The following is a 72089-nucleotide window of genomic DNA, read 5'->3' as shown; positions in this document are numbered from 1 at the left end:
AATGAAGAAAGCAAGTTTCAAAACAGTAGATAGAGTGTGAACCTGGTGTCATGAAATACATTATGAATACTTATACATACAGTTGCCCTGCCATGTCCTTGGGGGATTGATTCTAGGATACACAAGGATACCAAAACCTGCAGATGCTCAAGTGCCTTCCATAAAATGAAGTAGTATTTGCATATAATCTATGCACACCCCACTGTATACTTTAAATCATCTTTAGAGTGCTTACAACACCTGAAACAGGGTAGATGCTATATAACTAGATGTTTCGCTATATTGTTTAGGAAATAATGAGAAGGGGAAAAAAAGGCTGTATATGTTCAGGACAGATACATTTTTTTCCCTGAATATCTTCTATCAGCAGTTGGTTGAATCTGTAGATAGAGAAACCCCGTAGATGAGGGCCTGATTATATGCCTGCCTATAATTATATACAGACAAAACCTAGGAGAATGTACAGTACACTAAAATGTTAGCTGTTGTTTTCTCTGTATTACAAGGCTCAAGGTAGTGTAAGTGTGTACAGTATGTGTTTTGTCTTTTGGCGGCTTTATTGCTTCTTTTTTATTTTTATTTATTGATTTATTTTTGCTATGCTAGGAATTGAACCCAGGGCCTCCCACATGCTAGGCAAGCACTGTACTACTGAGCTGCTCCAGCAGTCCCTCTTTATTTTTTAATGCATATACACTACTTATTTAATAATAGCAATATACTACTAATAATAAGACAACAAAGACTTAAAGTAAAAATTACTATCCTGAAACATTGTCTAGCACAAGTTCTGAAAAACAGCTAGGACAGAGCTGAGAGAAATAAAGGTCACAAGCCTAAGAGAATTCAGAGGACTCTGCTCCTCAGCTGTGTGGGTTCTCCCTCAGCTCTGTATTGAACACAGAAAAATAGAATGTGCACCAACCCATTTTGACTACTGTGTTCTCTGAGTCCATGCCTTCTGGAGATAGGGAAGACAAGGGTAACTAAACTGGTGCAAGACTTGAGGTGGGGAAGACACAGAGTGGGCAAAGGAAGTATAAACATGAGAAGAACCCTTGCTGACTATGTTGGCTAACTAGAATTTTTGCTATGGAAGTACCTGTGAATAATATTAATATGACCAAAGCAGGTGGAACTCACTCCGTTAATTTTTTTCAGTTGGAAAAACCCTTGCTATATTATCCATTTACCTCCCCAACCCTTGCTTCCGGATCACAAACCCCACTCCAAACTTTGAGTAGCTGAATTTTTGGGGGGTCTGACCCAGTTGGAAGTGTGAAATCCAGCCATCTGTTGGTTCAGAAAGCAAGTGGTTTTGAAATATTTATGTCCATGAAGCATCAGCCATGACTTTTTAACCATGCATTGGAGGTTCTGAGCAGAAGCAATGCCTGGGGCTCTGGTTACTGAGCCAAGATCTCTTAGCTAGGCTTTTTCCTTTCGGGGGAAGCATATAAGAAACGTAACTAGAAAGGTTCATAGTTCCCTACTTCATAGGCCCTCTTATGGATTTCTGGTACGAAAGCTGGTTGAGAGGAGTGTGCTGGTGCTGAGATGAATAACTCAGGAGACTCTCAGTGTCCCCACAAGCTTTAAAAATGTTTTATAGCTCTGAGTAATTAAGAGTGGGAGAGAAGAGCCCATCTTAATCAGCAGCATGAGTTTAAATTTTGGGCTCCCTGGTAAAGTATCTGCAAGGGTCATTACCTTTCATTAATCACACAATAAACAACACTTCAGCAGAAAAGGGCCACTGCTTATGGGAGGCAGGACAGGGAGGCAGGTCAGGTGCCCTTTGGCTGATAGCTGCACCCTGGATCCAGGGAGATAGTTCTCCCCTCTGCACTTTCTTCAGAGAAACTCAACTCTGTGTGGATCAGTCTCTTTCCGGGAGGGACTCCCTGGAACATACCTAGAAGAATCCTCATGTGTTAGTCTCCTCTCAACTATTTTTTTCATTAACTAATTTTATCGGTATATTGTAGATATACATAATGATCACATTCATCATAGGGAGTTTGTACCTGTACATGATATATCTTGATTCTTCTTATTTCCCATTCCCCTCCCCCTCCTTTAACTCCTCTTCCCCTCCTTATTTACAAAAGCTTTGTTTCCATTTTTCTTTCTTTTCTCTCTCTCTTTTTTTTGCCCTTCCTTCCTCCCTACCTCTCTAGCTCCCCTTCCCATTTGAATATTTTCTTCCTATTTCACAATATCTGTTTACATTTTGGTCCTTATTTACACTTTTGGTTTCTCACAGAGAAACCATGTGATATTTGAACATGTGTGTCCAATTTATTTCACTTAAGAGTATGGTCTCAAGGTGCTTCTATTTACCTACAGATGTCTCAAGTTTATCCTTCTTTATGGCAGAATAGTACTCCATTGTATAAAAACCCCCACATCTTTATCCATTCATTAGCTTATGGGCATTTGGGCTGTTTCCACGATTTAGCTATTACAAACTGTGCTGCTATAAACATGGGTGGACATATATCGCTGTGGTATGTTGCTATTAATTCTTTTGGGAAGATACCCAGAAGCTGAATATCTGGGTCAAATGGAATAGTTCTAGTTTTTTTGAGGAATCTCCACACTGATTTCCACAGTGGTTACACAAGTCTGTACTCCTACCAACAATGGAGAAGGGTTCCTTTTTTCCCACATCCCCTCCAGCATTTGTTGTTGGTTGATTTTTTGATAATAGTCATTCTTTCTAGGGAGAGATGAAATCTCAGTGTTGTTTTAATTTGCATCTCTGGAATGACCAGTGATGTTGAATATTTTTTCATATATTTATTTGCCATTTGTACTTCTTCATCTGAGAAGTGTCTATTCATTTCTGATGCCCATTTTTCGACTGAGTCTTTAAATTTGGGTGGGGTGGTCTTTGTTATGTTATGTTTTTTGTTTTTTGGGGTTTTTTGTGCCAGGGATTGAACTCACAACCTTGTGCCTGTGAGCCAGCTGCAGTGCCACTGAGCTAAATCCCTGGCTGGGTCTGATTTTTTTTTTTTTTTTTTTTTGTACCCGGGATTGAACTCAGGTCCTTGCGCTTGCGCAGCAGGCAGCGAAACCACTGAGCTAAATCCCCGGCCTGATTTTTTTTTTTTTTTTTAGTTCCTTATACATTCTAGATACTAGTCCTTTGAGGAACAGCTGGCAAAAAATTTTTCCCATTCTGTGGGTTGTCTCTTTACTCTGTTGGTGATTTATTTTGCTGTGCAAAAGCTTTTTAATAAGACAAGATCCCAGTTGTTGATTCTTTGTGATATTTCCTGTGTGATCCGGGTTTTGTTCATGAATTCTTTGCCTGCACTTACATCTTCAAGAGTTCTACCTATTCTGTCTTCCAGCAGATTTAGTGTTTCTGTTTTAATATTTATATCTTTGATCATTTTGATTTTAGTTTACTGCTTGTTGAGAGATATAGGTCTAGTTTTATTCTTCAGCTTGTGGAAAGCCAGTTTTTCCAGCACCACTTATTAAAGAGGCTATCTTTCTTCCAGGGAATGTGTTTGGCCCCTTTGTCAAAGATAAGATGGCTGAGTGTGTCTGGAGTTGTTTCTGAATCTTCTAATCTGTTTCACTGATCCTTGTGCCTGTCTTTTTTGCCAGTACTATGCTGTTTTTATCACAGTAGCTTTGTAGTATAATTTCAATTTAGGGATTGTAAATGTAGTACAATTTCAAGTCAGGGATTATAACTGTCTTGCCTTTGTTGCCTGGAATTGCTTTTTCTATTCTAGGTCTCTTCTGGCTCCAAATACATTTTAGGATTGTTTTCCCTAACTCTGTGCGGTATGTTATTGGTATTTTGATCAGCATTACATTAAATCTCTATAACAATTTTGGGAGTATGACCATTTTCATTACATTGGTTCTTCCTACCCAGGAGCAAGGGATATCTTTCCATTTTCTGATATCCTCTTCAATCTCCTTTTTCAGAGTACTTCAGTTTTCAATGTAAAGTTCTGAAAATTGATTCCTATGTATTTTTTCTTTTTTTCTTTTCTTTGACACTATTATAAAAGGTGTAGTTTTCCTAATTTCTTTCTGAGTGAGTTTGTTATTTGTGTACAGGAATACTGTTGGTGTTTGAGTATTGACTTTGTATCCAGCTGTGCTACTGAATTTGGTTATTAAATCTAGAAGTCTTTTGATGGAGTTTTTGGGGTCTTCAATGTAGAGAATCATGTCATTCACAAATAATATTTTAACTTCTTCTTTCCTGTATTTATTCTTTTTATTTCTTTTCTCTTGTCTAATTACTCCGGCTGATGTTTCCAGAACTATAGTGAATAGGAGTAGTGATAGTTGGCATACTTGTCTTGTTCCTGATTTTGAGTGAATGCTTTCAGTTTTTGACGATTTAGTATGATGTGGGCTATTGATTTGTCATAGATGGCTTTTATCACATTGAGATAAAGACCATCTATTCCCATTTTCTGTAGGATTTTTACCATGAATGGGTGTTGGACTTTGTCAAATGCTTTTTCTGCGTCTATTGTCCTCTCAACTGTTGTCAGACAAAGTAAGAGCAGCAAAGACAGACAGAACATAGACCTTTTTTTCCACATTTCCAGCTGAAGCAGTTAATATTGGATTACTTACATGATAGATGTTCTTGGGACTTTTCCAGATTATTTTAAGAAGGCAGGCACTTTCTGAAAATGAGCATTCTGCTTTTGGTTAATTTTTGAAGCCCATCTGTGATTGATTTACTAGTGTGCTAATAATATTTTGCTTTCTTCTGTTTTCTCTCCAAAGTACCCTAAATGTCTTCCTATTCCTGTGTATATACCAGCTCAGTGGTAGAGAGCCCAAAGTCACAGATTTTAAGACCTCATGGTCTTTACAGTTTTATTGGAAATCTAACTTAAGAGCTAGTGCTCTTTCTCCTAACCTAATGTTGGGGTGGAGAGCATCTTCTGTTGATGAAGCAATAATGCCCAATAGGACAGGCTTTTTGCCTTGCCCCCATGTCTTTTTTTTCCCATAAGATGTTCTGTTCCAGAAATGGAACCATTTCTGCTGTATGATGTTACCATACAATGTATCAAAATGTTCTCTGACTGTGCTTCAGGATGTACCTGCTTAATATATCAAAAGGGTTTTTTCAAACAATGTAACTGTTAGTACCTGATGTTTCTACCTAAGTTTTTGGCATCTAGCTATGTCTCTGCCTTAAAAGGTTCCTCTCAACTTCCTTTCCCCAACTGTATATAAACAGACTCTCACTGCAACTTGGTGTTCAGAATTGGGAGTGGGCAAACTCCTCTGAGCCAGCTGGCTAATAAAAGGTTTTTCTCCATCTCTTCAAGTAACTTTCAGATTTTCGAGTTTTCTAATTGCTGTAGCTGTAGCACTTGGTTGTGACACAGAGCTGCAGCACTTGGCTGTGACATGGAGCTGTAGCACTTGGCTGTAACCAAACTGTGCTGTTCTGCTTTGCCACAACACTGTCAAAACAAAATGGGACCTGAGATTTGAGGATTTGTGTTCTGGGTTGTCTTCTCCACCTCTGAAAATAAAATCATGGAAGAAATTAGTAGAAAAGCCAATCACAGGTTCTATATCAAACATGGATTTAACACTCATAGCTGCCCGTGGGTATTGAGCCAGACACTATACTAAGTACTTGTCGTGAATGACCTTATTTAATCCCAGTACTTGTGAGGAAGGTACTAGTATGACTATGTCATAGATGGGGAAATTGTAGATTAGAAAGTAAAGCAACCTGTCCAAGTCTTCATGCTAATGCAGGTCCAGGATGAAACCAGATCATTCTATACAATGGCTTGTGTGTTTCTTTTTTTCTTTTTCTTTTCTTTATTACCGGGGATAGAACCTGGGTCACTGTGCTTGTGAGGCAGGTGGCAGAACCACTGAGCTTAATCCCTGGCCCTGGCTTATGTTCTTATATCCAACAATGTATTCCTCTGAAGGCAGTGGGGAGGAGGCATTAGACAATTAACTTATTTCCTTAAGAAATTATCCTCTGAGTTAGAAGAACCATTTCCTAGCTTTAATCCACTGTTTCAACTCCAGTTATAGAGCCCACAGTCAGTAGTCTGCTTGATCTTTTCCTCTTTGCCCTCTGGATTTTGGTGTTAGTAAGAGAATATTAACTAGAGGACTGAAGGATCTCCTGCCAGAGAGCCTATCTGGAAGGAGACAGCAGCCTGGAGAGGGCAATCCCAAATACAGCATGGTATCAGTCACAATGATCTGTGCCCTCATTCCACATTCTGAGTCCTGCAGAGAGAGCAAGGAAAGAGCTGATTATCTGGTCTATTTCCATTCTCCTCTTGACATCACTTGTGTTCATGTGCCTCATTAGCGAAGCTTGTTAGAGCATCCTGATAGGAGGCGCCTTTGGTTTGTTTGCCTGGCTAGCCCATTTTTCCTGGACAGTGCCATTCACAGCCACATCACAGCTTTGTGCAGCTGCCCACTCCGAGCTTTACCCCACGCTACTTGTGCGGAGCTGGACTTTTGAGTAAAACTGGGCAAATCAGAGTCCCTTTCCTGGAATTAGGAACTGGCTCTGTAAATTAATGGCTGGACCAATAATCTGTGGACTTGGAAGCCATTTCCACCAGGAAAACTGGTCTTTAGACAGAAAAAATGTCTGGTTTCACAGAGGAGGAGCAGAGATAGGTGGAGTGCAAAAACCGCTAGCTTCCTGTCTCAGCTTCCAGTCCCCTTTGTCCAGCCCTTGTCTCTGAAATAGCTATTTTTCTTTTCATAATAAAATTCTCGAAACAGGGAATCCTAATTTTTCTGAGCTTTATGAGTTTGAACACAGTTGTAATCTGCTCACTGAAGCCACAGTGTGAGGTCCACTTCCCCCTGTAGGTGAATTAATTTTGCTCAGCCCTAAAGCAACAGTTTATCACCTTATCTACTTTCACAAGGTGAGGAATGAGGTATGGATAAGCAATACTGATAGAAAAACAGCTGAAAAGCAAATGTACTTTAGAGACTGAACATCTATTATCTTGGAATATGATTGATGGCACATTGTCTAATTGGGCTGTTTTTCTTTTTTGCTACTCCTTGCATCCTATAACCCTGAGGATACTAGAGAAACAAATTTTGTACACAGAAGCAGTTGCTTTTCTTTACGTCCCCAGAAAGATGTGAGCCAGGAAGACTGAAAGTCTTCGCTGTTGTCAAATCAAATGGGAAAGGAAATGAGTAGAAGTGAGGCCCAGGAGACTGGGGGATAAGTAACCCAGCTGGGAGAACATACTGTTGCAAAGTTCCCCAGCATAGCCCGGCTGCCATCTCTACCCTGCTGCCTTTGCATCCTCTGGAAGGATAGCCAGGGGAATGAGACACTTGTATAAATTTTCCAGGGCTGCTATAACAAAGTATCACAAGCTGGTTAGCTTAAAACAACAGAAAAGTATTCTCTTACAATAGCTAAAATTGGTGCCCTGCTGCCAATGAAACCTGTAATGGAGTATCCTTCCTTGCCTCTTCCTGGCTACCAGGAGATCCATGTGCTCCTTGATTTGCAGCTGCACAACTCTGCTCTTTGTCTCTGTCATCACATGGTGTACATTCTTCCTGTGTGTTCACATCATCTTCCATCTACGTGAGTTTGTATTCACATTTCTCTCTTCTTATAGTGAAACCAGTTTCATTGGATTAGGGATTCACACTACTACAAAGTGACTTCATCCTCACTAATTACATCTAAAATAACCCTATTTCCAAATGAGATCACATTCCGAGATACTGATACAACACATCTTTTGTGGGTAGGGAGCATAATTTAAACCATTTGACAAGACTTGAAGCAACTGAAGTGTCCCAAGGAGCCTGATTTGGGGGTAAGTTAAAGTAAATGGCGAGCCTCAGGAAATTTGGTAAATTGATTGAGTAGCTAGTAAAAGACAATTTCATAAAGAGCCTAAATTGAAAATTTATACTAAAGGAAGAAAGAAACAGGCATGTGACCCCGGGGAAAGCTTTTGCTCAAAATGGAAAAGGGACAATTTTGAGGAAAACATCTAGTCAGTTTCTTAATGCTCTCTGGGTCTAGCAATTGCTAATGTGCAGGAAGAAATGTTAAAAACTGTGCTCTGGTTTGTGCATGGTTTTAGTGTGTACCCAAAGTTTCATGTGCTGGAAGGTTGGTATCCAGGGTGGTGTCAATGAGTTGGTGGAGTTAGTTCTGAGTGTGGGTTGTTTTAAATTGAGGCTACCCCTGTGCACTTATTCCCTTATACATATGACTATTTCTCTTTCTGCTTCTCTGTTATGTTGTGATGCAGCCAGGGAGCCCACACCAGAAGCTGAACGGGTAGGGCCACTTGATTTCAGATGCTCTGCCTCCAAAACTATGAGCTAAATAAACTTCTTTTCCTTTATAAAGTATACATCCTCAGGTATTTTGTTATAGCAACAGAAAAATAATAAAAACTCTATAGCGCATATTGGAACCCATATCTATAGCTGTCAATAATCCCAAAATGAGTTATTATGATTACTATGATGCCATCTATGCCCTAATATTGGTAACATATAGGAAACCCTATTTACAACAAAATTAGACAGGTAGCAGCATGGGGAGTAGAGGAGGAAATAGCAAGAGGCCATCTCAGTTACATACTCATACAAAGTTTGGCCCTAGGAGAATAATAGTGAGACTTCAACCAAGGGAGATGGGTCTTAAGTCAGGTCTACATTCCCAAGATTAGAACTGTAACATGACTGAGAAATGGAGACAGAAATCCCATTGAAGGACTTGTATATGTGTGGTTGAGATTAAGGAAAAGCTGATGCCAAGGAGAATTCATAATTACGAAGATTCATTACTAGAATGCCCTGTTTGCCTCCCTTCTTGAAGGAGTATAGAGAAATTGCATTCTTCACATTTCTATTCCCATCAAAAAGCACAGGGCATGTTTCAAACCAAGGGCTCAAGGAATATATATTGGATAGAGGAACAGAGACATACACAACTTGATGAGGATTGGCCAGTAAATAGAGTAGGACTGAACCTATGGAATTAAATTCAACAGTTGAGAGAAGTAGAGGGAGAAAGACTGACATAATCAGTATCAGAGTTTATGTGATCTGTCCCTAGGAGGAAGAAAGCACAAGGTAGAGAGAAAGATGGGGGAAGCTTGAAAGCATTATAACTCCTTCTGTGTTGGGGCTTGCTAATTAAGTTTCATTATCGGGTTTGTAATTATCAATAAGTATACCATATTCAAGTGTAAGAATTTATTATCTTCTTAACTGATATGAATTTAAATTATCCTTGTCATTGTTTCTATTTCTTAATTTGTTATATTGATTTTTTTTCTTTCTGGGAAATATATCAGAACCTATGCATGATTACCATGAAGAAGTCTTATTCCTGTTAAAAAACTGGACATATTCTTGGAATAGTTAACATCCATTGAGTGCATAGATTCTCATTTTTACAGCTCATGAGGAATAAGGGCAGAGAGGCTGGGGGACAAATCCTAACTCCAATTCTATTCATATAATCAGGAGATAATATTAGAGAATTTTTCCATTGCAAAGTAACTCCCTCAAGTGAGAACTTCCATTGACCTTGGAGAAATCTAATAATCTAGCTACTATTAGAACATTTACAGTGATGGCCAGTACATCTGTTTGCCAGGGAATCAGCTTTACTATTGAACAACAGTCTGAGAATCTGACATAGTAGGTCTGGGCCAAAACCCAAGAATCTGTACTGTAATGTTAATGACGCTATGATATCAAATTATAACAATGCTTGACCATGTTCTGGAACCACTGTTTCCAGTTGGTGGTTTTCAAAATTATTTCAGCCACATAGCCAATAGATAGAAAACAACAACTTCTATAGAAGCAGGATCTTCAGGGGAGGACAAAGAGTAGGCAGGCTATTAGGCTGGAGCTCTGAATTCAAGAAATCTTCCAACGTATGCAACTGTCTAGTGATGGGGGTCAAGTCTGGTCATTAGTTCTAGTTATAGCCTTTCAGCCTCTAAAAGCTAACTGTAAAGTTAGGAAAATAGACCTAGGGTAAGGGATGTCACCTTCTAAAAGTGCTCCAGGTGTCATTATGTGGAAGCTGAATAGGGAAAACAAGTAAAAGATGAGCTAGGGTGGAGCTCCAAGCCTGCTAGCTGGGGTATCCCCCAACCCCAGTGTCCCCACTCTGGCAAAGAATTTCCTAGTACTCATAGGTTGCAAACTATTGCTTGAGAATTATTGTTATAGATATTCTCCTATTTGTCAATATCTGTCTTAATCTGAGATAGTCAAAATGGTCCATATGCCCAGCAACCACTGGAAGGATACAGGCATAATTTATTGCAAGACAGAAAATAATTTCCTGCCATTTCACTATGAGCACACAGAGCCCAAACAAGATTCCAAAGCATTATTTCCCCTGAAGATGGTTTCATTAATTTCATTCCCTAAAGGACTTCATGGAGACCTCTGTGTGGTGTCCCTACCTTTTCGCTCCAGGACCATGTCTTAGATTTTTCCCTATAAGTTTGGGTGAAATTCCTTACTGTAATGGGAGTACATTTATGTGTTCCAGATTCTTCAGAATGGAACACTCCTATTGCCATATTTGAATCATTTCTCATGATATATTTTCTTTTCTTTCTTTCTCTCTCTTTTTTTTTGGTACCAGGGATCAGACTCGGGTCCTTGCACTTTCGAGGCAGGCAGTGGAACCACTGAGCTGAATCCCTGGCCCTCTCATGGTATATTTTCAGAGTTACCAAAATTTAAAAACTGGCTTTTGGGCTGGCGGAGGTAGCTCAATAGGAGTGCACTTGCCTAGTATGTGCAAGGCCATGGGTTTGATCCCCAGCACCACACACACACACACACACACACACACAAACACACACACACTCGCCAAAACCATTTTACTATGTCCTTCAAAAAACCCTATTTCCACCAGGGAAAAGTTAAGGAAGGAATGAGAGAAATGAGAGAAATAAAAATTTCAACCTCCATATACATGGTCCAGATGGAGTCTGACTGAAGAGTCAAGGGGATTATTGCTTCTTTTCTCTGGACTCTTGTATTGTATTTCATTGCTTCTAAGATATACTTTCCTCCTGTAATTTTAACATCTCTGGAACTGGAAGACAGCTTGCAATCGATGATATATCTTCCTTATTTGGCAGGTTTTTTTCTTAGTTGTATATAATGTAGTGATGCATTTCCAATAAGACTCAAAGTCAGTGAAATCCAATACTTTGAACCTGCTTTTCTTCTTTATTAAAGTAGCTTATCTCAAGGATCACAGGTCCACATTCTTGGGCATAACTCTTTAAGTGACCTACCATTAGCTAGAACAAGTGACAGATTTTGTGGATGCCTCAAAGAAAGAAAGATACAGTACTTTTTAAAACCAACAACATTAATTACCCTATTTTTTAATTTATTTTAAAAAGTCTTCTCTTCTTTATTAATATACCCTTGCGGTACATAATGATCACATTCTTTGTGAAAAGCTGGTACCTGTACATAGTACATCTTGATTCTTTTTTCATCCCTTTCCTCTTCTCTCTCCATCTCTTGACCTCCTTCCCATCTGAAAAAGATCTATTTCCTTACTTCCATTATCTATCTTTTATTTTGATCTTTATTTATAATTTTGGTTTCTCATATAAGAGAAGTCATGTGATGTTAAAGCTCGTGTGTCTGATTTATTTCACTTAATATTATGATCTCAAGATGCATCCATTTTCCTACAAATGATTATGTTTATCTTTCTTTATGGCAGAGTAGTACTCTATTGCATACAAATATCACATTTTCTTTATCCATTCATCTGTGGATTCACATACAGGATGCTTCCAAGATTTAGCTATTATAAATTGTGCTGCTATAAACATGGGTAGGTATGGATCATTATGGTATGATGTCTTTAACTCTTTTGGGAAGATACCTAGGAGGGGAATACAGTAGCTGGGTCAAATGGAATTTCTATTTTTAGTTTTTTAAGGAATCTCTATACTGATTTCCATAGCAGTACTAGTTTATATTCCCAGCAACAATGTAGAAGGGTTCCTTTTATTCTGCAGCCTCATCAACATTTATTATTTGATTTCTTGATGATAGCCATTGTTTTTGGAGTAAGATGGAATCTCAGTGTTGTTTTAATTTGCATTTCTGTAATGGCCAGTGATGTTGAACATTTCTTCATGTTTTTATTGTCCATTTATGTTTCTTCTGAGAAGTGTCTATTCATTCCACTTGCCCTTTTTTGATTGGGTTTTTCATTTTGGAAGGTCTAAGTTTTTTAGTTCTTTGTGTATCCTAGATATTAGTCCTCTCTCTGAGGAATGACCCTATTTTTAAAGGCAGTTTATTAATTCAATCAGTAATTTTTAAACTGAACACCTATTATGTATCAATTATAGTTCTAAATGCAAGTATATATAGGAGTCCCCCCTCATTCATGAAGGATACATTCCAACATGTTCTTCAGATGCTGATAATGCCAAACCCTATATATATACACTCTGTATTTTCCTATGAGCACATACGTATGATTTAGTTTAATTTATAAATTAGTCTGAGTAACACATTAATAAGAATAACTAGTAGCCAGGGATGTAGCTCAGTGGTGCTACACCTGCCTGGCAAGTGCAAGGTCCTGAGTTTGATCCCTGGTATTAGGAAAAAAAAGAATAACTAGTAATATAATAGAACAAATATAATAATCTACTATAATAAAAATTATGCAAAATGTGATTTTTTTAATTTCTGAAATTTTCTATTAAATATTTATAGATTGCAGATGACAATAGGTAAATAAATCCAAAAAGTGAAACCAAGGATAAAGGGAGTTATTGTAATTTTAATATTATGCTATATTAAACTGAATATAAGCAAAATATTTAGAGAGACATTTTGCATTCTTTTTTATGCCTGGTCATCAAACTCCAGGGTGTAATTTCAGGGATAAAACTTCTCCATTAGGACAAGCCACATTTCAAGTGCCCAGTGGCCCTCTTTGGCTAGTGGCTACTATTTATGGGAGCATAATTCCAAGAGATGGAGATAATAGCGAAGTAAACAAATAGGATCACTTTAAATAGGAATATTTATGAAGAAAATAAAATAAGATCATGGGATCAAGAGTGACTGAATGGGAATTATTATAATAAAGCCTTTTCACTTTATTTTATTCAATTTTAATTCATTTTATTTTATTGTTGTAACTATCCTTAAGATGAGATTTACCCTCTTCACACATGTATTGTAAGTGTAAGACATATTATTATTGACTGTAGATCCAATGTTGTGTAGTGGATCCCTAGAACTTATTCATCCTGCTTAACTGAAACTTTTTGCCTGTTGATTAGTAACTCCCACTTCATCTTCCTGTCAACCCCTGACATCCACCATTTTGCCCTTTGAGCCTATGAATTTTGACTATTTTGGGTATCACATATAAGTAGAATCATGCAGTATCAGTCATTCTGTGACTGACTTATTTCACTTAGTATCATATCCTTAGGTCTGTCTCATCCATGTTGTCCCATGTTGCAGGATTTCCTTCTTATCTAAGGCTGATTAATAATAGTCCTTTCTGAGAAGCTCACATTGAGATAAGATTTAGCAGATGAGCAGTAGCCTGCTGTGCTAATACAAGATGGAAGAGGGCTCCAGGGGGAAAAATAGTGAGAGGAAATTTCCTGTGATAGAAATGAATTTAGAACAAATTGAAGGTTGGTATCACTTTAGCTGTGTGTGTGGGGGGGGGGTGAGGATAGAAATGAAATAGGATGAACTCAGTTAAAAAAGTGCCAGATGGTGAAAAACCACATGGGCATTGTAAAGAACTGGGAAATGATGTTGTTTTATATGTCTTGTTTTCATGTGAAATCACACTTAAAATCTAATGATCCCTGCACTCATTTTAAAAGTATTTATATCCACTTGTTTAATAGTCAAGTGTGAAATCTACCAGGAATTTGTCTTTGTCTGTTTTCTGTTGCTATAACAAAATATCTGATACTGAGTAACTTACAAAGAGGAGAAATTTATTTGGTTCACAACTCTGGAGCTAGAAAGCCCCAAAGCATGCTATTAGCATTTGCTAGACATCTGGTGTCAGCATCTGGTTGGCAGGAACATGGTACTGCCATCTTTTCACTATGTCATGACATGGTGGAGGGTATCGCATAGTGAAATAGAGCAAGAATGTGAACTCAATTCTCCCTTCTGCTTATAAAGCCGCTAAGGCCATCAAGAGGACTCCATCCTCATCTAATTCTAATGACCTCCCAAAGGCTCCACCTTTAATACCACTGACATGTGGATTTGGTGATTAAATTTCCAGTGAATGAGCTTTAGAGGTACACATTCAAATCATAGCAGGTCTTGTGCCTAGATTTTTAGTGTAAGATCTTCAAAAGCCATTCCTTTTCCTTTGATGCAAGTTGGGGCACCATCTTTTGGCATCTTTCCTCTTTTTCATGACTTTCCAAAGATTACCTGAGTCAACACCTGCAAGTTCCGCCAGTGCTTGAGGGCATCATCTCAACAGGCCTGGAGGCATAATTAGATTTTTAGTGAGCAAAGTCTTTTTCCCTATATTGCTCCATATCTTCACTTTCATTTCTCTTTTTATGGCATTTGTAGTATTCTTTTCAGCTTAAAGAAATCACTTGATAGTGAAAGCAGAAGTATAAAAGCAATTGAATTTGTTCCACTTTCTACTGTCTCTTAAAATTATATCATTTTTCCTACCTTCTCTTTTCTGCTCTGAAAATAAAAATCTCGAATTTTTTTTTTGTTTTTGCACAAGCTTCAGTTCATATGGAGTACTGCTTTCTAAGCATCAATGTTTATATTATCCTTGTATTTTGTGTTTTGGACAATGGATGGTGGTAATCGTCTTCTTCCCAGGTTCCCAGGTGTCAAGGCAGCACTGACCCAGTTTACCTTAGGTCCAGCATTGGGCCAGTCCTTATGCTAGTCAGAACTCTCAGTTGAGCATTACAGAAATACAGCTCAATTAATTTAAGCCAAGAGCAATTCACTGGGAAGTTCAGTGATCTTCACAGTAGAATCTAAGCACAATAATATCTAAGTCTTAAAGATGTTAACAGGACTCTACTTCTGTCTTTTTGCTATGTTGTTGCCATTTGTTTTCATTCTTAAAAGGCCTTATAGGGCTGGGGATTTAGCTTAGTGGTTTCATCGCCTGCTGTGCAAGCACAAGGACCCAGAGTTCGATCACTGGTACCAAAAAAAAAAAAAAAAAGGCCCTATAGCTTGGTCCTGCCAGCTATTAAAGAAAAAAAAAATGTCTTTCTTGATAGCATTAGCTAAGACTTCCTTTGGCCACCCTTAGGGCCCAAGCCTACCCCATACCAGTCCTCAGGGGGATATGGTCTTCTTATTGGCTAAATTTGGGGTGTGTGCCTCATGCAAGCCATATGGAAGATCAATCAGAGTTCTGTTACAAATAGAAAGGGAAGTGAATAATAGACAGATACAAAATATTCAAATGATCCCCATTGTCTCATATCTTGTTGCTCTTTCCCTTTAGGTTCTCACTTGTATTTGCTATGTCTCTTCTTTAGCAGAGTTACCTATAATCTTTTCTCCTAGATTGTTGAAAAGTCCCTTAACTAGTCTTCCAGCTTCCCCCTTGTTCAGCACAATTCACAAGACACTGTTCGTGTGAAAAACTATAAATATGCTGTGTAGCACCATGAACTTGACCTTCTCCCCAACTCCACTACCTGCCTGGTGATGCTCTTCAAATAGTTTTCCAAAGAACCTGTGTAGTTCTGAATGTGTCATTATCTGTAGAGGTGTCACTAGACCCAAAAAGAAATCAGAAGTATTATCCAGAGGAGGTAAAGAAACAAACACCCTGTTTAAAGGGTAGGAGCTGAATTTGGTGAAATATTGAGAAGGAATAGCTATCTTGTATGGGACTTACCAAGGTTAGGAACAAAAAGCAGTACCAGCAATGTTCCTTAAATACAAAGAATTCACAGTATGGCAGAGGGAGAGAATCCTGTGTGTATCTGTGATATGCTAGTACATAGGCGAAGCCATATGAGAGATTCTGCTTGTAGTTCATTCATAACTTGTGATTAGAACAATGAGGGACAGTATTGTGGTAGAAGTGACATTTGAGCTTTAAAAATAAGTAGGGTTTTTTTCTGGCTAAGAGGAGGTGAGGAAAGAGCAAGGCTAGCAAAGAGAACAGCTCAAATAAACCCGTGCAAAGATGGCCGGTAGGAAAGAGAATAATGCATAGCTCCTGTAGGCTGATTCTGTAGGCTGCTTGGGGACAGACAGTGGAACTAAGTTTTGGCCAGATTGTTCAGGATATTGAATAGCCTTGGATTTTGATGATGCTGGAATGTGTCCGGTTATTGAAAAACATATATAATCCCAGGGACAAGCAGTTGTCTGTCTGGTGATCTAGGGCTATTTGCCCTTTATCTGGGGGCAGGGGCGGGGGGAGAAAGAGAAAGAGAGAGAGTGCACTGAGCCCCTGGGATTCAGCACAGTGGGGCTGGCATTTCTTGCCCTCTGTATGGGAGAATGGACCTGTCACCTCAGTAACCAAGATTCATGTTCCAGAACACAGCTCAGCACAGGGACCTCACAGCCATCTTAATATCACATCCTTATTCCTGGCCCCATCCCATCTCTGTCCCCTGCCAGGGTGTGCTCATTTGGGATTCTTCAGTGTAACTGAGGTGGCCCCAGTGGGCTATGTAAGGTCTTAGAGCAGCAGTGGACAGAGTGGCAGCAAGAGACAATGTGGGCCCTATTTGCATGCTCAGTGTGTGGTATAATTTTCCAGCTGGCCTGAAAGGTCAGCCAGGGGATCTTGTTTGTCAAACTGGAAAGAAGCATAAGTTGCTGACTATTTCTTTCTTAATTCTTTCTCCCTTCTACCCTGGCACTGGAAATTGGGTTATGCTTCTTGCCAGGAGCTTTTCTTCCTTGTCAGCTGACTGCCTCTCTTTCTTCCCCTCTGAAAGACGAGGGATGGATTTCTTGGCTGTATTTCTGGTAGTTTCTGAGAGGTCTTCAATTTTTCACTGGCAGGAGTGGCTTCAGTGTGACTTGCATGACATGACATGGTATGTGTGTCAGGACTTTGCCCCCAGGTGCCCTGGGAAACACACCCCAGCAAAGTGCTCCCTGCTGTCCCCTCAGAGGTCCCTGGATTGAGGAACAAGGGGTGGTGGAGCATACATGGTGAGGTAGTATACATGGACAATTTGAGTGGCTTCCCATTCCCTATGTAGCCAGGCCATTAGAAGGAGGTCACAGATGCCTCCTCGTTGATCTAGACCAGTTTAGAAAATGCTGGGTAATGAGCACATAGCCAGATGTCCCATGGGGAGGATTAATTTCTGGAAGACTTTGCCCTTCTCCATGGCTGCCTTTCAGCAAGATCCTGAACCCTTCCTCATGTTCTGTTGGTGGTGGGATTAGCAGTGGACCTTCACTATAGCAGAATGATGATGCCTCTGACCCAGCCCATCAAAACAGCAGACACTGATTGTTGGCTGCAAATGTTCCTGGGCTTTGATTGGAACATACGAGAGAACTTACACACACTCACATTGAGAAGAACCCCACCCTGGCTCTTTGTAAAAAGGAAGTGTGTTCTGCAAGTCAGGAGGGCATCTGCTAAAGGGCCAGGGATGTGGCTCAGTGCTGGAGAGGCCCTATGATCAATCCCAAGCACCCTGCATAAGGCGACAGAGAATCGGTTAGAATTAGATGACCCACGTAAAACTTCCAACTCTCCATCTCCTGCCTGCGAGCTGGGGGAAGTTATATTCAGAGCATCAGTTTTCACATCTGTGAAGTAGGTCACTGCTTGCCCTCACCTCACAGTGCTGTTGGAAGCACTAGACAAGACAATGCACATACAGGGTTTAGCATGGAGCTTGGTGCACTCGATAAGGGGTGGCCAGGTTATTATTAAGGTGATGGTTTTGCCAGGATTGCGTGGCACTGATTAATAGAAAGGGGGAGAATGGTCCAGAAGTAGAACCTCAAATGCTCCCAACTGCTGTAGCTCCCACAAACATCCCAGGCCGCTGTCACAAAATTTACACAGGGGTTAGCTTAAAACAAAATTAATTTTAGGATGTCATCCCCAGGCTTCAGTGACTTCTCATGACTGGCACACTGCCTTACAGAGGCAGTCTTCTCCATGACTTCCACATTGGCCTCAGGAGGGTGGTTGTGGTCAGCTATCAAAGGGTTGTTAATTTTACACATATCCCCCATTAACATACACTTTAAATGGTCTCATTAGTTTTTCTGCTGATATTCAGCTTTGAAATTATTGCTTTGGCTGTACAGCCCCTGAGGACATGGGCTATCATTATTTTTAGGGATAACCCATAAATCTCACCCATAAATCTAAGACAGCTGCTATATGGGCTTTTTCTGTGGTTCCCTTGTCCTGTTAGATTAGAGAGATGGTATGTCAGGAACCTTCATTTTGCTATTCCACTGGGGGAAAATGTAAGCAGGGTAACACAACTGCACAAATACAGGAAGAAAGCTGGTGCATAGGTGAAAAGAACTAGGTGCAAGTGTGGATCACAAACTTGAGAGCAGTCAGCAGTATGACTCAGTTCGAAGGACTGACACTGATTATGTTGTGTGTGGGGGCACCTGTGTCTTACTCTCAGCTTGGTTAGTCCTCCAAAGAAGAAGCATTAGGCAAAAGAGGGACTCGGTGTATCTTCAATGTGTCTTACAAAATTTCAAAGGAGAATTATTAAAGGGCAGCCCTGGGTATATCTCAGTAACTCCTTTTAGCTGAGGGCCAGAATGTTACATTTTAAAATTTTCTCTCTCTAGAAGATTCAGAGCCTTTATTTCTTAGGGTTTTTTTTTTTTAAATAAAAATTATCTCATATATTTTGATTGTTGAAGCTGTGCGTGGGTGCTGTGTTGAGCCCCCTGGAGGCAAAATGCATGTATGAGGCCCTGTAGCTCTGGTGCCCTGCTCCTTTATCAGCGATTGGAGGAGGGCCTCGGTACGGCTGGTGGTTAGAATTCTCTCTCATATCCTCCCCTGGCTCCTTCTCAAGAGGCTATGGCTAGACCTCCTGGAAAATGCTTCTTTCTCTTTCTCTTTTGGGCTGGTGCCCAAAGAAAAGGGACCTACTCCTGATGGTTCATGAGTGATAGGCTTGAAGTCACAGTACCATTTGTCAGAGTCAGACTTCCCATCAGAAATCAAAGAGTTTGAAGGTCATTCCAAAACTTCACTACATCTTCTCTACAGCCATCATCCATAAAAAGGATCCCTGCCTAACCACAAGCCTCTGTTCCAGCAGACAGCTGTGCAAACTGGGTATGTGGGTCTCACTAGCAAACCAACAATGGTAAACCTCAGTTGTGGGGACTTTCAGTGGGTAGCCACCTAACCTCTAGTTCACAACCAACACTAATGAAGCATGCCTAGGCATTTTTCCAAGGCAGTTTCCCACACAGGTGTCATTTAGCATCCATCCTCTGTGTTGGATTATAAACTCCAAGAGCTCAGATCTTCATCAAAATGGGCTCAGCACAGATTCCAGCACCCAATAAGCACTCAGTGAGTATTTGTGAATGAAGGAATTATAGCTACACATAAACATGCCCTGAATTAAGAACTTTGAGCTGAATCATCCTCTTGTGGTTGCGTGTTTAAAAATGGAAAAAGCGTTTATTATACATGATTAAACAAAGAAACAAGTTACAGAACATTGTGTACTTATAATTCCAGTTTTGCAAGAGGCAGAAATCAAGACAGAGGAAAAAGCCAGGAGAGACAGCAAGAGATAAGCGGATTTTCAAAGAGCTGGGAGATTCAGAAAACCTAACCATAAATATTAATAGTGATTGTCATAGGGTGGTAATGAGGTATTTTCTCTTGTATCTGTTTATATTCTTCAAAAATTTTATAGTGCACATGTATCAGAAAAATTTTTATTAAAATTATTAACAGATTCCAAATACTTTGAAACTTGTCTTATTATAGCAACTTGGCAAACCAAATGTCACCTTATTTGCAAAGAATCTTTCATCAGCTGTAGTCACCTAATTTATGCATCCTTCTTTCCTCCAAGGTCTATAATTTGTATTTTAACTTGGAGAACTGACGATAGAGGAGAAAGAATAACTCACAAAACTCCTAGTAATGTGGAGGCTGAATATTCTCCAAGAAAGCAGATCTCTTTGGGGAAAGTAAAGAGCAATTATACTGAATGAAGAGGTGAGCTAAGGTCAGCATTAAATAGATGTGTTGCTTTTCCCAGAGTTGGCTGAAAAGATCAAGTGACTTCCTCTACTGAGAAGTTACAATTCAATGATTAACAGAATTTCCTCACAGCTTTTTCAGGCTTCAATTCTTATTCTCCCAAGTCCTGGCCTCATTGCTTTCCCTCCTCTCCAGGGAACAACTGTCAGAACTGCAATTTACTGGTGAGACTCAGTATTAGGGGGTGGGGGCTGGAGACAGAAGAGGGAAGGGAGAAGCATCCAGAAAAGAGAAGAGTCACAACCGCTGCTCCGAAGGGTTTATAATCCAGTTGATACTTGTTTTACTGCTTGAAAGTCCCCCACCCCTCAGTGATCATTAGATTTTGTAGCTATTCTGAAATCATATGGGAAAAGGTATATAATAATCTCTTTCATTAAACATGCCCTAGTTTCAAAACAGTTCTGCATTAAACTCATTGTTGAAATGTAGTAACCATCTAATCCCACATGCTTTTGCACACTATCCTGCTCTTGGTATATAATGTCTTATTTATTTGGTTCCTCTTTATGTAGTTTTGTGTTACAATCTACCTCACAACCTATTGTAACCCACCTTAAATGCTCTTTTAAGCTGCAGTATGGTATGAATTCATTCATTCATTCATTATGTTTTTCTAGGGTAAGGTAAAAAGGCTAAACTTCTATAACAAAAGTGTGTCCCTTTCTTTATTACATATATTCCCAATGTCAGCAATCTAGACTGGGGGCTGAGGAGGAGGCTGTCCCTCATGAATCCCTGAAATCTCACTTTTTATTTATTTGTTTGTTTGTTTGTTTACTCATTCACAAGATCTCACTAAATTATCCAGGCTGACAAACTTGTGATCCTTCTGTCTCAGTCTCTCAAGTAGCTGGGATTATAGGCCTGTGATTCTGTATCTGGATTCTTGAATTCCTTCTTTTTTTGTGTGGGGAGCATCTCAAGTTTTGTTGGCCAGTCATCTAATAGGGTTATTTCACTGCATGGTTCACTGTGGCCTTTGGATATGTCTACATTTCAGTTTATGGGAAGGAGGGACAGAGGAAATCCAGAGTAAGCTGCTTATCTTTTCTTTTATTATTAACAATGTTTATATTTTAGTGTAGCTTTAGATTCACAGCAAAATTGGGCAGAAAGTATAGCAAGAGGTTACATATCTCCTACACTTTTCCATATACAACCTCTCTCACCAGCAATATCCCACATTCATGGGATGATTTTTATAATCAGTGAAACTGTGAAACTATGTGGACACACCATTATTCTCTGAAGTTCATAACTCATACTTGGCTTCACTTTAAATATCTATACATACAGTGGGTCTTACAGACATGACATGTATCTACAAAGTAATATTTTACTCAATAGTTCCACTGCCCCCAAAACCCTCTGTGCTCTGCCTGTTTATCCCTGTCTCCTCACAACTCTTGGTGAGTATGGATCTTTTGGTGAGGGAGGTTGTATATGGAAAAGAGCACCCTATGGCTCATTTCCTTATAGAGGAGCTTCCCTATCAACTCCTGCTCTCTCTCTCCCTTAACTCCTTATGGTGTAGAGGGAGGAGTGCATTCTGATTAGTAACTCTGGGGAAAGTAACCTGAGTGTGCTACTTCAGCTTTCTTCCTTTCCTGATGGGAGTGAGCTATTGACACAAACCACGTTTTTGCCTGGTTCTGTGATTCACACTGAGGAAGTACTTTGTCTATAGATGGAAGCATTTTCTACAGCATTGATTTAATCAGTGATGAAGGGGGTTTATTGATCTCTCATGTGAGGTCTCCTTGTCTTATTACTTAATTATTTCAGCGCTCTATCAGGAAAGAAAGGTGCTATACAAGGGACTTTCAAGAATTCCACCATAAAGGGAATATAAAGGGTGAAGTGGGGAGGGCAGAAGGTGTGTCTTGACCAATTTAGAAGAGCCATGAAGAAAAGAATTATTGTGACCTTGTAGACTTTCCTCTGGATTAACACTAATGAGATTGCTCCATGTTTGCTATGACTGCAGAGTAATAATTAATAAGTAAAAATAAACTCCTGTTTCCAAAGGGGAAAAAAGAACTGAGGAAATAAAGACCCCAAGTGAAGGTGCTATTTTCAAGATTCTTGGCTGAGAAGTAAAGGAGAGGTCAACAGAGACTTGCTCATTAACAGGCAAGTCCTGATGTATTTATAGTCTGAGGGCAATGAACTAAAAGAAAGCAGGAGAACAAATTTATAGGAGAAGGAGGATTATAGATGGAGCAAAGTTTCAAAGGTGAAAGTGGATAATGAGTAAAAAGCTGAGATGGGAATGGAAGGTGAGGTGGGATTCTATGTGTGTCAGAGTGGAGTAGGAAAGCATCTTGAACAGAAGAGCTACCTTCTTCCCTGGAATCCTTAAAAGAGGGAAATGAGAGGAGTTTCTTGGTTGCTGATGGAGGTGCAAGAATTTCAGGCTAATGGCCTCAGTTTTCTTGATGACAATAAGGCAAGGCCATGTGCTGAGAGGCATCTGGGCTGTATGGGAAGGTTTGGCATGAACACTGGACAGAATGGAAGAACAGTTGCCAACCAAGAAGTGATTTAGAAAAGAGAGGAAGACCAGATAATCTTGCAGACTGTGACAATGGAAAGAACAAGGCACTTGTACAATCTTCTATGAAATACTAACAGTGGCAATGGTGCGTGAGAGCAAGGGAAAGGGAAATATATTTCACAAATATGTCAGTTAGTTCTAAAGTGGTAACTAACTCTTGGCATTTTAGGTCAGTTTTCATAGTAGCATTGTGATGCATGTTACTATTTCACTCTTCTGTAGATAGACAAAGTGCGACTCATAAAAATGGTGATTTAGGTCAGACAAGCAGCAAAGGCAGGACTTAAAACTAGATATATGGACTCCAGGCTTCACATAGACATCAAGTGATTTTTAAAGAATTGCTGATCTAAGTAAGGAATAAAAATGTGTACCTTGAGCTGATTTTTCCAGGAGTGACCATGAGTCTTCTCTTTTCTCTTCTACTTGTGACCGTAATCACAGTGAAGCCTGCATAATGTTGGCAGCAAGGTAAGCCTTGGCTTTCTGAGATTTAATCTGCCACACAGACTTCCTAGGTCTATGCACACCCCATGCTCAGTTACAGCTTCATACCTCTGTACCTGCTGCCTTTCTTCCTGGAATATCCTCTCTTCATTGACCCCTGGCCAACTCCTACATCTTTCAAATCTCCCTAGCAAACTTTTTCCTGAGGGCAGAGCTAAGTGCCCTAGTTTGTGCTTCTACTTATACCTTGGGCTCATCCTTTATTCCATCACATTGGAATTTTTGCCTACACATTTCCCTCACTAGAACAGGAGTTCCTCACAGGTAAGCAGTGTACCTTATGTGGTTTGTATCTCCACACAAAGTGCCCAGAGCAGTGCTTCATGTAAATATGAGGTAGTTTCCTGCCAATATAGGAAATGGACCTGCCCCTTTGGGTGTATCTTAGTAGAAACCAGCCAAAAGCGTAAATTAACTTGCCACACAATTAGTCTTAACCCAGGGTCATTGTTCTTTGGGTGAAATGATAAGATGTGGCAGAAAAATTGAGAGACAGATAATTAGGAAATATTTCTTCCTTTCCTTGAGACTTGTCTTCATTTTCATCTTCAAATGTGTACTATTTTAATACATCCAGAAATTAACTACATTTCTATACTCTACTACTATTATTATTCTGGTCCAGGCAAACATCCTTTCTTGAATGGATGATTGCAGCAGCCTTCTAACTGATTTCCCTGCTTCCCTCTTCCTAGAACATAGCTTATTCCCCATACCTAGATCCTGGATCACAGTGACTCTGATACAGTGTAAGACCATGTCCCTTGTCTGCTCCATCACTTGCAGTGGCTCCCATCTCATTCCATGGGAAGCCCAAAGTCCTTTCAAATCTTTCCAGTGCTCTGCACCATCTGGCCTTTGTTAACTCTGACTCCACCCTCTTCTAGGCTCCGTGGGCATTCCCACCATTCTAACGGCACCGAGCCCACACTCACCTCAGAAATGTGCATAGCATCCCTTGCCTGGAATTCTCCCCAGCCAATTCCATTATTACTCTTTTCTTCCCTTCCACTCTTTATTCAGGCATCTCCTTGGCAAGGCAGCCCTGATATCCTATGAAGCATTGCCACATCTTACTCCTTCTCCTCTTATTACCTATCCATTTTTCTGCTTTATTTTCTCCTCAGAGCTTGATGCTAGCTAGAATACCATATGTTTTACTTACCGATCTTGCTTATTTTATGCCTGCCATAGGAGGGCAATGATTTAGATCCCTTGCTCATTTCTGTATCCTTCAAACACACAAGAGTGTGTGGCTCAGAGGAGGCACTCAGTGGTCATTTGTTGATTGAATTGTGATTTAAAGATGACCTCTTATTTCTTGGTTAGAAATGCAGGGTTCTCAAATTGTTTAATTAGAGTATATTCCTTTCAAAAGAACAGAACTTTTACATTTCATGCCTGTTGATCAGTGCAAAGTGATGGCTCTCATAGCTCATTGCATCTGTCCTATGAGTTGTCTACTCCCTTTATACCCGATCATCACAGCCTTCTCACACTGCAGTATTTTCCTTCTCACTCCCTCTACTCTTTCAATTACCTTGCCTCAGGAAAACCTCATCACTCCTGGCGAAATTCTTCCTTTCCATTGCTTCTGCTGATTTAATCTTTGCTTTTTAATCAGCTCTAAGGAGGTGGGGGTGGAAGTGGAGAATGTACTCAAACTATCATACATCATTTTATGGAAGAAAGGACCTGACATTTTCATTGGCAAATCAATCCTGGAGCTGTGGGACTGGAAAGGATCTAAGAGGTCAGCCCATCCATCGTTACACCTCTGGGCAGTTCTGCATTGAAAAGCCACCCACCAAATGCTACTGTCTTGCTTTTGATCTGACTATTCTCTAAGGAAACTACCTTCTTGACCTCTTTAGAAAAGTCATTTTAGTGCCTTAGTGGAAAATATAAAAGTATTGTTAAAGCACTTGCAATACCATAGGGCATGGAACTGGAGTATAAGTGAACAACCTTGGAGGTGTAGGCAGGAAGTGGACTCTGAGGTCAGACCAGCTTGAGGATGAATTTTGTATTGATCACTAGCTAACTGGGTGACCTTGTAAAAATTATCCTTAAAGGGAAAAAATAATAAAACAAGAAGAAAAATTTAGAACAATGTCCTAAGGAATTTAAAAGTGCATATATAGATATAAAAAATAATAAATGTTTATGCTCAATATGCATAAATAAAAAATATACCCTTGCATGGTGGCACATGTCTATAGTCCCAGATACTTAGGAGGCTGAGGTAGAAGAATTGCACATTTGAGCCCAGGCTGGGCAACTTAGTGAGACTCTGTCTCAAAATAAAAATAAAAATGACTGAAAATGATAATAATAATATTTGCTAATACTTAATAGGTATTGTCTATTTCATATACATCAGGCAATCAGAAAAGCCTTACATATATCAACTCATTAACAGTTAAGTGATGACTGCTTTCACTCAAGGTTATTGCTTTCATTATTACTATTATCATGTTTTAAAGGCCAAGGAGGGACATGATAAATAGCTTTTCCCTCTTGATTGATTCATTATTTTGTTGTTACATCCAGTGAGGTACATCTAAGTCAGCATGAGGGGTTGATGTTAACTCTGCTAAGAAGAACAACAGGTGAGGAAGAAGGGCTCCAAAAGGAATCATGGAGGTCACTCAGTAAGAGGAGGCAGCCTGCTACCCCTAAGAACCTTCTTACAAGTACTGGACACTGAAGTTTTTTCTCAGGCCTGGCACAGAGCAGGCTGACCCTTACCACAGCACATGTGATGACTGGGATAGAAGAGGGAGGGCAAAAAGGGGACAGAGAGCATTTGGGGCAGTGTTGCTAAGTTTCTGTGATTTGTGAGTACGAGTACACAACTCTCCAAAAGTATAGGTGGGAGATAATTTGTAAAAAACAAAACAAACAACCAAACCAAACAAAAACAAAAACACAGCAAATCAAATTGACCTAGCCAAGTAAGAGGCTTGATTTGAATGGAACAATGAATTTGATTATGTTGGGAGTCAGCTTTCCATTACTATAACAAATACTTAAGATAATCAACTTGAAAAGAAGAAAGGTTTGTTTTTGCTCACAGTTTCAGAGGTTGTAGTCCATAGTCAAGAGGACCCATTGCTTTTGGGCCTTGTGATGAGGCAGAATATCATAGTGGGGAGCCTATGGTGGAACACATTGCTTACCTCAGAGCCAGTGGGCAGTAAAGAGAGAGGAAGATGAAGACACAGGGAGTCCCACAGTCACCTTCAAGGGCACACCCCTAACGACCTCACTTCTTCCCACTAGACCTCTCAGAGGAGTTCGACAGGCTGGGACCAAGCTTTTAATACATGGGCCTTTGAGGGACATTTATCCTCACCATAGCAACAGTGTTGTCAACTTCCTGAAAAAAGTTTCATTTACAATTTTTTTGACTGCAAGGAATTTATAATTGTTACTTCCAAAAACACTAAAGAAAATGTAGCAAGAGAAAATTTTGGAGACTACGACTATTACAATTTATTATAAAGAAAAAAACTCCTGCTATATATTAATGATGCCTCTACCTGCTGAATGTACAGAGGATTCCTAACACAAAGATATCTGAGCTATAGCAGTTTTCTATACTAAAAGGTGATGAGCCAATTACAAAGAATAGGGCAACTCAAATTACTTGAATTGGTACCAAACCTAACCTGTCCTTCCAAAATTACTATACTCCCATTCGAATCAATGCACATCAATCTCTAAATGGTTGAACAGGTAGATTCTTTCTAAGAGCACTTTTGAATAAGCTCCTTGTATTCTGGGAAACAACAGGAGAAGTAAGAACACATTTCTTAGGAAGTGCCTCTTATTCTCTTCAAACTCCCCACCATCTGTTCCTCTTTTATTCATTCAGCTCCCAGATCCATATCCAGAACTTTTCAGCCTTACACCCTCCCACTTTATGCAGTGATTTCTCCCTCTCTCTTCTTTTAGTTGTCAGCAATTTATCCTGTAAGTCTGGATTAAATATTGCCCATTGAGAGAGGCTTTTCTGAACATTCTTTCCAAAGCAGGGTGACCCACCATGGTCTAACTCACAGTGTGGTGATGGTTTCATGGCACATCAATTTATCTGTTTTTCTGTTAATGGTTTCTCCCTATGAGACTGTAAGGTAGCCTAGACTAAGCTGGTCTAAGCTACTACTCTAAGCTAGTCTAGGAAAAACTAGGCAAAAGTCACGGCTGTCTCATTTCTCATGATGGCATCTGCATCTAGCACAGTGACTGAGACGACGTAGAAACTTAATAAATATCAGTTTGTTACATTTGGTTCAAAGCTGCCTCTGAATGTATTTCAAGTTTGCCCTAGAGGTTTCTCCCTTCATAGTGAACTCTAACCTAACTTTGTGTGTAAAGATTTTAATCTACCTTCAACAAATAGGTAATTGTTCAAATCATGTTCAAATAAGGCAGACAGTAGCTGTAACCAATAATCCTGTCTTTTTACAGTATATCACTTCCTTTTTTTTCTGCCAATAAATATAACTAGCTCATGTTGTAGAGCAGGGCATTTTGAACCATTTTTGGTCCAAACAGCTGCCCAATTCTAGAATCACAAATAAAACCAATTAAGTTCTGTAAAACTAGATTTGTTATTATTTTTTCTTTTAATGGTTTAAATAAAAGGAGTGAAGCTTTTCCTTTTAATATGACACTCTTATAAAAAAAATACGAACACTCAGAATACTAGTCCTTTTCTCAGCTATGTATAAGTCTATGTAGGAGGGTCACAAAATTTCTTTAGCTGAAGATTGGTATCATTTGACTTTAGGTTATTCAAGACCCAGAATAAGATTGTCAAAATATATTAACTCAAATAAATACAGTTTGATTTAAGGTTCACCTCTGTTTGGGTAGTTGGGGGTGGGGGGTGAGCCATAGAGAAATGGAAATCCCTTTCACCTGGGGCTCTTAGTGTGTACAAAGGCAATATCTCACACAGCATGTAGGCAAATAGTCATGGTTCCTGTCCTTATACAACTGTACAAGGTAAACATCAAAACTCAGACTCTTACTAACAGCTGGGTTGAGAATCCACTGTCTGTCAGGCCCTGATATAATGCAACAATAATCCTTGCACTATTCTCATTTTATTAATGATGAAAATGAGGCTGTAGAAATTTATTAACTTTTCCAAGTCTTCAAACTTAGCAAGTGGCAAGAGGCATGATTGAATTCTGGGTCTGCCTAATGCCCAGACTCACACAATTAGCCCTCATTACAAATAAACAGCCTAACTGGGAGTATTGTCTGAGGCGGCACAATGTGGACCCGGGAATGGACATCCCAGGAAAGAAGTAAAGAAAGCAGATGGCTGCCAGGTGATTGTCTTTCCTTAGAACACATCATCAAACATATACTATAAAGCACTAGCTTCCCTAACATTCACCAGCAAGAATGAGCTTGACATTTCTGAGCAATTAAATAAATGAAGGTCAAAAAGAATGAGATAATAGCAATAGGGAAGACTGATGAAATCCTCTCAGAAAGAATGGAGTCAGCTAGATTTTCACAAGAGAATGAGGAAAGGGGGAGGAAGTATACGAGTACAGCTTTCTTAGTGGTCACTTCTGCTCCCCCAACAATATCTGATATCAGTTGTCTTTGGCTTCAAATGCAGCCAAGACAGGTGGGAGGAATGGTATGAGTTTTCCAGCCCTATACTGGATGGCCAGAATTGGCCTGTGAGATTCGAGGTGCCCACAAACTAGAGAACTAGGAAGGTGGCCTTCAGAAAAAGCAGATATTTGATTCCTATGGGAAACAACTTGGTCCCATATGATATGGGGGCATGGGTGAAATCAGTCACTCTTGACACTTCCCTGGGAATAGAACTCATATGACTATGGCTTCCATAACTGCTGTATCAAATCTGAAGTCTCTGAAATTTATTTAGAATTATCACAAAAAGTGAAACCAAAGCAAAGGGACATGAGGGAACTTGCAGAGGTAATGGATATATCTGTTACCATTATTGTGGTCATGGTTTCATAGATGTGTATGTAGAACCAAAGTTATTAAATTGAACACCTGAAATACGTGCAGTTTTGTACATCAGTCATTCTATATCAAAACAGTTTTAAAATAAACAAATGGATAAAATTGAATACTGGTTTTTTGAAAGGGAGCCAGGTATGTACCCATAGTCCCAGTTTTTTCAGAGGTTGAGGTAGGAGGATCACTTGAGCCCAGGAGTTTGAGGTCAACCTGGGCAACATAGCAACATAGAGAAACCCTGTCTCCACAAAACAAAACACCAAAGAAGGTTGTAGGTATAGCTCAGTGGTAGAGTGTGTACTTAGCATGCTGAAAGTCCTAGGTTCAAACCCCAACACAGAAGGAAGGAAGGAAGGAACGAAGGGAGGGAGGGAAGGAGGGAAACCTGAGAGAGATTTTGCATGCTTGTACACCTATGAGTTTGTAGTGGACTCCCAACTTTGCTGAAGAGGACAATTTTGTCCCCTTTTATTAGTGTATGTTTGCAATACAGAACAATAATGTTCATTTTGAGAAATTGGTATATTCATGTAACATGTCTTGATCATTTTTTATCCCTTTGCCCTCCTCCTCCCCCTGATCCCCTTCCCCATCTCCAAAAGTCTGCTTTCTTGTTTCCTACTATCTCTCCTTCATTTTAGTCACTTTTTAAAATTTTAGGTTTCTCATGTGAGGGAAACCATGCAATATTTGAAGAGGACAACTGTCTTGGTTACTTTCCTTGTTGTTGAGACAAAACACCCAACACCCAATGTTAAAGGAGGAAAGTTTTATTTTGGCTCACAGTTTGTAGAAGTTTCATCCCATAGTTGGCGGGCTCCAAGGCAGGGTGGCATAGTAAAGGGGCATCACAGAGAAGCAGTTCTTGGCAGACAGAAGACAGCAAAGCAAGCAAGGGACCTTTGCAGCTTTTTTCTGTCCCTTTTATATTCTACCTAGGCTACCAGGCTTAGAGTAATGCCAAACCAATCAGTGGACTGATTTAACCCACCCTTAATCATAGCATCACATACTCTTAATCCTAGAACCCTTAATCCGAGCATTGTACCATGAATCATTAATCACACACTCTAGATTCAGCTACTTCTGAAAAAGCCCCATGTATGACTGCATGAGGCCTTGGGGGGACATCTAGGCACAAGCCCTAACAACAACTAATAAGGAAAGTCTTGTAAAGATTCCCAGGGTGCTGAGATCTGAAGGAATGTTATCTTGATTACTAGAGGAAATTTTCTGTAGAATCCTGAGCAGCACATTCCCATTTTCCTGTCTTCATTCTTGGGTTAGAAAAAAAGAAAACTGTAAGCTGAGTGATAACACATAGAGTTTTGGTGCCTGCTGTGAAGGAGTCCTCCCAATGCCTGATAGGTCCTTTTCCAGAGGACAAGGGCTTCTTCCTTTCAGTATTACAGAAAGAACTTGAGGTTCAGTGAGGAAGATTAACCTTTATGGTTCAGATTACTGGATTCTGTGTAACAATTCTCAGACAAGGAATGTGCTCACTTTCCTTGCCTTCTTCTCCTCCGGGATGGGTTCCATACACATATGAACATTATTTATTTATCCTGTTAAATTTCTTCAAATGTCATTAACTCTATTTGTGTATATCCTTATTGGACCATGCTGTGATATTTAGTATGTACATAAAGTGGATATCAGGGAAAGCACTTGCTTACTGCCAGCATTTAATACATGTATCTAATTGAGTTTGGGTTATTGTGTTAATTATCATTTAGATCTATAAAGTTTATTAAGCTATCTGATTTTAATATAATCCGGCTGCAACTAGTGGTTATGTATTTATCCAAATGCTAAGATAAAAAATATTGAATCTGAATATGCATGGTGAATTGTTTCAATCCACCTAACCATTAGATTTGATCATAAAATATTTATTAGAATAAGAGGTATAGTTTTAGCTTAAATTCATATCTTTAGAGTACTCACCATCAATTCTTATAGCTAGAACTTTTTTTTTGGTATCGGGAATCGAACTCGGGACCTTGCACTTGGGAGGCAGGTGGCAGAACCACTGAGCTAAATCCCCCAGCCCAGGTAGAACTTTTAGAGTCAATGTCTTCCTTTCAGACCTTGTATTAGCCATGAATTCCACTTGCCTACATTTGTTTTTAAAAATACAAAATTTTAGGAATTTTCTACTCCTTTCCCAACTTCATAAATGCTATTTAAAAACTTGCCATTGACAAGGAATTTAAACTTGAATGAATAACATATTCAAGTAAGCCTTTCAGCCGGAACTGCCATCTTCCAGTAATTTGCCAAAATGACCAACACAAAGGGAAAGAGGAGGGGAACCCGGTATATGTTCTCTAGGCCTTTTAGAAAACATGGGGTTGATCCTTTGGCCACATACATGTGAATCTACAAAAAGGGTGATATTGTAGACATCAAGGGAATGGGTACTGTTCAAAAAGGAATGCCACACAAATGTTACCATGGCAAAACTGGAAGAGTCTACAATGTTACCGAGCACACTGTTGGCATTGTTGTAAACAAGTGAGTTAAGGGCAAGATACTTGCCAAGAGGATTAATGTGTGTATTGAGCATATTAAACATTCAAAGAGTCGAGATAGCTTCCTGAAACAGGTCAAGGAAAATGATCAGAAAAAGAAGGAAGCCAAAGAGAAAGGTACCTGGGTTCAACTGAAGCGCCAGCCTGCCCCACCCAGAGAAGCACACTTTGTGAGAGCCAATGGGAAGGAGCCTGAGCTGTTGGAACTGACTCCCTATGAATTAATGGCATAAGCTGGGGATGTAGCTCTGCCAGGCAGCACCTAATTAGCAGCTGAATGCCCCAATCCCTACTTCAAAACAAAAAATCATCCTGTGTTGTAAGGATGGTTTTCTTAATTGAACTGGTGTGTGGTGCCTTTACCTCAGAGAAACAAATATTTGGAGCAGATTCTCATTATAGCCAATTAATTGTGTCAGGTCTTTACTCTTCAGTGTTTTTCTTGCTGAAAGATGTGAGGTATTGTGCAGATGTATACCCAAATGGCCAAATATTTATGAAATATTTATATTGGCTTGAAGATCTCTAAATCACCTTGGGGACAAGATGTATCAAAATAAATGGAAGTCAGTCTGTGGCATTTCAGTTAAATAAATTGTTTAAAGCAAAAAAACCCCCAACATATTCAAGTAACAATGAATATGCTAGAGGGAGTTCCTTGTACCTTTTACCCTCACATAGAAAATGCTCTCAAGGCCTAGCCACTAAGCCTCCAAGCACCCATTCTTCTTCCCTTCACACCTCCCTGGAGAGCAGACTACACTTCTTTCTGGGCAATGCCATTGCTCTATTGGGATTTGAGCCTCAGCCTATCCAGCCTTCTCTCAACCTCCATCTGTACCTCCTCCACCTCTCCTCAATCTGTCTCTCCCTTCTGTATTTAAGCAGCCTCTGAATTTCTCATATTTATAAACCATGCCCCATCTTTATCCAATCCCCTATTGGCTTTCTCTCTCCCACACTTAAGGGGTCCTTCTGAAGAGCCTTCTTTTCCCTTTCCAACCAGCCATTGCATGTGTTCATGGCCATCTAGCTTCTGCTCCTGCCCTTCCACTGAAATGCTTTCATCAAGCTCCCCCATGACCTTCCTGGGTTAAACACTGAGAGTCCTCAGTTCCTAGTTTGCTTGGGTTTCTGGCAGTATTTGTCACTACTTGCATCTCTCTGCTTTTGGAAGCACTCTCTTACTTTGGTTCCCGCAAAGCAGAATTCTCTTGGTTGATCTGGCTGCTCTAGCTCCTTCTTGATTTCTTTATCAGCTCCTCTTCCTCTGTTTCACCTTTGCAGATTCTTTAGAATTCCATCCTTCGTCCTATTCTTACTCAGCCCATACTCTCTGGGCCATCTCTTTCTGGCTTTTTTTCACATAGATATCCTGCTAACTCCCAAATCTATGTCCTTCAGCTCACATACTACATCCCTCCGAATCACACACCAGTGAGGAGTTCTCATATACATTTCTAATCCCATCACCTCTCTGAAAACCCTCTTCAGCATCTTCTCACTGCATGTAATACAAAACCAACTTCTTTCCAGGTCCAAGAAGCTCTTCAGAGTTTAGATCTGGAGATCTCTTTTCTAGTTTTCTAGATCTTTACATCCCTAACCTATCAGATCTCTTCTGGTATATTTATGCCCATGCTCCTTCAGCTCTGAACTGTCCTTCATCCAGTTATTTCTACCTGGAACTCTCCTCTGTTGGCCCTCCTGCCTGACACCCTCAGACCTCTGGTTAAAGGTCACATCCTTTAGGGGAAACCTTATTCCAGGCTGCTAGGTACTGCTGACATGGCCTCATAGCATTTTTACACATTTCATATTGTTATGGTTTATATCTAAAATGTCCTCCCAAGTCTCATGTACTCCTAGGTAGGGCTTTTGGGAGGGACTGGATCATGGGAGTGATAACTAGATTAGTCCACTGATTGGCTTAGCATAGTTCTAGGTGTGGGTGAATGGATTTATTGAAGACAGAAGACCCACCCTGGGTATGAGTGGCACCAACCAACAGGTTTGTAGCCCGAATGGCATAAAAAGGGAAAGGGAGGCTCACTGCTGATGCTTTTTTCTGCCTCCTCTGTCACGGACTGTTTCTTCTTTTCCATGCTACCTTGCCTTGGGGCTAGCCAACTATGGACTGAAACCTCTACAAACTGTGAGCTAAAACAAACCTTTCCTCCTTTCACTTGTGGCCACTGGATATTTTGTCCTGGAAATGAGAAAGTAACTAAGACTCCATCAACAAATCCACTGTACTTTTTTAAAATATCACTTACTGATTTACCCCACTTTCTAGCCTGATATACTATAGCTAATCAAAATTATTTGTTGAATGAACCTATTTACCTAAATGACAGTAACATTATTGTTCAAACATTCATATTTGAAAATTTTTATTCCAGGAAGTGTTCCTGTGTGTTTTCTCATGTGCTAATGAACTGCTGCTTCCAAACAAACCTGCTCATTCATAACAATTAGGTTATTTTATAAAATCATGGGGGAAGAGGTTGCAACACCCAAAGATAGCTATGTTGCACTCCTGCTATAAGAAATGGGGTGTGAATCTAATTGAAAAGGTGTCAACCATCTATTTCAAACAATTCATGGCTATTTTTTTTTCTCAGACCTACTGGGATGTTTGCACATGTACTCTAAAACTTGATTTGAGTATTATGATTAATAGGATCAATGAAAACATTTTTCTTTTAACATCTAAAAGGTATTTACTATATTCCTAAACATGGTTTCATTAACTCTTAGACCTAGGTTTTTTTTAAAGGGAAAATGTGGGGGGGGGTTAGGGAGGTATTTGAGTGGTAGAATGCTTGCCTACCAAAAAACCAACAAAACTACAATACAATTATAATTTCTAAATGGAAAGTCAGATAAGTATGCAGATATTTTGACTTCATAGAAAAACTTCCAGGAATGTACTAGTTTCATATAATTGAGAACAATTTTTTCACATGCTTCCTGTGGGTGAGACTCCAAGGAATGGGAAATGAATGGGTCTTTCTCCAGCTTGTAGAAATGTTGCATCTTAATTCTGCCATTTGGAAAAATCCTTGCCTGGTGTTTTCTCCCTCTGTATCTGATCCAAAAATACTGGGTAATCTCAACCTCAGATAAACACAACATTTCACGAGAATCAAAGAAAACAGAATCAAAAGAAAACCATTACTCAATTATCAGAATGGAATGACTGAGATTTTGCATCACCAAGTCTGATATTTTGCCCCATGGGCAAGATATGTGTACATGCACATACTGGAATTTATTTGAAATGTGTTGTTTTGTGAGCTTTCTTTTTGCTGCTTTTGTTGAGCCTGAAAGAAATGACCAGAGATAGAACAGTGGAACTTTAACCACTGTTAAAAGGGACACAGCAGGGAGCATGCATCACCACCAGGCTGATTTAGGAGCATGGTTTTCTAAAGACAAGAAAGGGAGTAAATGACCTTTCTGGATCCCACCAGTCTGAAGATTTTATGATTCCATGCACGTCTTCTGTCTAGACATAAAATGTAGATGCTTTTGCTTTTACAGCTGTAACATGGGAAAAAGTATAACTGCGCCACCTACAGTCTGATCCCAGAAACTGCTCATCTTTAAGCAGGAAAACATATCCAAACCACACACAAGGGAGAACAACCCCGCTGGAAAGAATACAATTTCAGAGTGCATAACAGAGAATATTCCCCCAGAGAATCAATATTTACTTTTAGTCTAGCTTTTCTGACTGTAACTTTAATATCTGTGACTTGCACAGTTCCCAGTAATTATTCATTCATATATTTAATGTCTCATAGGGAAGCCCATTCCATGAAGAGATAGAAAACGTGGCTCTTCTTTAAACATGTGGGGAATAAAGACTGGAGAGGTAAGCTGGCTGTCCCCAGTCACACAGGGACCCAAAGCAGGTTACCAATGGTGGAAAAATTCTCTGCTTCTGGGACGGTCCCAACCCTGCAGTGAAGTCCACAGATACTATACCTCAAGGTCTTCCTCCCCTCTTTCACAGGTTCTTTACTCTTCTGTCCCGGGTGACTGGAACACATCTTGTCCCTTCTGACTTCTTCAGCTTTGTCCTTATAAATGCCTCTCATTTCTATAACTTTCCAGATCTTATCAGGCTCAGGTCCTGGTAGCTTCCTTGTCTTTTCTCAAACATACCAAAGACCTATCCTGGATGCCTCTCTCTCAGATCTCAATAGGTCTCTACCAATGTGACCTCCTTAGAGAGGGCTTCCTCAGTTGCAATATTGAAGAGCAGCCCATGAGTACTTCCTTCTTTATTTCTTAAAGATCAGTTAAATATATATGATAGACCTTTAATTATCTTGAGATGTAATAGGCAGACTGAGAACAAAGCTCTCCTCAGCTCACTGGGTCTCAAGTTCTTTATTTGACCCCACCTGATGTATTTAGGACTGAATTATTGCAACAAAGGAGACAGGAAAAGAAAGGGAAAAAACTCCTTCATACCACTTTGAGTCCTCATTCTCAGTAACCAAGTTGTGCAGGTGGACCCAGTGAAGGACTTCCCCATCAACAAGCACCCATTTTCTAATTCCTACTCAAGAGGCTGAATGTTTGGCATGCCCAAAGGAATGGAAACTTTCCAGCCAGCTCCTAACCCAAAAGGCTGATCAACAAATTTCTTAATTTCCTGCAGGATGGTACGGAACAATAAAATCTTTTAAGGATTATCCACAACCACTCCACGTGATTGAAGGATTACTTTTTCCACAAATCCAACAGTATAAAAAATTTATAATTGTAATTGCCTTGCATGATTTCATTCACATAGTGGCTTTAGAGAGCATTTGAACACTTAATTTTGGCATGTTTTATCCTCTTGACCTTCTCAACAGAGCTACCATTCCAGTTTACAAACTTACTATGTCACATTGAGTAATGTACCTTATCTCTTCAGACTTGTTTATTCTGCAAATAAAAGGTTGCTCTCATGATCCCTGAGTCATAGATAGATCTACCACTTTGTGATTAAGATGTTAGTCATTCACACCTATGTGTGAATCCTAGAGGCTTGAACCTAGAAAAAGAGGCTAAGAGGTGAACAGAATTTGAAGACCCCCACTCCCCCAGGAGGCGTTAAGGAGTTGGGTAGCTAATTTAGGATGAATAAAAAGGACGATTTCATAGGCTGTGAAATAAAGCAGATCTGAGTTTAAGTCCTGAGTTCAAAGCTTCATTTTGCCATAAACTTCCTCTGTAATTTGGACAAATTACCTACACTGCCAGTCTCCAATTTATTCATCTGTAAAGTATGAAATTTGCCCCTATGTTTTTGGGGAAAATTAACTGACACAATTGATATGAAGGGATCTGTATAATATATTACACAAAATAGGGGTTTAATAATGGTAGCTATCTGCAATACAGTAGATGCTTAATTCCTAAATATAAGCTCAGAATCAATATCTGACTCCATGTCAATTTTATGCCTATCTCTTTTTGCTAAAACGTGCTATCTCAAAACACTTATCTACTGTGCATTTTTCTCTGCTATTGGCAAATAAAGATTTAAAGTCCTTAGTTTCATAGAAATGTTTGTTATTTCCTATATATGTTTAGAGTCCCAGTTCTTCCCAATCAATGCCATAAGTTTATTTTTATTATATTATTTTATTAGTACACTTTTGTAGTATATAATGTTCACATTCACTTAGGGAGTAGGTACATAACTTAACACATCTTAATTATTTTAAATCAATTTCCCTTCTCTCCTATCATCCACCTCTAGACATATAATGATTACATTAATTTTAGGTAGTTGGTACATTGCACAACAGATCCCAATTCTTTCCATATCCCCCCGCTCCCCCCTCCATCTCTTGCTCTGTTCTCATTCATACATAAAATCAATAAGGATGGGAATTCAACTTTCTGTCTGTACAACTTAACTTTGAGATAGATTTCTAAATCTTGGCCTTACCTCCTTACCTCCTATAGGAGGTAAGGGTTTATTTTATGTCATAGTGAGGTAAGATAGAAGAAATAAAAACTAGGTAGAAAGGAAACAAGGAAATTGAGATTTTAAAATTAAGAAAAACTAGTTTCAAGACACAAAAGTTACTCAAGGCATTTTCCCTTCTAGGGAACTCACTCAAAAAAAAAAAATCCTAAAGTTGTTTTTACAATGAGCCTATAAATCAGGGCTCTTAACCTGTCCTTTTCACCTATAAGTTGTACTTCCTCTATTCTCAGGAAGCAGCAATACTGGTGGGCAGCATATCTCAACTGTGAACACAGTAGATGGCTTGCATTGTAACCTGACAGTGAGAATACATATCTTGACCACCCACCTTGAAGATACAGCCTTAAATGTACCCCAATCTGTCTTGTAATGAGACTCACTTCTCTGATCACCCACACTCTACTATTCAGTGCATCCTAATAAACCCTTCTCTTATCTCTCTAACATGACCTGAAAATTCTTTTTCTGCAACTAGAGTCAGTGAATCTGCAAACTTCTTTATTTTAAAAGGGTGGGATAGGTTCCTATTTCAGCCTCAGTGACAATAGAATTTTGTGGTTCTTCATTTGGACCCTGAACTGGGAATTTAAAGTCATGAGCTCATCACTTTCTTTGCTCTCATTTCTCAATACACGTAGGAGTAACTAATGAACACCATCACAGCCATTATTTCCACTAAAATGTTGTATGCAAAAAATACTGGTTCCTCCAAAGTCTTGCCTTCTACAGGTACTTAGTACAGGTATACATAGGTGAAGTTCAACTGTTTTGCTACTGCATTCCATAGACTTCCAACATCCTCTTTACTGTTGGAAACAAGGTCATCAACGACTTTAAATGCAATTGTATGAGAGAACCAACTGCAGATAACACAGGGCCAATTTTGAGAACCCATCCTTAAGCTTCTGACTTCCACAGCAACTCTGAATGCCAAGCTCTGTTTCAGCAGGCAAGTAAAGATTCAACCATAGGCAATTGGGAAAGCTCCCTAACAGTCTATGTGAAGCAACTGTTTCTGTGTCTGGCACTGGAATGTGAAAAGACAGAGCTGAAAGGAAGGAAAGATGAATATGAGGTGGGGGAAGTAAGGACAAACTAGAACTTGAGAGGTTCAGCTGGACAACTCATTATGATAAAATAGCTCCTGTCATCCTCTCATCTCTAAACCCCAACTTTGAGGCAAGACTGCCCTGCATTGGGGGCTGCTACCCTTTGTCACCAGTTTAGATCTAAAATGTCCCCCCAAAGTTTCATATATTTGGAAGGTGACTGGATCATGGGGGGCTAAACTCATCAATGGACTTATCCTTTGATGAGTTCAGTAGCTAAAATGCTGTTAGGTCAGGCCTGGTTGGAGGTGGATCATTTCAGGCATGACCTGGTAGGGTGTACTTTTTTTTTGGTACCGGGGATCAAACTCAGGACCTTGCAAGGCAGGCAGTAGCACCTCTGAGCTAAATCCCTGGCCCTTGGCAGGGTGTACTTTTGTCCCAGGCTCTTCTTGCTTCCTGGCTGCCATGTATTGAGCAGCTTTCCTCTGCTGTCCCCTTTCACCATGGCTTTTCTTTCTTTTTTTTTTTTTTTCTGTTACCGGGGTTCCAACTCAGGACCTCGGACTTTGGAGGCAGGCGCAGTGCCACTGAGCTAAATCCCCAGCCCTCACCATGGTGTTTCTAACTGGAAGTCGGCCATCCATGGACTGAATCCACTGGAAACTGTGAACCAAATAAGTCTCTCCTCTTTTATATTGTGGGTCTTGCACATTTTGTCCTAGCAATGGGAAAGTAGCTAATATCCCCTTTATCACGGAGTGAAACAAAAATCAGGCCCAGAATCTGGAGCAGCAATAGGCATATCAGATAGGTGATAAGTGACCTTCCCAAAGGTGGCTGCTGCTCCACTTACACTTTCTAAATCATACACAAAACAACTTGTGTAACTTTGCTAACCTGGAACTAGACAGCAAAGTCATTGCGGGAGCCAGAGCTCTGGCTCAGGTAACACAAATCCACACCATTGGTCAAAGGAGGAATCCCACTGAAATAAAGTACTTTGAACTTAATAATAATGAAAATACAGAGGGCCAGGGATTTAGCTCAGTGGTTCCACCCCGGTACCAAAAACAACAACAACAAACAATGTATCAGAATTTGTAGACTCTAGTTACAGCAGTCCTTACAAGGAACTTTGTGGCTTTAAGAGCTTATAAAGGAAAAAATTAAATCAACAGTCTGAGCAATGAAACTGAAGAGAAGCAGTAAGAGGAAAATCAATCGAGCCCAAAGTTGATTAGACCATTTGTGTTGATATAGCAAACTACCTGAAAACTGGATAAAGTATAAACAACAGACTTCTCACACTTCTAGAAGTGAGGGCCTGATCTCTGTTTCCAAGATGGTGTCTTGAATGCTTTATCCTCTGGTAGGAATGAATGCTGTGTCCTCACATGGTAGATGGGAAGGAAAAGGGTGGAGAGCAGCTGTCTGAAGTCTTCTATAATGGCATTAATCTCACCTTTAGGCGGTAACCTAAATTACCTCCCAAAGTCTTTATATCATCAAATTGGTGATTAAGTTTCTAATATGAATTTGGGAGGCGCGGTACCATAGCAGTTCATTCTTTTAAAGGATCAATAAAATTGATATTCTCTCAGAATGATCAAGAAAAAGAGAAAACAGCTAAGAGTGGTCATGCACGACTGTGAGCCCAGCACTAGGGAGGTAGAGGCAGGAAGATCGAGTTCAAAGCTAGCCTGGGCCACAAAGCGAGACCCTCTCTTTCTCTCAAAAAAGAAAAACAAGAAAGAAAAAATGCAAATCACATCAATATAAGTCATTAAAAAGGAAATACCACTATGGATACTATAGGCATTAAAATGCTAATGGATGAATGGGGAATGTTCAAATTACTTTATGGCATCATATTTTACAGTTTAAATGAACACATTTGTTGAAAAAGTATTCAAACTAATAAAGAGGAAATAAAAATATGAAAAGTCCGATCTATTAAACATTAAATTCATTATCAAAAACCTTCTCAAGGAGAAAATTCCAGGCTTGCACTGAGGTAAGCAACAACTTCTTAGGTGTGACATAAAATGCAGTAATTATGCAAGACAAAAGTTGATAACTTGATCTTAATCAAAATTAAACATTTTCCTGTATATCACTAACAAAATGAAAATGCAAGCCAAATTGGAGTAAATATGTTATCTGATGAAAAATTTCTCAATTTATAAAGAATTCTTATAATGTAATGATGCAAAGAAAAGCCATCCTCTAACCCCAATACTAGGGATTGAACCCAGGGCCTTCATGCCTGCTATATCCATCTCTCAACCTTTTTATTTTTTGCAACAGGGTCTAACTCACTAAATTGTCTAGCCTGGGATTGAATTTCCAGTCCTCCTGCCTCAACCTCCCAGAAGGCAGAGAAAACATTTTTTTTTAAAAACATTTTTTTAAAAAAATGGCCCAAAAACTTGAACAGATACTTCACAGAAAGGTATAAAAAGTAAAAACAAAAATAAAAAAAACCAAAAAACCATGAGAAGAGGTGCTTAACATATTCAAAGGAAAATGCAAATTAAGAACACTACTTTACATCCAATTAAAAAGACTGAAAAATAAGACTGACAAACTGTTGGAGAGGATATAGAAAAATGGAATTGTCACTACTTGTGGTGGAAATGTAAAATGGCACAGTCACTTGGGAAAAGTTTAAATTTCTTGTAAAATTAAACATCCATCTACCCTATAACTCCACAATTCTAATATGTATTTACCAAAGAGAAATGAAAACAAATCCACAAGACTTGACACAAATATTTGTAGCAGATTTATTTATAATAACCCATACTGGAAATAACCCAAATAACCATCAACCAATGGATTAACAAATAGCAGTACACTTCAATGGCATACTATCCAGTAATAAAAAGGGATAGACTACAGGTTTATGCAACAGCATTAATCTCAAAAGGTGTTAAGCTAAGGGCCTGGAATTTAGCTCAGTGGTGCTGCCTGCCTCACATGTGCAAAGGTCCTGAGTTTGATCCCTGGTACCCCTCCCCCCCCGAAATGTGTTAAGCTAAAGAAACACAAGGGTACATACTGTCTGATTCAATTTAAATGAAATTCTAAAACATGCAAAATTAACCTCCAGTAAATCAAAAATACACCAGTGGTTACCCAGGGCTGGGGAGAGATGAACTGCAGAGGGAGATGAAACTTTTTCTGGTAAAAAAAAAAAATCTTCTAAATCTTGGGAGATGATATTGGTGTATACATTTTCCAAGGCTGATTAAACTGTACTATTAAAATGGGTACATTTTATGTAAATTATATCTCCACTAAGCTAACCAAAACAAAAATCAAAAAATGGACAGAAATCACCAGTATAGTTACTGTCTTAATAGCTGAATGTGCACTAAGTTTTTAGGTTTCTATTTCTTTGTTTCGTAGAACATGTCAGAGGTCCAGTTTACATTTAAATAAATGGTTTAGCTAAGTTATAATCATAAAATAGAGGAAGATACAGTAATGATGCAGTGAATAAAAGCCTATAATATGGATGCTTTTAAGTCAAGTGACTAGCTTTTGATGCCAATATGCTATTTTGTGATTAAATATGTTTGAGCATCAAAAGCTGTCAAGGTATGCAGAAAAATCTATGAAGTACACAGTCTGCCTCTTAGGGGATTTAATCAATACATTCAACCTTTTTTCAAATGTTTAGGAAATCATGATTAATAAAGTATATAAATGGTGTGAAATGCTTAGAATTTGATGAATATTTATGTATTATTAATCAAAGAAATGAGAATTTTTACAAATTTTACTGTACTTATTTAGTAATATGATCTTCAAGTTGACCATACAGATTTAAGGGTACACACACACACACACTTGCAGTGCTAGGGATCAAACCTAGGATGCATTTCCAGTCCCAGAAAAACTATATTTACTGAAAGAAGTATTTTTTCTTTGCATATGAAAAACCTGACAGTAAAGCTGACACATGGTTCACACTTCCTTCTTGCCATATGGAAATCTCTTCTTCAGGGAAGCTGTTTATTCTCTTTTGTCATCAAATTTTGTAGGGTAGCATTATGGTTTATAGTAATGTTTTTAAAATGAAATTATATAGCAACAATCCAGTTTATCCTTTATAAAGACAATTTACAGTAAATACTGTATCATTTTAAATTTTACTTCATGATTTCCTCTGCAGGCCCCACCTCCAGTTCCCTTCAATGTCTTTTATCTTCCAGTTTTAAGGCTTAAGTACCCAGGCATTTCCCCTTTCCCCCTGCAACTTCTACTGAGATCCTATCCAAGTCATGATGATAAATCATTGAGCCTATAAAAGAAAAGCATGAAGTACAATTTACACAAATACCTGGACATTTGAGTGTTTCTAACTTGAACATTAATAGTGGTTTTGTCCATTTACAGATAAACTAAGGCCATGTAATCTATGAGTGGCAGAAATAGCACTCACACTTGTCCATTTGTGTCCAAAGCTCTCTGCAACTGAGTGGTCTGCTTTTTCTTGGTATAATCAACCCTTTTCTTTGAGGATCTGTTCATTCACAGAGCACAGTGTTAAGAGCTAGATAGACAGATTCATAATTCCCTAATCAGCACTCCATTACCAATTTGGACATCGTCAGAATCAGGGCTACTGATAGGTTTTGTTTGTTTCCAGGCTGATTTTGAGTGAGGGAAAAAAATGTCTTCGGGGAGGGACAATCTTTGACTCCTCTTTGCTTCTCCTTTTGATTCCCTCAAAAGTACTCGTCAGGTAATTAAAACAATTTGGTGAGTTAAAAGACAGCATCAGAATGGATTAAACGTATCTACTGCAGTGCTTGGTACCTATTTGGAATTCATTAAACATGAACTGAAGAGAATGACATTTTCACCATTTCATTTAATACATTCAGGAAAGTATTTATTGAGCCTCAATTATGTCTCAGGCATTTTGTAAAAATGCATGGATTAATGCAATGACGATTCAGACAAGATTTCTACTTTCAAGGTCTACAACAAATACAATGTACATAACAATAAAATGTTATCAAAAGTAGGAACTGCTGAAATAATACTGTCAGTCAAGTATTTTTAGTATTAAATTACAAAGACAAGGAAAGAAAGTTCTTTCCCCTTAAGTCATTTCTTGCTGCCTTCCACTGGGTCACTTACAAATAGGAATTTACTGCCCACAGTTCTAGAGGCTAGTAAATCCAAGATTAAGGTGCCAGAGGGTTTGTTGTCTGGCAGACTCAATCTCTTTCCATAATGGTGCCTTGGTGCTGCGTCCTCTGGAAGGAACAAATGCTGGGTCCTCACATGATGGAAAGAGTTAAAACAAGGGATAGAGCTCCCTTATACCTTTAATCCCATTTGTGAGGGCATGGGTTGATCACTCCTAATGGTCCTACCTCTAACACTATCATATTTGGTTTTAATATATGGATTTCAAGGCTCCATTCAGACCACAGCACCCAAGTTGTTTAGTTTCTTTGGCAACTTTATTTCTGCTCTGCATTTCAAATGAATGATTTTTTTTTTTTACCTAAATTAATCCCAAATCTCTGCTGAGTTATCTCCCAGACATCATTCCTCTATAAAATAACTGCCTTTACTTTAAACAGCACATATTAAAAATTGAACCCATAATTCTCCCACAAATCTGTCCCTGGCTTCTAGAAGACAGGAGGAAAAAGAAACATGGGGAAGAACAGATTCATAGCATTCAGTATTAGAGACAGGGAGGAAGATGAAGACACAGTAAACGTCTGTAGGTTTTTGAAATGTGCTCTCAATCATCTCCATCTACCTCCCAATTTGTGCCAGAAAAGTACAAAATGTAACTTTAATTTTCCCCTTCAGTTCTGTAACTATAAAAGGTTTCAAAGCCAAGGGGGGAACTTTTTCAATTGCTATTCCTACATGAGGGAATTTAGGTCCTCACTTCTCGAATATTCTCTGAATTCCTCTAATAGAGAATAGAATATAATGAAGCATTAAAATATAAACTTACAATTATGCAACACAATTCAGCTTGAAAAGACCAGAACTTAACAAGGGTGAAAAGGCAGATTAATTCGACAATTCTTAACACTTTTTAGAAATTTTCTTTCTCCTCACAAATTATGTGCTTTCCTCTGTATTAGGCAGGAATAAAACCTAGATATAATTTTCACAATGATACTGGAGTTATGGAATTAAAGATACTAAGACAACTAGTGCAGGGAAAATTTGAAATACTTTTGAGCTTAATTATCATTCTGACATCTTTATTTCCTCCATTCCCATCATGGAGAGGGTAATAAACCACATGGATGTGGTAAAGTTTGCTATCTATTCAAGAAACTGGCTTCTCCTTCATCCCAGCATATAGCCAGACACAGCTAGGAATGACTCTTTTCCAGTCTAGTGTGCTGTGATTGAGTTTTGTCCAACAAAAGTAAACAAAAGACATATACACCACTTCTAGGCCTGGCTCAGAGAAACTCTTCATGCACAGATGTCTCCTTCTTTCCCCATATGCCCTTTCAACAAAGTGGATTCTGGGCTAATATAAAGGGAGAGCTTCAAGATGGAGCTTGGGTGGCAGAATAACCATGTGGAAAGCTGTGCACTGACCAGAAACAGCTGCATGAGTTTCTGTGAGAAATAAACCCTGCAATAGCTACTTAACTTCTTTGAATCTTAATTTCTTCATATCAAAGAGTCATAGCAATGCCTGGTGAAGAAGGACAGCTCAATACATATTAGATGTCACTATTATTAAGACACAAATTTACTTCCCTTTAATTTCCTTCTTTTTATTGGGCAAAGTGGAGCACTGGGCTGTGTGGGACTAGAGAAAAGTACTCAGCTTCACTTACCTTTTAAAAAAACTAACTGGAACACTGAACTCAACATTTTAACAATTAAAAAACATTTTCTCCTAGATCCCAGGTATTACATTTTATGAATAGTCTCCTACTAAAATACAGTGGTACCTTGGTTCACAAACTTAATTCTCTCCACAATTCTGGTTACAAACCAAACTAGACGAGAACCAGATCAAATTTCCCCATAAGGTCAATGTGGAACCTAACCATAAATGTGATAAAGATGTGAGACATAAAAAGAATGTAACAATCACCTCCTTTCTTCCTCTGCTTGACGGTGAGCATCTGAGAAGGTTCTAAAGCAGTTTTAACAATCCATATCATTCTGGTTTCAGATTTACATCAATTTGTACAAAGAATATTTTGTACTATTATAATATTTAACTGATACAGTTTAAAACAGTATGACATTTTACTGATTTTACATAAATAGCAATAGTGTATCTTTAAAATTATGTTTTCCCAATACATTTATGTTACAACACACATTTTTTTATGAAAGTGTTTGTCAAATCTTTTTGAAGAGGTGGTATGGGAAAGTTATGAGAAATAGGAGAATGAGACTTGTACACAAATCTTCAGATAGACTTAAATATTTGGCAATTATTTCCTTTTTAAATTTTTTTTAATTTTTTGGTACCAGGAATCAAACTCAGCCTTGTGCTTGCCAGGCAGGTGCAGTGCCACTGAGCTACATTCCCAGCCTGAATTATTTCCTTTTATGACAGGTCTGTAACTTTGAAAAATATCAAAAGTGCAGTGCATCTATTAAAAAATCAGCAGTGCCAAATATATTGAGCATCAAATTTCCCTAACATACTATTTCCTAACTTTTATGCTTATTGAATAATGGTTTTAAATGGTAACCATAAATATCTTCAGTTAAATAATCTCATATCTGAATTAAATCATGGAAGAACTGTTATATTTTAAAATTCCAATTTACTTATCAGTAAAATGGATGGTTTGACGATATCCCCAGAAAATGGGGCTTTTATATATAGGAAAATGATAATCCTCTACCTGCTATTGTCATTGGTATAAACACTAATGTAACAGATTTTTTTCCACACTGATATTTCTACTTGAGCAAAATCCTAGAAGTAGTCATTATCATACCAATACTGAAGAATTAACCATTCCTCAAACATAGAACCAACTTTAGTATTTCTTGGTTATGGTACTTAGTCTTGGTATTACTGAATGCAATGAATTTTTCTTACTGAACATGGGTGGATTAAGGCAAAAGGATATATAGCCAGGTCCCTTCAGTAGTTCATTCTTTCTTATTTAAAACTGTTGCTGAGGCTATAAAAACTATAGATCTGCTGGTTGGAAAGATACAAATTGTCCTTGGACCAACCAACACTCAATATTTGAAACATGGTATTAGAATCTTGGTGTTCATAGCATCTTCCTTTGATCTACCATAATGGCTGTTGCTTAGCAGTGTGCACAATGCTTATTTTCAAATGATACCATTTATTGCCATGTATCTTCACTGGGTATCAATTATTTCTTCTTATTAAAAATAGTTAAGATTTGGGCAATAATCTACTCTATCTTTGTAAGCTCTCCATTGCCTAATTTTTCTTTTTTATAACCGTTTTCTGAAGGGCTACTGCACTTCTGTTCTGTCATATTTTTCACATAACTATGTGGTCCCTTCCCCTCAAAGGAGGAAGGATTTTTGAATGAACCTCCAATTCTGTCCCACAATGTAAAGTACTGTCCATAGTTATAGTCAAAGAACAGGTGGTGGTCTGTATGATGAGCTGAGCCATTAATAAATGGCCTGAAGATCCGAGGGACACGAAAGTCACCATCATGAATGGAAATTGTCCAGACATTAACAAAAATATACAAACCTAAGTAAACTAACTTGTGTAATGGAAAAACAAAAGGGTATATATGGTAAGGTAGACTCTGAAGAAAGCCATCCAGAGGGTGAAAAGCATGACTTGCAAATGGAGTAGTAATCTTCCACATATGATGAGGTTTATGTATGCGCTAAAGAAGAAAGGGACATAATTAGCACCATGAGCTTTACCCAGTGCAACAGTAAACTTAACTTTGCATACTCACGTTATGAAGACGAACTAACTAAAAGATCCCTTTGAAACCAGCAAAATTGCTTTATAAAAGAGCCTCCTTCTTTAACCCACAAGTGAAATTTCATAACAGTCCCTCTATATCCATAAAGAAAAATATGAACAAAATGTACCTGGTACCTGCTATGACTCTGGCTACTTAAACATTTACTAAAGGAAATTCTTGGGAAAGAGAATAAAATTGAAAATCATACATTGCTGAAATGTGTAACATTTTTTCTATTTCCCCTACTAATGACTCTACCTTGTATACAAGTTTATGATGAAGGCCTCTGTGAATCCAATAGATCAGCATGTCGGTGAAAAAGAGGAAGGATATTATACTAACAATGAGTTGCAACCAGCCTAAAAGAGACAACAGGGAACAGGAGAATCAAGATTTGGCTCCTAGGACTACAGTTCACCTTTCACATGTCCATGTAAGTGCAAAACGGAATCCTAAGTTAAAACAATATCAACTGTTTTGGCTAACTCAATACATTATAAATTAATCTCCCCTCACTCCATGAAATTTGGTCATTTCTTTATTTTTCTTCTCATAAGAACTTGAAATGTCCAACATTTAATTGATTTCTTTTTTTACATTAGTTTATTTTTAACTGATACACAAAAGAAAAAATTTTACATATTGATGGGTAATTTATTAAATCATAAAGATACCTGAGACAGAAAAGGACATTCCTGAGACATCTTCAATATTATTTAAATCTCTGAGAATACTACCACTTGATCATTTTCCTTCATAGTAACCTTCCTAAATCATTATCTTAACAATAGGATCTTCTTGCTTAGGACCCTATTTTTTACTAAATGCTTCAAGCCTATCATTAATCCATAATCTGATCCTTTCTGACCTTTGCAACCTTATCATTCTCACACTTCTGCCCTAGCCAGGTGAGTTTACTCAGTGTCCTCCCGAAATCTTGCTACTTTTAACCTCTGTCCCTTTACTCAAGTGTCCCATAAATCTAGAATGCTCCTCCTCTTTCCTCTATTTTTAACTCATACGCCTAATCATTTTTCAAAGCCCAGGCAATTCTAGTGTATGATTTTGTGCCCTCTCTTAAGTAACTAACCTCTCATTTTGAGAGCATGGATTTAGTGCCAGCATGCCAAGGTTCAAGTCTTAGATCTACCACTCAATTGCTGAGTAATGTAAGCAAGTTCCTGAAATTCTCCATGTTCCTAATCTACTCACCTACAAAAGGAACACAGTAATAGTTGCCACCTCACAGAACTGTTGTAGGAAAAAATGTCTCGATACATGTGAAGAGCTTAGGACTGTCATTAACACATTTTAGTACTCAGTAAATGCTAACTGCTGTTCTTGTATTCTATATTCTAGATACTAGAAATATATCTGGATGAAATAGTTTCAGAATTTTACAAAAGCTTAATTATTGCAAGACTGTTTACAACAGAAACAAATATAAATATCTAAAGGTCTAGTGATTAGCAATCAATTAATTATAGACATATACACAATGAAATACTGTAACTAATGTACTATTTAATGTCAACATTTATTGATATGAAATTATGTCCATATTTATTAAGGTGGAAAAAGCTGGGAGCAAACAGTGCATTGTAAATAATGAAGGATACAGACACAGAAAAGTGGGAAGATATGTGACAAAAGACTTACAGTTTCCAGGTAGTAGGATAATGGATTCTTAAAAATTTGTATTTTCAGATTTTCAGCAACATTCATGTGCTACTTGAATCACTTTTTTAGAAGTTTGGATTCAAGAAAAATAACAGAAAACAAGCTCATCCTTCTTTATGGCAGAGAAGTACTCCATTATATAAAAAACAACCCATATCTTCTTTATCCATTCACCCGTTGATGGGCCTTTGGGCTGTTTCCAAGATACAGCTATTACAAATGATGAGTCTGAGACATTTACAGCTAAATGGATGGACCTTGAGACTATACTCTTAAGTGAGATAAATTGGACACACATGTTTAAATACCACATTGTTTCTCTGGTGTGAGAAACTGAAAGTGGAAATAAGGACTGAGATGTATAATGGATGTTGGGAAATGGGAAGAAAATGTTCAAATGGGAAAGGGAACAAGGAAAGGGGGAGGGAGAAAGGAAGGAAGGGACAAGAAAAAAAAAGTAAAAATAAAAGGAAAAAATGGAAAACAAAGCTTTTGCATATAAGGAGGGGAAGGGGTCTGGGAGGGGGAGAAGAGGCAGGATATATAATGTACAGGTGCAAATTCCCTATGATGACCGTTATCATTATGTATATCTAAAATGTACCATGTACCAATAAATGTTTTGCTTTAAAAAAAAAAAAAGGAAACAAATGCAAAGACCTATCTAATCACTTAATTTTCTCCGAGGGACAATTTCATCTATAATAGACTTTAAAGTTGATAGACAAAATGAAGGAAATACATGTATGTGACAAGATATGAATGCATGAAAGTTGAACATTAAAAGAAAACTAAACAATTTAAATGAAAAAGAGAGGGAGAACTGTTTCTGTAAAGAAATCAGACCAGTCTCCTGATCGCTGTCTTCTTTACTTACCATGAGGAAACTCTATTTCTTCATATAATTTGCTGTAACCTCTCACCTCTAGCAGGAATAATGCAACGGTGGGAATACTGATCCATGGCATTGACTGGATGGTGAATTTAATCTCTCGATAGACTTGATTCTGAAAATAAAATCTCCAGTATTTAAAAGTTACAAAATCTATGTTCAACAAAAAAGGCATAAAATTGTTTTGAATTGGATTTTTAAACTGTCTCTTACATACATTAAGGGACTTATCTTCATACTGTTTCTATAAAAATTTCAAAACATGGGAGGGAGCATGTAAGTAAAATACTTTCGTATTGAGCAAATAACTATCTTAAATACTAAAATCTTTTCTCCTCTCCACAAAAGTTTTAGAATCATTTCTTTCATAATTAACTTCCATCCCCACCCCTATTATTAAAGGGAATGAAGCTCCGTGCAGAACCTGCCTAACAAGTAGGAGGCCCTGAGTTCAATTCCTAGTACCAGAAAAGAAAAAAGAAAAAAGCTCCCCCCCACAAAAAAGCCCCTAAATTTTTTTTTTTTTGGTGCCAGGGATCAAACTCGGGTCCTTGTGCTTGCACAGCAGGTGGCGAAACCACTGAGCTAAATCCCCGGCCCCCTAAAATTGTTTTTTAGTCCTTGGAGTAACTGACAAATACAAATAACTGAATGACTAAAACAACTCTAATGCTGAGTTTGAATCCCCTGTCTGACTAAAGAAAAACATACATGTTTAAAACATATTTCAGTCTGTGAAAGTCAAACAACATAATTACATAAATGAGTAAATTTATTATTCATCAATACTGTTATTAGCAAAAATATTCTCATCCATGTATCTAGCAAGGTAAGATAGGCTTATAACAAAAAAAAATTACATTCATTCATATGTTTAAATCAAAGGATGAAGAGAGAAGATTATCACTCAGAAAAATATCTAACCCATTTTAGGGGCTGGCTTCAAAAACTTTAATGGTTACATATACCATTTAATCTAAAAATCTGGTAAAACATCACATATTTTTACTATATATCAGATTTTATTTTACTGTAACAGTAGTTAGAAAATAGCTAAGAAAATATCTTACCTCTAAAAATTGTGGATGTTTCATTAATGAATGGTCATAGATAAAATAATAGCTCAGTGTTGCACAGAAGAAATAAAGGACAAAAGCACCAAGGTTTGTCACAATCAGGAGACTAATAGTTTGTCGAAATATGTCATCCTCTGGCCATGTGGATGGATATACATATGGTGTAAAAAAATAATAATCTGAGCCACTGAGAACATAGTCCATCTTCACCTCTGAAAGACAACCATGTGTAACAATTACTTATCATGTCTATATTTTTCTAAGCAAAACTTTTTCAGAAAAACTGCATGCTTTCCAATTTAAGATTATATGTAGCACAAATCTCTTGTCAATAGATTCCTCTAAATGCCATCTTTAGCATCAGAAGAGATCTAAATACCATCTCCAGTCCAATCTCCTCATATTATACATGAAGTCACTAAAGCTCAGCTAGAGAAACTGAGGCCTAGAAAGCTTTTCTTCTAAGGCCATCAAGCTAATTAAGTGACAAACCCAGTTCTAATTACACATTAGGGCTCCTATGGTAACATGGCATGTCACAAAGATAGGAATGATCAAAACTAGGTACTCAATTGTTACAAGTTTCATCTCACCTATCCTTTAAAGGACCCATATTTCAGATTTCTATTTCAGTGCTGAGACCTAAGAAGAATTCCTCAAAAGGTTTTGATGCTGCCACCACAACCAGGAAGTCAGGGACCACCTGCTCTGTGAACTCCCAATGACAGAACAAGGGCAGAAATACTTTCCCAGTTAAGAACTAGAAGACATTTCTTTCTTTCCTTCTAATCAATATCCTAGTTTGAGGCTGGCAAACTGTGGCCTGGAGGTGAAACTCAGAAAGTTTCAAACACACATGTGTCCAAATGTTACGTATCACCTCTTGCTACTTTTCTAATACTACAAGGAGGGTTGACACATTGTAAGAAACAAAATCAAAGATATTTTACATTTTTTCATTAGTATATTTTGGCACATAATGAATGTTTTCATCATGGGATATAGGTATATAGATACATATTCCGTCTACCTCCTTTTTATTGCCTGTTCCCCTCGCCACCCTCCCATCTAACACTTTATGGGAAAAGTTTGCCAGCTCCTATTCCGCATGCTTAAACTTTAGAAAAACTTTACTCATTCAGCAAATACTTCAGTCTATTCTAGATTCACAGTCCTATTATAATGCAGTTCAGCATCATTATGGTCAGTTTTTGTGATCTGACCATTTATGATATACTTATTCCTTCTTCACCGCATTGTTTGCAGAGAAAAATACGTTCAACATTCTAAAATCTTTCACACGTTTTGAACAACAAAAAAAATCAGCCTGACAACTGATTAACCATATGAGATTTCAGGTGCTGAAATGGCCTTTATTTGCTACATATTGGGCCATGTTAATATGTACTGACTTATGAAATAGCCTATATAAAAGAAAAATTCTTAAAATATTTATGCCCTTACTTATTTGTAGCCCACACTCACCTATGTCCAGATGTCCCACAAAATTTCTCCACTGTATCCCTCAGGGATTTAGAGAGTCTCTTAAAAAAATAATAGATACCCAGCATTCAAAATGATAAACTGATATAAAAAAATTGATGATGAGAAATCTTCCTTCCATCCATGACTATGCACTACAATTGTCACCTCACTTCCAGCACTATGAATCCTTAGGTGTTTTTTAATGTGAGAGCAAACAATTACAAATTTTTTTCCCCTTCTTTCCTACAGAAAGTAGTATGTGAAATATACTGTGAAATTCTTTTATGTAATAAATATCTTGGAGATCTTCCCATCTCTATATAAATAGCACTCTCCCCTCTTTTTTTAATTTGTTTTTTAAACAGCTTTACTGAGATGAAATTTACATAAAATTCATTTTAAAGTGGATGATTCGTAGGCTTTTCAACATATCCTCAGAGCTGTGCCATCATTATCATTATCTAGTCTCAGGACATTTTCATCACAACAAAAATCTCCATTCTCTATACCATTAAGCTTTTTAGATATGTAGGTTAATGTTTCTCATCAAATCTGAGGAGTCTGGGATCACTATTTCTTAAACTCTACCGTTCTCTCTACTCTTTATGGAACTTCCATAATACTTATATGGTATGCTTGACAGGGTCCCCCAAGTCCCTGAAGTTCTGTCCCTTTTATTTTCTTTTCCTTGCAATACTGGTAATTGAACCCAGGGCCTCATGCATGCTAGGCAAGTGGTCTGCCACTGAGCTACATTCCCAGCCCTTTTTAAATTTTATTTTTGGGTCAGGGTCTTGCTAAGTTGCTCAGACTGGCCTCAAACTAGCAATCTTCCTACCCAAGCCTCCAGAGCAGTTAGAATTAAAGGTTGTGGACCATCATGTCTGGTCTCCATCCTTCTTTTTTCTTCCTGACCTTCAGACTAGATAATCTCAACTGAACTATCTTCAAGCCCACTGGTTTCTGTTTTGTCAGCTTAAATCTGCTGTTAAACTTGACAATTTTTGGTGGGAGGGGAAGGGGAAAGGGAAGAAGGGAAAGGAAAAATTAAGAGAAAGAAAAAAAGAAATGGAATCAAACTCTGTAAATAGGGAAGGGTGGAGGGGGTGAAGGGTGCATAGGTAATGGGAGAAAAAATAAGAACTAAGATACATCATGCTCTGGTACAAACACTCAATGATAAATGTAAATGTATTTTATACCTAAAATGTAACAATAAATATATATAAATAATAAAAAATAATAAAAGTAAAATAAACTTGACAATTTTTAATTTTAGTTATTGCATTTTTCAACTCTTGAATTTCTATTTGGTTCTTTTAAAGATAATCTCTATTACTTAACTGATACTTTCTACTTGGTAGGAAATTGTTTCATACTTCCTTTTAGTTAAACATATTGTCCTTTAGTTCTCTTAAAATATTTCTATTAGCTGATATACAGTCTTTCTTTGTTCAATAAGTCCAACATCTGGGCTCTTTCAGGGACAGTTTATAGTAACTGTCTTTTTTAGTGTGTATAGGTCCATATGTACTTTCCCATTTATTTGTATGTCTCATAATTTCTTTTTTGGAAAAGGAATATTTTAAATAATGTAACATGGCAACTCTGGAAATAAGATTATCTATATCCTTCCCTTCCCCATTCCCAGGGTTTCATGTTATATCATGTGATTTTCCAAAATTAATTGTATAATACCTGTATTCTTTGTTGGGCACAATTACTGAAGACTAGTGCTAACTGTATACAATTTCTTTAAAAGTCTCCCAGCCTCTGCTAAGGTGATGCATGTGTTGGGCCATGATTTCAGTGTTTCTGTGAATAGTTTACAACTCTGACTTGCCCTTTACTTCCACCTTGAATGGATCTTCAAGATCAAAGATGAGAGATCAGGATCTCTTTGTTTATTTTTTAGGTGCATGCACAGCCCTGTGTCTTTTCTCATGGACATCTCATTGTCCTGAGTGACCTTTTTTAATTTTTTGGTTAGACTCTTCTCAAGACCTACTGGTAACAGCATCTCTCCAGGCGTTCTGATGTTTACGAATAATTACTCTTGAAAAACATCTTGGTAAGGTCAGGATGTTTACAGTAAGCAAGTTCTAAGACAGGTCTAAAGAAGACAAGCCTTGAGAATGGAGTTTTTCAGGGGCTTCTAGGGGAGCTGCAAACTTGTTGTTTCCCCCAGTGGCTGCCATGCTACTGTTTTTCAGTTATGTTACAAGACTGTTAGTTTCAAAACTACCAGGGGCATGAAGAAAGGGCAAGTTAAAATACAGTAAAGCTCATTGTTCCTACTGGGCTTTAGCAATTTTCCTCAAATTAATGCTTCCTAGAATTACTGTAAACCTTTACTTTCTAGAGATCCAAAAATGCTGATTTTGAAAACTTCTGTCAGTGTTTTTTGTTTTGCCTTTACAGAGGAGTAGATTTTCAAAGTTTCCTACTGTACTATTCTGGAAGTCACTTCTTTTTACAGTACAGGTCTACCATTCTCACTTAAAACATCTGGCTGGACTCAGGTATATTTTGAAATTCAGAATTTCTAGACTTTGCAAAGATCACAAATATCACCCTGTCACATTAATATGTTTAGAAAATGTATAAATATTCACATTAAGTGTGATCAATACTATAAATAGTATTAGTTTATTTATATGATAATTTGTTATAATTATGTATATACTTACAAATATAGTAAGCTATATATACATATATATATACAACAGTCCAATAACTGATTATAGAATTTATAAAGATGATAAAAACTTTATTGCTTTTCTTTTTAAAACATTTGGTAAACTTTCAAATACATACAAAATCAAAGCTAGATACCTGTGGATAGATGTTCATGTGTACAAAAAAGACTCATTACATTTGGTCACTTGAAGATCTTAAAGACAAGGGTCTATTAGGTTGGAATTAAACACTGATGATGTGCCAGGATCAGGGTTCTCAGGTGATGACACGCTGCCACCCAAGATGGCCCTTTGAAAAGATTTCTACCAATGTCATGTCTTATGAACATAATGTTTGTCTATGCGATAACTATGTGCCACAGTGCTTTAGTGATTCTGCCTTGTGTTCACAATGTAGCCACCGTCATTGTTCATGTTATCTTTACTGTCCTCATGCTTACGTGTCTTTAAAAGCCTCCAAGTAATTTCTCCATCACACAACAAATGACTGACAGAAGCATCATGATCAATGCGTAGTATTTCAAGGGCAGCTTCTTCTGACTTATTAATGGTTTTGGCCATTAAATGTTATGGTGCAATTAATGAGATTAGGTATCATTACCTCACTAGTGATAGAAAATCCTTAAAAATATTTGTAGGCTCATTTTCAAATCCCACTATCAGCTAAAATACTACACATTTATTAATGTGGATTTACCAACATCATTTTGGGCATTAAATAACTATAAACAGACCTTTACGACTGAACTCTTAAGGAAGTTTTGATTCCTTGGCCTCCATTAGTTGTGTGGGCAATACAAATACTTTTCCAGGGCAAGACATTCCTTGGCAAGAAAGGTTGTATTCCAATTTTAGTTTAGTGCATGGTGAGAGCTACAGGTCTAGTTTTAATCTTTGGCAAGTTGTAACCCAATTTTTCCAGCACCATTTATTAAAGAGGCTATCTTTCCTCCAGTGAGGGTGTTTGGCTTTGTCGAAGGTGAGGTGGCTGAGTGTGTCTGGAGTTGTTTCTGCATCTTCTTCTTCTTTTTTTTTTTTTTAAAGAAAAGATAAGAGTTTATTCAGATGAGACTACACTGTCAAGAGGGACAGCAGCATGTTTCCAAGAGAGGAAGCAGATTTAAAGTCAAACAACATATGCACAATCAAGGACATCATCAGTTCCCAGTATTTAAAATGACTGACTTTGTCTGGAGCAATGCTACACAATTTAAGGGAAAAATCATTTGGTTAGCCTAGTTCTTCTGCCTACAGCCCAGCTATGGAATTCCAAGACATAATTCCATTTTGCCCTCTGGTCACAACTGAGACCTCAATGATCCAGTGAGGCTGTGATTCTCCAGGACAAGAAACATTCTTGGAGCTGGAAACATCCTGGGAGGAACAAACATCTACTCAGTTCCTCCTTGTTCTTAGATTGTTACATTTTATTTACACAGGATGTACTGAACTCTCTGCAAGTCATTTGTTAACATTTGTTTCTCCCAATGTACTGAATAAAAGGTGCGGTAAGCTGAGGGCTTTCGTTTTTGCCGCCCAGAGCAGCACTGATCAGACCCAAAGCTCAGCTTCTTCTAGGTCTCATTTTTCTACCTTTCCTATAATTCGCCTTGTGCTGCCATGGCTCACAGGAGACTAGGACTTACTGCAGAGGTTCTAGTAACATCCCCTTTCCCTGTTCCCTACATTTGGCACCCAACTTGGATGTGAATTGGATCCAGGGGTGAACTCGCCTGTGAGACAAACTCGGAGTAAAAGAGACAGCACACGGATCTCCCAGGACAATTTCCGGACTCAGGACACTGGTGGTAAGTGTGTCCAGCTGGGGGCAATTTTCTGTCTTTGCTGAGTTACAAATACGGGTCAGTCTCTGTCATCAGAGCAGCGTAACTTTGCCAAATTACTTAAGTCTCTGTTAAAGCAAGCTATGTACCCAGTACCTAAGGATGCTGTGATAGATTTCTTAAAAGACATACAGATGTACATCCCATCTTTTCCTCAGGAAGGGACAACTAACTTAATAGAATGGGAAGGTGTGGGTACCATTCTCTGTGTGGCCTGGTGAAGGAGTGACCGTCTCTCCCCCGAAAGCTCCCGACTTGGGCCTTAGTCTACACTGCTCAGAGGTCAGAGTTGCTAGCCATTATATTTGAGATTAAAAACTTCCTTCCCCAACTTCTTAATATTTTAAGTGATTCCTCTTATGCAGTTTGGTTGACTCAAAGACTGGAAGGAGCTATGGTCTGCTCTACCTTAGGGCCTAAATTATTAACCTTGTTTTTAAGATTACAAAAGGCTGTACGCCAAAAAATTGCTTCTGCCTTAATAACTTGGGGGAGACGTTTTGCCTGTGTCCTAACAGATAATGATGAAACCTTGTGGCTGCCCTCCCGGAATGTGAGACAATGGGTCTCACTGGTGGAACCACCAACATCTTGGAGAACGGGTAATACCACCCCGGCTGAGAGCGATGAGCCAGCTGCACATGAGCGACCCACCTCACCAACAACATCCAACAAATCCACAGCAGGGTCCAGGACTGAGATGATGTCCCCAGAGGAATGGAATAATAATTATAGATTTATGGTAAAAAGTTTAAAAAGGGAAGGCACAACTTGAAAATGTTCTTTTTATACTTACAGATACAAAAGTGCTTCTGATTCTAATCTCAAGAGATCTGTTAATTGACTACAAAAGTTTTTGACCAGTCTTATATACAATTATAAACCTAAAAATCATAAAAGGGATATTATAATTCGATTTGGCCAAATATATTTGAGTGCACTCTAGTTTTATAAATTATCTTATATGTTTGTCTGTTGTCTGTCGGTTTGTACAGTTGAGCTCAAATTTTTTTTCTCTTTTCCTTTTCATCTTTTGAAAAAAAAAATTTCTTTCCCTTAAAAGATATTCACCTATTATTGGATTGGCTTACAGATAAATATTATTAAAGGCATGCCCTTCTCCCCCCAGGTTGCTAACTGATCAAAGTGCCATTGAGATTTATTTGTCAAAGTACATAGAGACCATGGGTACTCCCTTTGGTGAATAAAGAAGCGGCCGCCCAGAAAATAGTTATTTTGGTCTTAATTCACTAAAGGGACCCCTAGTAATTTTCATAATCTTATGGGAGACACACCACAATAAATATTATCTATGCTATTATAAATTGATTACATTGGTTATCACTGAAGTTTAAGTTCTAAATATATTATAAAATGTTTATATTGGTTAAGTTCTAACAATGTTATTGTGATATGTCTACATTGGTCATCTTCAAAAGATTAATTTCTGTGGCATAAACAAGAGAGTGTTATTAGAAAGATGCTTTTGGTACCAAACTACATTGAAGAACATAAGGTTTTATGTAATTGTGATATTCATTACTGCTCCTTTTCTGGTGTACAAAATGTATTCATGCCCTCTAATTGTATGGGTCTTCCGTCATATTGTCTTTTGATTCAGATATTTGCCCTTCTCTTGCACTCTAGCCAGCTATGATAATAAGCACACTTGTAGGCTGATTTATTTTCCTTAGATGACAGCCAATAAAATGATAGCTACTTAGGGATCCAACCACAAGAACAACCATAATTGGCAATAGTAAAGTTTAACTATATTTTTATTCCAAAATGCCTAATATCCAGGTAAAATTATAATAGTTGAGTTCACTACTCCTCTTACAATGCTAATGTTATTGATCTTCTCTTCTGGGCGTTCAACAACCGAAGTTTAGAGACCAGAATTGAAGAGATATCTGGGCTAAGAAGGCAGCCAATATTTTGGCCCTGGCCTTCCAAGGTCAACAACAATAGCAAAAAGATCGAGGTCACGAGGGAAACATCTCCAAGATCCTGCATTTTTGGTGTCACCCAACCTCCTGAGCAGGGAGGTTGCTGAACACCAAAACAGTAAGGATACAACAAGTGTGCCAAACGAATGTCACCTGGAGAAAAAAAATCTCCCATGCTTTTGCAGGAAGCAACATGGTCAAGCAAGGCCGTGACATATCCTGATGGCTGACCCTGACAGAGGAGCTAAGAGGCTCTATGCATGGTTCCAAGACAGTGCCTGAGGAGACTCAACTGACCTTGTTAGAGAACAAGAGGTTGATTTTATTTAATATAGGTCTCATGGTAACTTGGTCTTAAACATCCAGTAGAAAAGTATAACTAAAGACAATAGTTATTTGAGTTCAACAAAAGTTTTAAGTTTTCTAGCCAACAATGTTTAGAAAACAAAAAATTAATTTTTAATCCTTTTATAGCTGCAATTAAGAGAAATTATGCTTATTATAGACAGGTAAGCCAGTCAAACACACTATAGATCCTCACAATATATAGGGACAAACCACTGTTGGGTGTGCTTGCTTTTCCTAAAACACTTTCACATAAAACAGAAAGGGAGACATGTCGGGAGCAATGCTACATAATTTAAGGGAAAAATCATTTGGTTAGCCTAGTTCTTCTGACTACAGCCCAGCTATGGAATTCCAAGACATAATTCCATTTTGCTCTCCGGTCACAACCGAGACCTCAATGATCCAGTGAGGCTGTGATTCTCCACAACAAGAAACATCCTGGGAGGAATAAACATCTACTCAGTTCCTCCTTGTTCTTGGATTGTTACATCTTATTTGCACAGGATGTACTGAACTCTCTGCAAGTCATTTGTTACATTTGTTTCTCCCAATGTACTGAATAAAAGGTGCGGTAAGCTGAGGGCTTTCGTTTTTGCCGCCCAGAGCAGCACTGATCAGACCCAAAGCTCAGCTTCTTCTAGGTCTCATTTTTCTACCTTTCCTGTAATTCGCCGTGTGCTGCCGTGGCTCGCAGGAGACCAGGACTCACTGCAGAGGTTCTGGTAACGTCCCCTTCGCCTGTCCCCTACACCATTCCTCCCTCCATTACCCATGTCAAAAACTTGGAGTTGCTTTATTTATCCGACAAAAGGTTGGAATTATTTAGTTTACAGAAATTAAGATGCTTAGATGTAAACTACAATAACATATTTCAATCATTCCAGTGAAAATAGGATTAACGTTAGAACCTGCACCATTTGCATATCACTGGGTACAAAGCGGATATTCCACCAAAACAACTGTTTAAATGCATGAAGCTGAGTGGACTTTGAACCTAGGGTCAAACTGCATCATGTCTCTCTCAGAGAAAAACGGTGAGCTTTCCCAGTTTAGTCACCTGCTGCTGAAGGGCAACTGCCAGGACCACCTGCCAGCCCAGCTGGGCCAGTGTCCAAAACACAAGGAAAGCAGGCTCAGTGGGAAACATTACCTTTTCAATACCCTGCCACTGGAAGTCAAGCATTCAATCAAGACATAAATGTTCCCTTTGCAAATGGGATTTAAACTGGGATAATATGTGCACATTTGTGTGAAGGAAGAGCTTCCTGGACTGAAAATGCTCACGTACAAGTTATTGCAAGATAATGCCTCTTAAGAGAAGCTACATCTTACAAAATAAAACAGAGAAGATGCAGAGAAGGCTGATAGAAGACATGATGGAATGTTCAATGTTTGTAATGTTTGAAGTCATTCAAGTCTTTTGTCTTTTTTTCTTCTTTTTTTCTTTATAGCTTTTTTCTCTCCATATCTCTCCTGCTTTGGGATATGGCTGTTAGAGGACTTGATTCCAGGTACTGCTGCAGCCCTCTTGCCATCACCGGGGAACTCATAGCTGATGCAGTGACTCTGGCAGAACTGGAATTAACTGAGGACCAGTGGAACGGATGAGAAGATGCCGAAACAACGCCAGACACACTCAGCCCTCTCATCTTTGATAAAGGAGCCAAACACCCTCACAACCACGATGGTCTAGTGTGTTTTTATTGAAGAGATTTTCACTTTCCCAGTGGGCTTCAATTTTCATTGAGCATCAAAAGGCCCTCTCTGTTGTTCACTTCTGCTCTATCTTCTGGGGCTCATAACCATGGCCTTTATGTTCCCCCTAGCACCTCTGCTGTGTGGATTCAGATGCCGCGCAGTCTCTGGTGGTGTGCGTCGTCTGCACCGCGTGGGCGGGGTGCTTGTGCCTGCATCTTCTAATCTGTTCCACTGGTCCTCAGGTCTGTTTTTTTTGCCAGTATTCCAGTCACAACATGTTTGTGTTTGGAGGTGGGGATGGAAGAAATAAATGCCAGTAACATTACTTTTACCATAAAGTCACAGAGTTGACTAGGAATAATAAAGCTTTCAGTCTTTGCTACACTTTCACACTGTTGGCTAAATTTCTGAATCCTTACTTTTTTTTTTTTTTTTTTGGTACTGGGATCGAACTCAGGACGGACCTTGTGCTTGCAATGCTAAATCCCCGGCCTTTTTTTTAAATTTTGGTACCTGGGATGGAACTCGGGTCCTTGCTTGGCGAAACCACTGAGCTGAATCCCCAGCCCCTGAATCCTTCCTTCTTAAAGCTACAATTCTTCCTGAGTGGCAGTTCTTCATATATACTAGGTTGTTTCGTGATCAACACAGCAATGAGTGGCATTTATTTACTTCCTTACTGTCAAATATGCTTAATCAAACATAGTTAGGAGCTTCATTTTCTGTCCCACAGAAAATTTTTCCTATTTTTCATTAGTTCTTGGTCTCTGCTACACTGTAAAACAATCTCTGTCTTCCTTATATCACATGGTGGTGGTTCCCACACTGTCTTCTTCAATAGGATGCCTCACAGACATATCATGCACTGTGCTGTTAATAACAGATGTTCATTTATTTTCATTATTACTCACAGGGTTAAACCATTTTTGATGTTTTCATATGCAATGAAATCCAAAGTAACAAAAGAACAACAAAAGTGAAACAGTATTAGCAAGCAAAAGGCAGGAATACCTGGTAGGTGCGCGGGGCTCTTCAGTTAGGATTTGATGTCAAATGAATCTGAGGGCTGATCATAAAATAAAACTAAAAGCAAAACAACTGTTTGGTTTTTAGGTCTTTCCAAACTTGGAGACTGTGACCAACACTATACTAGTAAACGTCTACAAGCACTAGAATCAGGTCAAAGAGAATTCTATTTACAACCTTTTTATAAGTACATACTGTTAAATTCCTCCCCACAGTGGACATTCTACTTTGTGAATGCTCAAACAATGGAGGATAATGCCTATTTCTCTACAACCTTACTAACAGAGGATATTATCAAACTCTGAACATTCATCAATTAAACAGGAAAGAAAAGACACCTGATGTATATTTAATGTAGATTCACCTTACAAGTATGGTTGAACATTTTTTTCTGTGAATAAAATCTGCTTTTAATCCTTTGTCCATTTTCTCTTTGTGTTGTTTAGTCTCTTCACAAAAATCAAATTCTACAAGCTCATTATGAATTTAGATTTTTGCTTACAATATAAATTACAAACTTTTTTCATTACTTTTCAGGGAAGGAAAAATTTAACACCAAATGCTATGTATTAACATAAGCAGTGGCTCCAGGGAACATAAACACTCAATAATTAAAAAGGATATTGTTATATCACTAAAAGTTGGTAAGAACTGGACTAATGTACATGTTAACTATTCAGATACTCCTCAGGCTTATGTCCCAATAAACTTACCATAAATAGAAAATATCAACTGAATATGCATTTAATACACCTAACCTACTGAGAATCCTACATCAGCAACACAGTACACTGTAGTTTTGGCTGTTTCTCCTGATGATGGTGTGGGTGACTGGGATGACCAGAAATAAGAGCATTATACTGCACATTACAAGCCATGGGAAAGATCAAAATTCAAAATATGAGTTCTAGTGACTGAATCACTCTCATACCATTTTAAGACAAAAAAAATCTTACTTTAAACTATCATTAAGTAATAAGGATAATCTGTAATGCCATAGAGCCCTAATTCAATACAGTACTATACATGCAATAGTATGGAGCAACTAAAAAAAGAACACAAACATTAACTAGAAATTGTCATTCAATCTTTATTATCAGATATAACACATAACAATTCAGTCCTTAACAGAATTTCAGTCCTTCCTTTTAAAAAACTTTCAGCTGGGAATGCCAGCACACACCTGTAATCCCTGCACTCCAGGAGATTGAGGAAGGAAGACTGCAAATTTAATCACAGTCGGAGCAACTTAGCAAAATCCTGACCCAAAATTTAAAATTAACAAAGGACTGGAATGTAGCTCAATATAAAGGCCCTGGGTTCAGTCCTCAGTATGGCAAAAAACAACAACAAAACCCCCCACATAACCTAAGAAAGCCTCTCTAATTTTCCTTTTATAGTAAAACCATGCTTATTGTGTTAATTTGCATATTCCCTGCACATTATTGCTCTAACAGTAAATCAGTGCCTGGGAGGAGGAAATATCCCTCAGTTAATCTAGTGGTAGTTCCAATACTATGATGTTAACCCTGTTCTCAATGTTTTTAAATTTCAGTTTTAGTTAATTGTATTTGTTGAATGTATTCACACATACATTTTATTTTCTGACACCTAACATCAAAACAATCTGATGGATATGATTTCAAAAGTACAATTAAATTTCAAAGTACAGTTACACACATGTGTAAAACAGATACAATACACCTAAGTGATAGAATTGTAAGCTTTAGGAACTAAGCAGTCTTTTGGTAACCTCTGACACTCAGGAGATACTCAACAAATGGGAATTATTACAATTACTATTGTGGGAGCCAAAGCTGAGTCAAAATGACTTTAAGGCAGAAAAAGGTGCCATTTGACTTTTCTTTGCAGAATAATTGATAACAATTATGATTAACATTTACTATATACTAGGAACTGTAAATACACATATATAAACTCATTGAACCTTTCAAAATACTCCAAGAATCAGATACTAGTATTATCCTTATTTTACTGATGATGAAGAAGGTGGGCACCGAAAAATTCAAGTAACCTGTCCAAAGTCACAGAGTAAATGAAGGCAGGAGCTAGAATTCAAACACACACAGTCTGGTTGCAAAGTCCATGCGCTTCACCCAAGTCCTACTTTCTGCCTCTTCACCGCTATGCCAACTGTTCAACTCCTTACATTTAAAAAATTATCAGTGAGTCTATAAGCTCAGATAATTTTAAGAGGTTACATCCCCTAAAGTTAGGGGCTAACCTTAAGTACTACTGCTTGAAACATGTTTATATTAAATACTATTTTGTCTTTGCAGAAACAGACCTTTTCGTAAAAGTTATCAACAAAACACTACTAAGCTCAGAATGACTGACTCTACTATTCTTTTTTACTTACCTTAAAAAATATGGATAATAACAGTTAACATATATTGAGAACCACGTATTATTAAAACTTCATCAAACTGTCCCAACTCTATGACGCAAGTACTTGTATAAGCTCTACTATACAGACAGGAAACAGAGATCAAGAATATTTAAATAATTTTTCCATTAACAAGTACCAGTTATCATGTACAGTACATTCTATAGCCTGTTCTTTTACCTACTACATTATCTCAAGATGTCATATATACCACTGAGGAATTCTGAGTAATTACATTACATAACGAGCAGAAAAGCACTCTGTAAATAATTATGGGTCATTTATTTAGTATTAGATGTTTACCTTAAGTAACTGAAAAAGAAATGATAGTGATATAAAGGTGACCACATACTCGGTTCCAGTTAACAAGACCAGGTTGACAAAAACTTTCCAGTTCGATAACTTTCTCTACCGAGGGAATGTTTTCATCTATACCATCTTCACAATCACTTTGCAATAACACAGGGATGTCAGAATACATACATTTTCTTTTTACGATGCTAAAGTAATAATTTCCTGCTCCCTTCTATCTCTCTATCCTAATTACACTGCAGAAATGACAGATACTGACCAATTCTTCGGCCTGACTCCTTTGCCCCTTAAAAAAAAAACAAACCACCTCTAGAATGGAGGGAAATCAGTCGCAAAGTAAAGCATGACAGTATTCAGGGGCCACACTTCCCGATACAGCCAAAACCAAACACTGCCCTGTCCTTCTGGCCCAAACCGCGCCACTTTCCTCCCCGTCCAGGCCTCCCGCTGGGCGCCGGGACCTTGCCTCCAACCAAGCGCGCCGCCTGAGGCGACTCAGCCGCAAGTGCCAGACTCCCCTCACGATCGGGCCCGCACCCACTCAGTCCCAGCGCGGCCCTTCCAGCGGTGCTCGGAACGAACGCCCGGCTCCCGGTCCCCAGCCCCCAGCCCGTGCTACCGGAGGTGGTCGCCACGGCGCGCCCGGGACTTGCCAGGCGCCTGGCACCTGGGAGGCAGGTAAGAGACCCCTGCGACGTCGAGAGAAAGGAAGGTCGGGGCACTGGCACTGGCTCCCGCTCTGGGGCTGTGTCGCAGGCGTAGTCCGCTTGCGGGCTCCGTGCACTCTCACCTACCTGGACAGGGCTGTGCGTTGCTTCACACAGCGCCGCTTGGTTTTGTGCAGCGCCTGGCTTCCGAGAGCCAACTCGCCTGAGGGGAGGGCCTGAGCCTCGAGCGCGGCAACCAATCAGCGCCCGGCGCCATAAGCTGATATGACGGCGGATCGCGCGACTCCGCAGCTCGCAGCTTTCCGCGGTCACGTGGTCACCGCGCTCCAGGTCACGCCCCCTTCGTTTGGTCGCCTGAAGGGGCGGCAGAGGATGGATTTTTTCAAGTCATGTGTTTGCTTGCTTGCTAACTGGCTGTGACTCCTACGAAGCAAGTTTACGGTATCTTTGTAAACATTTCTAAAAATGATCCTCTTCTCTGAGGGAAATGGATACCATAGCCTTTGAAGTAAATCGAGGCATTATCCGACGCAAGTGAGGGAGGCCCAAGGGCTCAGCAACTGATGAGGGTCCGGTTTTATGGAGCACTGAATGGCCACAACCTGGCCGAATAGGTTAGGAAGGTGTTCACTGGCAAGGGGAGGAGAAAGATATAAAAGTTTTTATAATACAAGGTATTGAAAAACAAGGTTACAACAACCTTACAGCTCTAATTGGCCTTTATTTCTGATTCGTGAATCCAGGTAGCATCTCATTTTGTGAAACAGCTCGCACAACCTGATTGGCTTTATAGGCAGAAAGGGGTTCAAGGAAGCATAGGAAAGGAACAGTAAGATTGGTGTTTCAGAGTTGCTTTCCTTAGAGAGTTAAAACAAAAAGACGTTTTTGTCATGCTGTCTCAGGTAAATTGGACCCCTTCTGATTGGTTACAGTGCCTCTCCTACTGTTTTGGAAAACTGGCCCATTTCAAGAGTCAATTTGATTAAATGGGCATTTAGGATAAGTGACTTCTTTCTGTTTTGTTCTGGTCTGCTGGAGTCTGGTGCAGGAGACTAGACCAAAGTTATGACCTTCCATTAATTTCATTTAACAAGATAAGGATGCAGAATAAATGAGAATATCTGTAGGTTCCCGGAGGTACACTTTGATGTGCCAGCGTGTAGTGTTTATGTTGGGGGCTGTTAGCTCTTCCAAACATAAATCGCGGTGGTCGCACTTGTAAATCAGCCTTCATGGGAATCTCAAATCTAGTGATTCTCAAAGCACAGTCTTCCAAGCAACCACATCAGCACCATCTAGCCTGGAAATGCACATTCTCTAGGGCCACCTTCTGGATCAGACATTCTAGGAGGGTTTTAGTAATCTAGGTTTTTAACAAGTCCTATAATCATTTTGATATTTGATAAAAGTTTGAAAGCCTCTGTTCTAGTAAACTTAGCCAATGAGAAGAAAATCTGACTAGTTGTTCAATTTTGTTCCTTCCGGTGTCATAAATAAATATTGGCTTGTGGAAGATGAACACATTTGGGAAAGATAATTTCCATTTCCTGATAGATCCACTGGAAGTGCCACAGTGTAAGGACAGAAATTATTAGACTCTAATCATTAAAGCCATCTATATGTGAGTATTGTTTTATATACCTGTTGTTTGCCTCCTACTTTTTAAATCGCATTTCTTCTTTTTTTTCCTCCCTTGTTATTGTTCTTATTTCATAACTTTTTGTTGTTGTTGGGTTTTTTTTGGTACTGGGGATCAAACTCCGGTCCTTGCGCTTGTGCAGCAGGTGGCGAAACCACTGAGCCAAATCCCCAGCCCCTTATTTCATAACTTTTGAAATTAAAACATTTACGTTCATTTCTGATGAAAACAAAAATGTGGTTTAAATGATATTTACCTAACATAAGAGTTCTACATTTGTGGCTGCTGTGTAATAAGGCTTGCCTATAGATTTGTTTAGTAAACAACTATTTTTTCCCTGTCAGACAAATTTTATGGGAGGCCACTGCTTTTGAATTGAGCTCCTGCCCAGACCAAACTAAAATGGAGTTGTTGACACCAAGTGCTATATGATCAAACATTAAAGAAACAAGTAGATCTTTATTCACAGCAACCAATTGGAAAGGATTCAGCCAACCTGAGTCAGTGAAATTAGGTAATTCCTTCTGCTTTGACCCTTTTAAATAACCTGATGTTAATCTGCTGCTTTCTTTTAGTGTTCTGTTTCTTTGTTCTTACTTTGTAAAAGCCAAGGATTTTGCAATCCCCAATAGTGCACTGCTTCTGTTTATAGAATGAAATGCTGCCCAATTCTAGAATTGCAAATAAAAGCCAATTCAATTTTGAAACACAACGTAATTACATCTTCTGTCATCTTCTTTACTTGAATTAATTTTACACTTTTAAAAAAAGATTTCTTTCGAAAGATAAACGTGACAACACTGAGCCTGTGTTCTGGCATGGGAACCATTGCTTGTAGGCAGGTTAGATAGCAATTAGGCCATCCAGTTTATTTGAAACACCACAGCCCTTACTGTTTTCCCAATGTAGCAAAGTTATACTAATTTCCCTGGTTACTGCAGGCATCTGAATAGAAGATAAGAAAACGTGACAACTTGAGCCTCTGTTCTGGCATGGGAACCATTGCTTGTAGCCAGCTTAGATAGCAATTGGACCCTCCAGTTTATTTGAAACACCACAGCCCGTACCATTTTCCCAACGTAGCCTAGTTATACCAACTTCCCTGGTTACTGCAGGTATTTCAATACTTGCTTTCTGACCTAGTATCTTGATTAGGGACGAAAAACCACTCTATACATGAAACAAATAAGAGATGAGAAAAATGACAGAAAAAGATTTTTCACAAAAGCAACAACAACAAAAAGACCCAATCTACCTTTGGAAAGACTTTCTGGTAGTTAAACTTCAAGTGTACATAGGATACTGGATTAAGTGAAGGTAAAATACTGTGGGTGATTTTTTAAGAGTTGATTTAATAATATACATACAAATAAATTTAACCTAAGTTAGAAACGTTTTGAGTGGTTCTATGTATAATGATATACTATATAATTATGCTAAACATTGAAAATGAAAGGAATATTACAATAATGACAAAGATCTGGCTCCCAACCTTAAAAAGCTTACAGCTTATGAGATAAATCAATATGGACATTGCTTATTACAAGAATAAGAAAGAAACAGGAGTTGAGGATGTAGCTTAGTGGTAGAGTGCTTGCATAGGAAATAAACAATAACTGATGGTATCGGCTGGGAACACAGACAAAACGGCTCTTAATTTTGGTGGGGAAGTCAAAGAAGGAATGTTGTGTTAAGTAATGAAAGAATTTGAATGAACACTTGAAAATATTGTTAGGTAGAAAAAGATCAAGAAAACATTAAACCTCAAAAGTGAAATATAAACAAATTTCACATATAGTAGCATGAATAGATAGAATTGTATTGTTGAATATATCCTAGCAGTTACAAATGGACTTTTATTCTTGAGGATTTAAGAGATTCCAAAGTTTGAAAATGTGCAAGCTAAGAGACCTGGAGTAGCCAAAGTAATCTCGAGCAACAAGAACAAAGCAGGAGGCATTACAATCCTGGTTTTCAAGTTATACTACACAGCTACAGTGATTAAAAACAACATGGTACTGCCATAAAAATAGACACATTGATCAATGGAGTAGAAGGAGGATGCAGAAGTAACCACAGGCATATTCAGCTGTCTGATCTTTGATAAAGAGGACAAAAACATACTCTTGAGGAAAGATAGCCTCTTTACAAATAGTGCTGGGAAAACGGGTTATCCGCATGCAGAAGAATGAGTCTAGAACCATATCTGTCACCCTGTACTAAATTAAAATTTAAAAAGATCAAAAACTTTGATATTAAAACATATACTATACCTGCTGGAAGATAAAATAGATAAAACTGTTGAAGACTTAGGTGTAGGCGTGGACTTTCTCAACAAAACCCCAATGGCAAAGAAATAATACCAAGAATCAATAAATTGGATTATATCAAATTTAAAAACTTTGCATAGCAAGACAAACAACTAATAGAGTGAAGAAAACCTATAGAATGAGAAAAAGGTTTTGCTAGCTACTTCTTGAACAGAGGACTAATATCTAGAATACTGTATATAAAGAACTAAAAAAAATTAGACCTGCCAAAATAAAATATCCAATCAAAAAATGGCAATTGAAATGAATAAACATTCTCAAAACAAGTACAAATGCCCCATCAATACTTGGAAAAATGTTCAGCATTTTTGGCCATTAGAGAAATGCAATCAAGAAAACACTGAGATTCTATCTTTTTCCAGAAATAATGGCAATCATTAATAATTTAAAAATGCTGGAGAGGTTTTGGGGAAAAAGGGACCCTTCTACATTGTTTGTGGAAATGTAAACTACTAGAACCACTAGGAAATCAGTATTCAGATTCCTCAAAAAAACCTAAAACTAGCAATTCCATTTGACACAGCTATACCTCTTCTGGTTATCTTTCCAAAAGAGCTAAAGGCATCATATTACAGTGATACATCCATACCTAAGTTTATAGCAGCCTAACTCATAATAGTGGCCTATATGTCCATCAACAGATGAATGAATAAAGAAAATGTGATACACACACACACACACACACACACACACACCACCCATAAAGAATGATAAATTTGAGCCATTTGTAAGAAAGTAAATGCATTTTGAGATCAAAATGCTAAGCAAAATAAGACACAGAAAGTTGAATGTCACATCTCTTATATGAGAAACCAAAAATATAACTAATTTAATGAGCAAAATAAAAGAGATATGATAGGAAACGAGGTAGACTGTGGAAACGGGAAGGAGATTTGGGAATAGGAGAAGAGGGGAGTTCCAGGAGGGAAAGGGAAAGTAAAAATTATTAAGATGTGATGTGTATATGTACTGATTCCCCAAGATGAATGCAATTAATATGTATTGCAAACACAATAAAAAAATTTTAAAAAGGAAAATGTACAGTCTGCTCTTGGCAACCCAAAATAGTGATAAATGAACCCTGTGAGAAAAAGTCTTTTCTAAAAATCAATTTTAAATGTGTTATGTGTTAATAATGTATCCTAGGATGCACTCCTATATGCTTTCTCTCTCCAGACACAATGGTCAGGGTGATTTATTTATTATTTATTTGTAAAGTTCAATATTAGCCAGTCCCTGTCAGTGAATTCAGATGTAAGCCATGTGCCTGTATTATGATTTAGGTTGAGCATGTACCCTAAAGGCCACTTTTGGAAGGTGATTGAAATCATGGGGGTGATATAGCTGACTTGCTGTTTGGAGGTGGGGTCTGGTTGGAAGAGGTGGGTCACTGGGGTGTGGCCTGGAAGGCTATATCACCCTCCCGGGCTCATCCTTTTTCTCTGCTTCCTGGTGGCCATGATGTGAACAACTTTCCTTTGCCAAGGTTCTTCCACCATACTGTTTCTGTGTTTAAGACTGTCAGACATAGACTGAAACTTCTGAAACTATGAGCTAAAATAAACCTCTCCTCCTTTAATTTTTGAGTGTCAGGTACTATTTCTCAGTGAGAAGGTGACTAACACAGACTGTTACATGCCTGGCTGGAACATTAACATGGAAATGGGCCATCTAATCATTAACTCAATAATTGTGAATGAGGTATAAGTGCACTGGAGATATGTTGGTGATCAAAGAAATAAGGCCATTGCTGTCATGAAGCTTATATATTACTTATATACTACTGAAATAGGAAACAACTAAATCTATAATACAATGTCAGATAGTAATAATTATGCCCCCCAAAAGAGGAAAGGATTTAAAATTGATGTGGATTGTATGATCAGAGTCATTTTCTCTGAAGGGGCAACATTTAACTTGGAGTGACAGAGCCTTTTTCATGAACTGAGACTTAGAATTTGAATATTTTTAAATAAAATGTTGCCACTAAATGCATCAGTAATTTACCAACCCATATTCATTCCATAATACTGTACTATATTAACACAAGCACTAGACTGTTTAAAGACCTTTGTCTTTAAGAAGATGGCAGCTTC

General features: G+C 38.4%; 1 protein-coding gene, 1 long non-coding RNA gene and 1 pseudogene across 4 annotated transcripts; 2 read left to right on the top strand and 1 right to left on the bottom strand.

The window, feature by feature from the left end:
- The first annotated feature begins 31671 nt into the window (after positions 1–31671).
- On the top strand, positions 31672–32184 carry LOC106008308 (large ribosomal subunit protein eL21 pseudogene; annotated as a pseudogene).
- Positions 32185–41751: 9567 nt separating this feature from the next.
- Sc5d (sterol-C5-desaturase) lies at positions 41752–66286 on the bottom strand. Of its 3 annotated transcripts, none has more exons than XM_004870915.3 (5): positions 66151–66286; positions 51583–51800; positions 50498–50627; positions 48199–48299; positions 41752–47853 (listed from the first exon to the last, which is right to left on the bottom strand). In XM_004870915.3, exons 2-5 carry the CDS (start codon positions 51790–51792, stop codon positions 47398–47400), a joined length of 897 nt encoding a protein of 298 aa, XP_004870972.1. In that variant the 5' UTR covers positions 51793–51800; positions 66151–66286; the 3' UTR covers positions 41752–47397. The 3 variants fall into 3 exon arrangements, with proteins under 3 accessions (XP_004870972.1, XP_087068692.1, XP_004870970.1); XM_087212566.1 differs by having other exon boundaries at positions 66024–66152; XM_004870913.4 differs by lacking the exon at positions 66151–66286 and adding an exon at positions 65976–66128.
- On the top strand, positions 57116–68885 carry LOC110346952 (uncharacterized). Its single transcript, XR_015451728.1, has 3 exons — positions 57116–57580; positions 58135–67645; positions 68008–68885. It is a non-coding gene; the product is annotated as an uncharacterized LOC110346952 (long non-coding RNA).
- Positions 68886–72089: the final 3204 nt, after the last annotated feature.

Source organism: Heterocephalus glaber, unplaced genomic scaffold (assembly GCF_053883595.1).
Source record: "Heterocephalus glaber isolate CG9 unplaced genomic scaffold, H.glaber_assembly_v1.0 deba00001431, whole genome shotgun sequence".
Taxonomy (NCBI): Eukaryota; Metazoa; Chordata; class Mammalia; order Rodentia; family Bathyergidae; genus Heterocephalus; species Heterocephalus glaber.
The sequence above is the reverse complement of the archived record's forward strand: the minus strand, read 5'-3'. Positions and strand labels throughout refer to the sequence as shown.

Coding starts and splice junctions, on each gene's coding strand:
- Sc5d (XM_004870915.3), bottom strand. CDS start 51,792: ATGGACTATGTTCTCAGTGGCTCAGATTATTATTTTTTTACACCATAT. Junction 48,300..50,497: donor AGAAATAGAGTTTCCTCATG/GTAAGTAAAGAA, acceptor TGTCTCTTTTAG/GCTGGTTGCAACTCATTGTT. Junction 47,854..48,198: donor ATCATAAACTTGTATACAAG/GTAGAGTCATTA, acceptor TTTCTTCTTTAG/CGCATACATAAACCTCATCA.